The 64102-nt window shown below is 34.4% G+C and overlaps 1 protein-coding gene across 1 annotated transcript; it reads left to right on the top strand.

Moving 5' to 3' along the window:
* Nucleotides 1-47539: 47539 nt before the first annotated feature.
* LOC145609516 (uncharacterized) lies at nucleotides 47540-48193 on the top strand. The gene has a single exon (XM_081664977.1). It carries the CDS (start codon nucleotides 47540-47542, stop codon nucleotides 48191-48193), a length of 654 nt encoding a protein of 217 aa, XP_081521103.1.
* Nucleotides 48194-64102: the final 15909 nt, after the last annotated feature.

Here is a 64102-nt window from a genome sequence, read left to right as displayed (position 1 = left end):
AAATCTTTTATTTATGTATTTGTTTTTTAAAAGGAAATTTTTTTTTAAAAAAAAAATTTAAAATATAATCGACACACCAGGAAATGACACATGTCATTGCTGGTGTGTCTTTTAGTATATAGTATTGATGATGGTATGGGTTTTTTTGTTGGAGTATGTGTTTGAACCACCCCCGTACTACTTCTCTATAGAATGAAGAAAAGCCACGTACGCTTGGTGTACTTTTTATTAAAAAAAAAAAAAAAGTTTTGCAAAAGACCAGGGACACCAGCAAAGGGCCGTGGCAAAAGAAGAACACGGACAGCAACAAAAGGTCGTGGCAAAAGATCACGGACACAAGCAAAGAGCCGTGGTAGAAGATCATGGATACCAACATAGGGCCGTGCACTGGTTGCATTATTTATGACCCCCAAGATGTATCCCCTAGGCTCTCAAGGCTTTTCGCCACTGGGCCACTAAACCTCAAATTTCCTTAAAAAACGTGAATATAGCCTTCAATTTTGTAATTTTTTTACCTTTTTTGCTCGGAAATAAAAATTTACTAGATATTTATCATGGTCTCTAATACCCTCCGAGAGTCCAATTCGGTCGGCGGAACCATCAAATATGCCCTTAAACGGTCATTTTACCCGTTCACAACTTGCAGTAATTTCGTAAACTCAAGCCTACCACGTACGTTATGACAACTTATATTGATCATATAAAGTTTCAAACGACATTACATGACCCCGAGATGTATTCCCTAGGGTCTCAAGCATTTTTCCTCCGGGCCATGGCCCTAAACCTCAAAATTTCCTAAAAAAGCGTGGATTACAGGCTTCAATTTGTAATTTTCTGTCTTTTTTTCGCCTGGAAATATAAATTGCCGAGATGTTTACTATGGTCCCTAATATCCTCAATAAGTACAATTGGGTCGGTGCGTAGAACCATCCAATATGCCCTTTAACGGTCATTTTACATGCTCACAATTTATAGTGATTTTGTAAACTCAAGCCTACCACGTACGTTTATGACAAAATATAATATATTGTTTAAAACGACATTATATGACCCCGAGCTGTATCCCTCAGTGTTCTCAAGGCTTTTCGCTCCTGGGCCCTGAAACCTCAAATTTTCCTCATAAAGCGTGGATTATAGCCTTCAATTTTATAATTTTTTGACCTTTATTCGCCCAGAAATAAAAATTGCCGAGATGTTTACCATAATCCCTAATACCATTCAGGAGACCAATTGGGTTGATGGAACCATCCAATATGCCCTTAAACGATCGTTTTACCCGTTCACAACTTGTAGTGATTTCGTAGACGCAAGCCTACCACGGACGTTTATGACAACTTTGAATGATTATATATGGTTTCAAACAGTATTATATGATAGGGAGTGAAAGTTCGGTTTTCGGTAAAGGTTTTTGCCCAAACCGAAACCGAACCACCAAATTTCCGTTTCTTGATTTTGCAAATAATCCACACCGCACCACTTTAGCTTTGAAACCGAACTAAACCAAAACACCTAAATTTCTGTTTTCTTAAAAAAACCAAACCACACCGAATTTTCATATCAAGCATCATAGACATCAAATAAAAACCGAATCAAACCACACCAATCAAAATCGATCCAAACAAAACCAAACCAAACAAATCCATACAAACATAATTAAACAAGTTTTAACCTTATTTCACCACCCTTCATCCTTTCCACCCAAACCCTAACCCCAGATTGCCCCAAAAGGGCCAAAACAACCTACCAGTCTACCACCACCGCAATTCAATCATACATGACCATAAAAACAAAGTAGACTAAAACTCAAACCAAATTAAAATAAAGAAATAAAATACCTCACATTCCACAGAAAAATCTCGAATTTGGGTTTCAAACGTCAAATTCGACCATGAAAACTTTAAGTGTTTTCATCGTCGAATTTGACATGAAAACCCTTTAGTTGATGCCCTTGATGGAGTTTAAAAAACCTCGAAAGTTTGTCTTGGTGATGCGAGTGAAGGTGGAGAAGTGAGAACTAAGAAGAGAAAAGGAGAGAGAGTGAAGAGGGAGAAGTGAGAACTGAGAACATGAGATTTTGAGAAGAGGAAAGGAGAGAGAGTCAGTGAGAAGATAGAGAAGATCGGAAGAGGAGAGAGAGAGGGTGAAGGCGTGGAGCTGCGGAGGAGAGAGAAGAGGAAAAGAGAGGTAAAATATGAGAATTAGGATTTTTTTTCCCTTTATATACATAGGGTAAATCTGTTAGCCTAGGATACTTTTTGGGTTTGGGCTTAGATTTCGGTTTGTCGATTTTTTCAGGTTTTCACTTTCTCAAACGGAAATATTTTTTTTTCAATACCGAAACCGAACCACTTTAAAAAAAATCAAAACCTTATTTGTTATTCGGTTTTGTTTTTGGTTCGGTTCGATTTTAAACCGAGTTTGTTTCACCCCTATTATATGACCCTGAGATGTATCCTTTAGGGTCTCAAGGATTTTCGCCACTGGGTTTCGAAACCTAAAAATTTCCTTAAAATGTTTGGATTATAACCTTCAATTTTGTAATTTTTTTGACCCTTTTCACTTGGAAATAAAATTATCGAGATATTTACCATGGTCCATAATATCCTTGGGGAGTCCAAATGGGTCGGTGGAACCATCTAATATGCCCTTAAACGGTCATTTTACCCATTCACAACTTGTAGTGATATCGTAAAATCAAGCCTACCACGTACTTTTATGACAACAAATAGTGATCATATGTAGTTTCAAACGGCATTATATGCCCCCCGAGATGTATCCCTAAGGGTCTCAAGGCTTTTCGCCATCGGGCCGTGAAACCTCAAAATTTCCTCAAAAAACGTGGATTATAGCTAGTCTTCATTTTGTAATTTTTTGACCTTATTTTGCCCCGAAATAAAAATTGACGAGATGTTTACCATAGTCCCTAATACCCTCAGCGAGTCCAATTGGGTCGGTGGAATCATACTATATGCCCTTAAACGATCATTTTACCCGTTCACAACTTGCACCGATTTTGTAAACTCAAGCCTACCACGGACGTTTATGACAACATATAATGATCATATATGGTTTCAAACAGCATTATGAACCCGAGATGTATCCCCTAGGGTCTCAAGGCTTTTCGCCACTAGGCTCCTAAACCTCAATATTTCCTCAAAAAGCGGGGATTATAGCCTTCAATTTTGTAGTATTTTTACCTTTTTTCGCCCGCAAATAAAAATCGCCGAGATGTTTACCATGTTCCCTAATACCTTTTGGGAGTCCAGTTGGGTCGGTGAAATACCATCCAAATATGCCCTTAAACGGTCATTTTACCCTTTCACAAGTTGTAGTGATTTCGTAAACTCAAGCCTGCCAAGTACATTTATGACAACATATAATGATCATATATAGTTTCAAACATCATTATATGACCCCGAGATATGTAACCTATGGTCTCAACACTTTTTTCCATCGGACCCCGAAACCTTAAAATTTCCTCAAAAAGTGTGGATTATAGCTTGAGTTGTCAAAAACTGACCCAACCCGAGAACATGACCTTAACCAACAATGATCTAAACCCAGCCTATACTCGAACAATGGGATGAAACTTGTGACATGTAACCTGACCTGATCTTAACCGAAAACCGATTTGATCCAATACTTTATGACCTAAACCGAACCTGCACCCGACCTGATAGTAACCGTTAACCGATTTAATCCGACCCGAAAACAATTCGAACTCGAACTAGTACCCGACCCAATTAAAACCTTAACCCGAGTCATGGAAGGTTTAATAAAATTTTATATACCTTTTTTTCAGCTTATGTACTGGTATAATTCTACAAACCCTCAATCTGATTTAATAAAATCTTTTGTTCAGCTTATATACCTTTTCTTCTCTATTACTCGTACATAGGTTTAATAAAATCTTGTTGATGCTTGATCAAATTATGGAAGGCGTAATTATATGTAGTTCAACTTGGTCACATCGATATTTATTAGAATTAAACTTGAATCAAAACCGGACTCAATTAACACTAACCTGAACCCGAATGTACCATCTTGTTAACCCATCCAAACCTGACTCAGCACAACCCGAACTTGAAATTGAACCCGACTCAGCACATCTATTGAAATCGTACCATTTGGGTTGATTTTGCGGGTATTAAGAAACTTAATTTGCAAGTACAAATGTATGGGAAAACACAAGTTGCAATTAATACATAGAGAAAGAAAGTCCTAGATGTAAGTTCTTCACTGGTTTTCTAAGAGAAAAATTAATGGTGGCAAGAGAGAGAAAAAAAGTTTAGAAATTTAGAGAGGAGATGGCACAAAGATCTAAAAAAATACAAGGGTAAAATAGGGAGAAGGAGCTACATGACAAAATTTTTTGAGGATATATTGGTAATTTTGTGATTTTAATAGATGTTGGGAAAAACAAATGGATCATTATTTTTGGGACTAAAATTAGGTCAAATGGATCATTCTTTCGGGGACAAAGGAAGTACTTAATAATGACTTTCAAATGACGGTCTAATTTATACTTGTACATCCTTATCTAGTTTAGTCTTCGATCCGATTGGTAGCTTCTAATGACTTCATTACAGAGAATAAATAGGAAAATTGTAGATGAATACTTCTCTTATTTATTTGGTAAGGTAGGTTATTCTATATTTTATTTTCTAGCTACTGCTAGTAAAGATAATTTTGAAGTAAATAGGAAAAATCATGTGTTGCAGTGTTGGAGTACATTTTATTTTCTAGTAAAGACAGTATTATTATTGAAAATACAACATTTAATGCACTTTGTTGGCATGTGCAATAATTACATTACATGTGTGCACCAGCATTGAGGAGTATTTTAGGAATTTTAGTGTGAAAAGGTATAAAATAAGCGTATGAACTCTGCCGAAACTCCCATAGAAAATTGATGTAGATGATAATACCTCCGTGTTATATTATTTGTAACTATAGATTAGACATTTTTCACTCACACTTTATTTCAAATTGTTAGAAATAATATGCAACGGAGGTGAAGCTTGATATTGAGTACGTGACCAACATCTAGGATAGGTTGGCATCTACCAAACAAACTATTAAAACGAAAGATATGAGTATTGACTTATATGGAGTACAATAACCCTACTTCATTCGTTGCTTATTAACCATTGCTTACACTTTATGAGAATAAACATTAGTTTGACGTGATTAGTATTGTATCAAAAATCATATTGTTGTTAGATTTAATTTGTATTTGAATGTACTTTACTATATATTTCATCCGTTTTATTTTACTTCTTCCATATTTATTGACACGGTTTTTAATGAAATAAAAACCGCCAGTAACCATGGCCGGAATAGTGTCTAAAATAAATCAAGAGAATGAGACTTTAAGCTCTTTAGTGTAATGAGGAGAAAAACTACGTCAGTAACCATGGAATAGTGCTTGACATGATATTTTTAAATTAAACAAGACTGATAGGAATATGTTTTATACTCTATCAAAGACAATAAGAACACATTGAAACACACATTGATATATAGATCAGAGTTATTCTTCTGTACGGTGTGATTCAGAGACCTAAAACGTTTGTTATTCTATGAAATAACTCGATTTGAGACTATGCTATGAAAATTAGGAAATCAAACTTGTATGTAAATTAAGTTCAAATGGTTCATCCAGGTAAACTCGTCAATTGCAACACACATCTAATTCAAAATCACATATAAGTACATTAATCAATGTAATAACAAACTAGTAACCATTGCGATAAACATACAACAATAGTATTCTAGCTGCAGATTCCTGGAATGCCTTGCATCAGGTGGCGAGGCAAATGCATTAGACGGCCTCTATTGGCATGTACCAAGGCAACACGCATTCAATTAATTACCAATGTTCCACAAGAATTCGTCTGCATCTGAGCATGCAGTACCTGGAGGGGTACCAGCAGCCATCATTACGAAGAAGGCGAGGATAAGCAAGACACCCATAACATATATGTCTGTCTTCATCATCTCTATCTTGAATAGTACTCTTTCTTTCTTCCTTTTGTAATTTGTATTCTTTTTTAGAAGTAATCGTTGCCTTTTGGTGCTCTTGATCAAGTTTCCTATTTCCCTTTTTATAACCTTCAAAAGCTCAAAGTCAATGCATCTATATGTGTCCAACATGTACATGAACTGGCAAAGAAATTTTTTATTTTTTTTTTTTTTTTTTTTTTTTGTAAACAAATAAATAAATTCGAACAAGCATCCTAGGGCATAATTGATTCTCCATTAATTTTTTCCTGGGTCAAATTTAGTATGTCTTTCGCTTTCAGTTCCAATTTATTAAAATATGTTGTGAAATAGGCCCTGTTTGGTTTGATGTAAAAGGTTTTCATGGATTTTCCATTTTTTTTTTCCCTTTTTCCTTTGTTTGGTTTGTTAAAGGGTGAAAAACAATTTTTCCAGGGGTGGAAAATTCCATTTTTAATGATGGAAAACATTTTCCTTCACAAAACAAGGGAAGTCGCATTTTCCTCACTCCTCTTTACCTCCTTTTTTACTTCCCTCTCATTCATCCTTACATTTTCACTCCTATTTTTTATTTTTCTTGAACTTTTTTTGTATGCAACCAAACAAAGGAAAACTAATTTACAATAGTGCTTTTCCTCGAAAATATGTTTTCCATAAAAGCTAATTTGTCATTAAAAATGTATTACATTAAACCAAACGGGGCCTTAATATAGCACAATTACATGAATCACAAGCACACTTAAACTCAGGATAGTCCTAGACTCGTAGTCGTAGTAGTAGTACAAGTACAAAAGCATACATATAAAACAAGCCAAGCAATAGATCAATCAGCATGCTATATACTCGTAGATGATATGGTTTAATCTAATGGCATGTGCCCCAAAAAAAGCCATCACACGAGTATTTGGAGCAACACGTTGTGAAGAGACCGCAAGATTCTCCAGGTCCTGGGCATGAATTACAAGTACCAGAAAAATAGCCGTCGCAAGCTGTTTCAGGACAACACCTATCAAAGAGCTTACTGCAAGACATCCCTAGTCCTGGACACTTTAGGCAATAACTACCTTCATCGACTCCTCTGCAACTAGTTCCTGGACAACACTCACCCGCTAAGTCGCAAGACTTGCTTTCTGGAATGCACTGATCTTGCGCAGCAACATTAGTGACGGCTACCATCAAAATAAGGGCAATCATCGCAACATTGGCAAGGCCAAGAACGGCAATATGGTTGTTCATTTTCATCATATACGAAGTATATTTTTTCTTTGATGTTTTGGTGCTCTAATTAATCTTTGTATTCTAAGCTGTTTTATGAGGAAATACAAGTTGATAACTGATATCAACATGGTTTGTTGATATCAGGGGTAATATCGTCTTTTAGTCAGTTAAATGAGGGGCACGAAGGTCCATGCAAATAAAACAGGTAAGTTCCCGTTATATCATCCCCGTTTTAAAAGAGTTGAATGGTAACGTCGTAGTTGACGGAAATAACAAAGGTTAACTTTTGGTTCATTTGTTCTACCTTGACACTTGCATCAACCACCTTCAACCCATATTCGGAAAAAGTCGACGAAACAGAATTCGTTGCTAAAACCCATATTCGACTACACCCTTTCCCCGAATCGGACCGAGGTGCTTATTCGGATAAGGGAGGTCAACCTTTTCCGAGCGTCGGAGCAAGGTAAATATTGGACTCCACCCATTCCCGGAATTGGAGCAAGGTTAACATTTGGGGTCACCCCTTTCCCAGAATCGCAGCAAGGGTCATAAATCCACCCCCCCCCCCCAGGAAGGTACTTTTATTAATGTAATAATCCTATCAAATGTTCGTTAATTGTTGTTGCTTTTGAATTGTTGTGTGGGCGCATCTGTAGAATTGCAATTTAATAAGTAGTGGCTTCAATCTTATTGATAGGCATTCCTTATCTTGATTATGATGTGAGTTATGGAATGCATCGATCAATTAGTGAATTATTTGTGTTTCTAGGATGAATCTATGGAGGGAAGCAGAGGTATGAAGAGGAAGTTGAATGTAGGCCATGGTCTCAATTCGTTTATGGTTTCCCGATCTCTCTCTACAAGTCTTCGTTTAATGGTTTCTCTCTCCTCCTACCACAATTTCAGAAAATTAGAAGACGGCGTGAACTTCCAAGTTAGTTTGGTACCGTTGTAGCACTTATTATTAAAAATTAGAAAACGGAGTCCAGAACACAGTGCCAATATTTTATTATTACTTTTCACAAAAGTGGCATGATATTAACAACATTTGTTTATAACAGATATCAATGGGGTGTGCCTCCTGTTTTATAACCTTAATATTGAAGTCGTCCATGTTTAATTATATAATCAAGGCCAACGCATACCTATGCGAGTATGCGCTCAACATCTACATAAGCAAGTTACGTTATTAGAGCTCGATCTTCTACTTTTGAGTTAATTGACTTTGCTAATTCTTAAGGTCAACTTTGTAATATCTTTCGGTTTAATTTTCCAAAATTTACGGATTAATCTTACAATAATAATATAAAGATTAATTGGAGTAATAGAAATTTAAACATTAAATATGCGAAAATTGATAAACGGGTCTGGGCCACACCCGTCACAATTGTCCACTTTACACGACCAAGGAAGCTCCACCTCAAAACCATATGGCAATTAGAGGAGTAGTCTTGAGCTTTATAAAGTGGACACAACATTCTTATTTTTTCAATGTGGGATACACATCCCATTACAAACTCAAACTTATAAATTTAACCAATATGGGACAACATACCACTCACATGTGGGTTTACTCATGGGCTCAACAAAAATTCAATTCACACGCACATACACTACTACTAATACTACCTTTGATCCGTATATTATTAACTGCAACTTTGGGCTATTATTTGTGAAATATAAAATATATCAAAGTTACAACTAACAATATACGGAGATAGTTACAATAGGAGTATAGGACTAGATCTCCTATATTGACATGAGAGTAGTAATTTTATAAAGTTATTACACTTGACATGCATAAAAATAAAGCAGGCAAATTAATCGACCAACATGCTATAGATGGTTGAATCTAGTGGCATGTACCGGAAAAATAGCCGTCGCAGGTGAAGGCAGAGCAACACGGAGTGAATAATTTACTGCAAGATGCATTAAGTCCGGGGCACGTTTGGCAGCTATAAGCTTGGTAATCGAATTCTCGACATTCGCTTCCCGGGCAACACTCGTTAGGAGAATAGCAAAGGTTGTCTAACGGAGTGCATTGATCCTGCGCCACCACACTAGTAGATACTATAAGAATGATTACGGCAAGAACAAAAATATAAGTGTTTGGTGATTTCATCTTGTATATGTTTGCTTTCTTTGTTTTTTTGGTGTTCCAATCTAAGTATTCATTAACCATTATATAACCTTCAAAGTCGTCTATGTTTAATTATATAATCAAAGAAGAGCATGCATACCGATGCATTTAATTTCTACACATGGGATTGGCAGTGCTATCAGAGCTATTTAAATCATGATGAGTTCATAGTCGATCATATTCTCAGTCACATAAATTGAGACATTTTTTAATTAACATGTAAGACAAGCCATCATCAGTAAATTATTTTGTCAATTTTGACCTCATATATATCGCACAATTAAAAACCAAAACAACCCCACGGTTAGTATTTCACTAAGAACCATGTCACTAAGGTATTGCAATTCTGACCACTATTGGTGATTGATATGCGTAATAAATTATAGTCATGTGAGATTTTGTTAAAATAGCATTAATGTATATTTTATAATTTAATATCAAATTTGTATAAGTTTTATTAGAGCTATATATAATTAGACATATGAAGTGTATGTGCAAATTATACATTAACAATTGTGAAAGTTATCAAAACCTTACGACGAAAGTGATCGGATTGGAGGATGCTTATTATGTAAAATCATTAATTAGAATCAGATGTATGTAGAAGGAAAGTAAAATTTACTATTCTTTCCGGTTCATACAAATGCTCCATTTTAAATTTTGTATGATTCACCTATGTTACTTTGACCAATGTTTGTGTGCTATACATAAAATTAAATTAAATTAGTTATCTGAACTTATTTGTTAAAACGTCTCAATCTCTCAATGTAAACTTTTTAACCATCAACTTTTTATCATTTGTACTTTTTAACTATTACGTAGTTTATTTGTCAAAGTTTCACATTATTAAATATTTAAAAACATGCCAGTCGGGCATTTATTTTGAAACAAACAAATACTCGTATGAAGCAAACATACAGGGATAGATAGTATTAGTACATAATAGTACACTAATTACGTACGTACTCGATCACCTATGGAAACTAGTAAAGTACGCTAGTACTTAAACAGGCAATGCAATAGATAGATCAGCTAGCAATAGCATGCTATTGATGGTTTAAATGCTTGATTAATTATCTAGTGGCATGTACCCCAAATATATAGATGGTTAAATCTACCGGCATTCACCCGAAAAGTAGCCGTCGCAGGAGAAGGCATTGCAACACGGAGAGAAAATTTTACTGCAGGATGCCCCAAGTCCCGGGCACGTTTGGCAACTATGAGCTGGGAGATAGAGTGGTCGACATTCGCTTCCCGGGCAACACTCATCAGCAGAATAGCAAATGTAGCCTAGAGGAGTGCATTGATCCTGCGCAACCACATTAGTAGTGGCTACCATAAGAATGATCACGCCAAGAGCAAAAATATAAATATTGTTTGTTGATTTCATTATATTAATATATATATTTTCTTTGTTTTTATGGTCCTACCATATATGAATTTCTCAGCCATTTTATAGCCTTTTAAAGTCGTCCATGTATAATTATATAATCCAAGCTAACGTGTACACATAAATGCATTGTACTTCTACACATGGAACTGGCAACAATATCAGAGCTCTTTAATCACGTGAGATCTTTCAAATTCGTTATGATATACAAAGTATATACTATTAAAGATTATATACAATACTACATACTCCCTCCGTTTTTAAATACTTGTTCCACTTTCCTTTTCAGACCGTTTTTAAATAGTTGCTCAATTTCTATATTCCGAAAGCTTTTACAATATTTAATTAATTTCTCTCACCAAGTAGACCCAACAATATTAATTTCATATTCTCTTTCCTTTAATTCTCTCTACTACATTTGGTTTTCTTACAATTTTTTATTTTTCCACCAACCCCACTATCTCCATATTTTATTATTTTCTCCAATTTCTTCTAAAACTCCGCACATGGAAAAATGGAGCAAGTATTTAAAAACGGAGGGAGAATTATTAAGGAAATTACTAATATGTATTAAAGTATATAATATGAGAAGTGTATTGGCAAGTAAAGTACCCCCAAGTCGCGTCGCAAATTTACAATTAGAATAGGAAGAAATCTTTCGTTCATGATAAATAATGGGTAATTTCACTAAGTACTCATGAGGTCGGTGTCGCAAAATTAAATTTACAAATTAGGAAAAACTTGTGTAGACTTCATTCACAATAAAGTCAGTAATATTATTGAAATTTTTCCCCCCAGCGGATGCACAATGCTTTGTGCATCCAGTTTTGTTTTAAAAATAAAAGGCGGATTGAATATATAGTTGTTCAGTAAAGAACATTTAGTTGTTTTGTAAAGAACATATATTTATCTTATAAAGAACATCACATATAATTGTTTTGTAATGAACATATATAGTTATTTTGTAAAGAACATATAGCTTTATGCTCTTTATATATATCTAAAGAACATCTGTAATATTAATAAAGAACATGGTAATATAATGCAATGAATATTATTTGTATTCAACCACCATAATCTAAAAACAAAATAAAGATCATTTCAAAATAAACAATTAATTTATGTCACAAATTAAGGTACATTATACTAGAGCTGTCAAAAACTGACCCGACCCGAGAACTCGACCTGAACCGGCAATGATCAAAACCCAACCTGTATTCGGACAATGGGGTGAAACTAGTAACCTGTAACCCGACCTGAACCTGACCATATGTTAACCAACAACCGATTTGATCAAATACTTTTTGACCCGAACCTGCTCCCGACCTGAGAAAAACCGTCAACCGATTTAATCCGACTTAACAACAATCTAAACCCGAACTAGTACCCGGCCCAATTAGAATCTGTACCGAGTCAAGGAAGGTTTAACAAAATTTACGTGCCTTTTGTTCAACTTATATACTGGTACAAATCTGTAAACTCACAATTTGATTCAGCTTGTATACCTTTTGTTAACTATTACTCATACATATATTTTAATAAAATCTTGATAACAATGATCAAATTACGGAAAGGCGTAATTATATAAGTTCAACTTGAGCACATCGATATTTATTGGAATTGAACTTGAACAAAAACCCAACTCAACACTAACTCGAACCCAAATGTCCCATCTATTAACCCACTCAAACCTAACTCACACATAACCTGAACCTAAAATTGAATCCAATCTGAATTTGACTCGAATTGAACCCGACATATATCCGAAAAGGTGAACGACCCAGAATAAACTCAGCTGAAATTGATCCGACCCGAACTTGAACCTGATATGATACTATATTGACCAGTATATAACCAGACCCTAATTTAACACGAGACATGATTTGACCCAACCCAAATCCGACTTGAATACCCGAATCGACAACTCTACTAATACACAAAATCGGAGCGATTTAGGAGGTATTGGGAGCTGATGTTGGATTTCACGGAACACTACGGGATGAATCTTGAGATTATATAATTTTGTACAGACCCATATATGACCATTATCCGGCAATGTAAAGGCCCTGGACCCAAAACCTCAAAATTTCCTTAAAAAACGTAGATTATATGCCATCAATTTTGTAATTTTTTAACCTTTTTTCGCCCGGAAATAAAAATTGTCGAGATGTTTACCATGATCCATACCCTTCAAGAGTCCGATTGGGTCGGTGGAACCATCCAATATGCCCTTAAACAGTCATTTTAACCATTCACAACTTGAAGTGATTTTGTAAACTCAAGCCTACCACGGATGTTGATGACAACATATAATGATCATATATGGTTTCAAACGGAATTAAATGACACCGTGATTTATCCCCTACTGTCTCAACACTTTTCGCCACAGGGCTCCGAGACCTCAAATTTCCTCAAAAAAACGTGGATTATAGTCTTCGATTTTGTAATTTTTTGACCTTTTTTCGCCCGAAAATAAAAATTGTTGAGATGTATACCATGGTCCCTAATACCCTCTGAGAGTCTAATTGGGTCGGTGGAACTGTCCAATATGTCCTGAAATTGTTATTTTACCCATTCGCAACTTGCACCGATTTCGTAAACTCAAGCCTACCACGGAAGTTTATGACAACATATAATGATCATTTGTGATTTCAAACAGCATTATATGATCCCGAGATGTATCACTTAGTGTCTCAAAGCTTTTCGCCACCGGGCCCCAAAACCTCAAAATTTCGTCAAAAAGCGTGGATTATATAGCCTTTTATTTTGTATTTTTTGATCTTTTTTCGCCCGCAACTAAAAATTGCCAAAATATTTACCATGGTCCCTAATACCCTCCAGGAGTATAGTTTGGTCGGTGGAACCATCCAATATGCCCTTAAACGGTCATTTTACCTGTTCACAACTTGCAGTGATTTAGTAAACTCAAGCCTACCACGGACATTTTTACTACATGTAATGATCATATTTGGTTTCAAACAACATTATATGACCCCCAGATGTATCCCTTAGGGTTTCAAGGCTTTTCTCCACCATGCCCCGAAATCTCCAAATTTCCTCAAAAAGTGTGGATTATAGCCTTCAATTTTGTAATTTTTTGACCTTTTTTTGCCTGGAAATAAAAATTGCAGAGATGTTTACCATGGTCCCTAATACCCTCCAAGAGTCCAATTTGGTTTGTGGAACCATCCAATATGCCCTTAAACGGTCATTTTTACCTGTTCACAGCTTGAATTGACTTCATAAACTCAAGCCTGCCACAGACGTTTATGACAATATATAATGATCATATGTGGTTTCAAACGGATTATATGACTTCGAGATGTATTCTTTAGGTTCTCAAGGCTTTCACCGCCGGGCCCCGAAACCTCAAAATTTCTCAAAAACGTGGATCCTTTAATTTTGTAATTTTTTGACTTTTTTTCGCCCAGAACAAAAAATTGCCAAGATGTTACCATGGTCCTTAATACCCTCCAGGAGTCAAATTGGGTCAGTGAAACCATCCAATAAGCCTTTAAACAATCATTCTACCCGTTAGAACTTGAAGTGATATCGTTAATTCAAGCCTACCACGGATGTTTATCACAACATATAATGATCATATATGGTTTCAAATGGTATTATATGACCCCGAGATATATCCTCTATGGTCTCAACACTTTTTTCCACAGGGCCCCGAGATTTTGTAATTTTTTGACATTTTTTCCCTCGAAAATAAAAATTACCAAGATGTTTATCATTGTCCCTAATACCTTTCGGGAGTCCAATTGGGTCATTGGAACCATCCAATATGCCCTTAATCGGTCATTTTAACTAATCACAACTTGCATTGATTTCGTAAACTCAAGCCTAACATAGATGTTTTTGACAACATATAATGATCATATGTGGTTTCAAACGACATTATATGACCCCGAAATGTATCACTTAGGGTTTCAAGGCTTTTTTCTTGCGGTCTTCGAAACCTCAAAATTCCTCAAAAAGCGTGGATTTATAGCCTACAATTTTGTATTTTTTTGTTCTTTTTTCGCCTGTGAATAAAAATTGCCAAGATGTTTACCATGGTCTCTAATACTCTCCGGGTGTCCAATTGGGTCGGTTGAACCATCCAATATGATATTAAACGGACATTTTACCCGTTCACAACATGCATTGATTTCGTAAACTCTATGTTACCCTTAATGGTTTGATGATAACACAAGTCAAACAAGTGGACTAATGTATTCTGTGACTCTTGTGGTTTGTTTATAAGTTACAGGAATCACTCAAGGCAAAGGAACACAAGGAGCTAAAAATCAAAGAGATCAGCTGAAGAGTTCCTGTGAAGGAACTAGAGCTTCGGAGTAGAAACTAAGGAAAGAAGACTCAAAGCAGAGACTTCTTAGAGAAGAATAAAGTCTGAAGTATTTTTCTATTTTAGATTTTATGTAAGTGAAAAATAATTAAGATTAATGCTAAGTGGAATGCGTTTGAAAAAAAAAGATAAGTATTGACTTGCTAAAAAATAGGATAGTTTGTTTGGAAAAAATCTTTTGTGATTTTATCTTTTAAAGCTGAAAATTTATTTTCGGAAAAAATAATCTTTGCAAAACTAACTTCCTAAGCTTGCGCAACTGACTGTTGATTCAGTCTTCTCCACTCACGAACATACTGCTTCCTTAAGGCTCAACGTGCCCTGGTTTTAGTACACGATTGAAAGTTTTGGAAGTGGTGTAGAGTAGTGGCGTTGATATGCAGCAGTGGTGGTGTAAGTGGTGGAAAGTGTGGCGTTTTCTCCAAGCAATGTTTTCCTATAAATATCGAAGTTATTTTCTGGATAACTTCACCTTGCTCAAATACTTTTATCTTTCTTTCTTGTTTATAATCGAGTCAAGAGTCGCATTCCACTTAAGTGTTTTTCTTAATTACTTTCACTAGAGTTTATCATTGAGTTGTAATTTGGGAATTGGGAGTTTGAGTGAACTCTAAGAGAAGTTAGAAGAGAAAGAGAGAGAAGAGAAGAGTGGCAAGTAGTGGGACTTGCTGCTGGGAACTTCAAGTTCATAGAGGAACTTAAAGATTGATTCTTTACCTTGTAATAGGTTGTTTGCCCTGCTATAGTGGAGAATCTTTTTCAAAATCCCAAGTGATCGTGGTTTTTCCTCTTGTTACGTCCAAGAGGTTTTCCACGTAAAATCTCTCTGTGTTCATCACTTTGAGTTCCTGTAGCTTAAGTGTTTTTCAATTCCGCAAAAAGTTAGCTCAATTCTCATAAACTACAATTCACCCCCCCTCTTGTAGTATTGCTCTTAAGTAATACTCTAGCCTACCACGTACGTTTATGACAACATATAATGATCATATATGGTTTCAAACGGCATTATATGACCCCAAGATATATCCCCTAGGGTCTCAACACCTTTCGCCACCGGGCCCCGAAACCTCAAAATTTCCTTAAAAAGTGTGGATTATAGCTAGAGTAAAAAATGATCCGACCCAAAAACCCGACCTTCACGGACAAAGATTTGAACCCATCTTGTACTCGAACAATGGGGTGAAACAAGTGACCAGTAATTTGACCTGAACCTGATCTTAACCGAAAACCCATTTGATTCGATACTTTATGTCTTGAACCCGAACCTACCCTCGATCTGATAGTATCCGTCAACCGATTTAATCTGACCCGAAAACAATCCGAACCTGAACTAGTCTCCGACCCAATTAAAACATGAACCCGAGTCATGGAAGGTTTAATAAAATTTTATATACCTTTTATTCAGCTTATATACTGGTGTAATTCTGCAAATCCTGAATTCGATTTAATAAAAAAAAAAATTTAGTTAATATAACTTTTGTTCTCTATTACTCGTATATAAGTTTAAAAAAATCTTGATGATGCTTGATCAAATTATGAAAGGCGTAATTATATAGTTCAACTTGACCACATCGATATTTATTAGAATTAAACTTGAACCAGAACCCGACTCAACACTAACCCGAACCCTAATGATCCTACGCAACTACATTATTCGTCGCTACAATTACAATGGTCATGCCAAGAACCCAGATGTAACTGTTTAATTTCATCATATATATGAAGTATTATAATTTTTCGTTTTAATTTTTTGCAGGTGCATTCATCTATGTATGTATATTCTTAGCCATTTTATAACCTTCAAATTATATTAGTCGTCCATGTTTGATTTATATTTGTAACTAAAGCCAGCCCATATCCATGTATTCAACATCTACGTAGCTGGCAAAGTTATATCTTTCAATCTATCTAATTTTGAGTTAATTCTTTAGGAATCGGGTAAACTATTAGGGTCAACTTAATTAATTCTTTCACTTAAGTTCCAATTCTTAAGGACAATTTTTTTTTTTTTTGAAAAATAAAATAGTGTGGATATATTCGGAAAAAAAAATTAAAATTAAATTTAAAAAAATAATAAATAAATAATATAATAACAAATGTAGTGTGGACAAAATAAACTTACAATAAAACATAAGCAACTATGTACTACAATTGAATTATAGAGTTGTACATCTTGAACTTTCATGTTTGACAACGTAATGTTGTATCAATTCTTTCTTTTTTTTTTCCTTTCAATTTTTATAAAATAGTAATTGTAATTATAGCTCAACAACGTTTGTATGCGGCTGGTCACATCGTGTGCCAAGCTGACACACACCAAGTAACATCTGACTGATCGAAGAACCCTTGACCGACCAAGAAACCCCTGATCAACCAAGTAACCCCTGTCCGGGTGACTAACCTTGACCGACTTAATAACCCTTGACCGACCAAGTAATCCCTAACCGAGTAACCCCTGATTGACTTAGTAACCCTTGACCGAATGAGTAACTCATATAACACTATCAAAGTAACCCTCATAATGGTTGGTCACACGATGACCACATATGAATTTTTATGATTATAGTTTGCCTGCCTAAAAAATTTTTAACATAAAAACAAAAGCTTATTCGACCCGACAAGTCCAACATAACAACATTATGTTATGGATCGCAATTTTATGTTTAGGGTTGCCTAGACCTTATACGAAGTATTATTTTTCATCATCTCTATGAAAATTGCAAGCAAGAGAATTATAACGTACTTGGCCATTAGAAGAGTGTATAGTCGTGAGGAAGTCTGAGCGCTTTGCTGTTTGAAGTTTTGAAGTCACACATAGTGCCAAAACATGTGATTTTTGTATAGCTTAGGCATGTGTTAATACGTAGTTGTTCGGTACTATATGGGTACCAAACACTATTAATATTATAGTCACGAGAGATCTTGTTAATTTGTCTTAAAGTACATTTTTATAATATTAAATTGTATAATTTTACCTAAACTATATATAATCAGAGATATGATGTGTGAAAAATTATACACTAGCAATCGTGAAATTATTAAAACTTACAACGAAAGTGATTGGAAGATCGATGTTCTAATCAAATGTAGACGGAAAACAACATTTACTACTCCTTCCACTTCAAATAATTAAATGCTTCATGCATTTTTGAATTGCATTGTTCACTTACAAGCCATATGCGTGCGGTATACATAAGATAAATTTAGTAACATAGGCTTAAAATTTATCATTTGTTAATATTGAAAATTATATATAATTAATTGGTTTAAGTCCTACATTGACAAATAATATACCAGTCACAACGAGGATTTAATTATTTTATAACAAAAGAAGCATAAAACAAACATCACAAGATAAGTAACTATTACATACTTAATCAACGTACACTACTAGTATAAGACGTGCAAATAAAGAAGGTCAGGCAATGCAATAGATCAGCTAGCAAATACTGAGAAATGATTTTGGCACACCCTTAATTAATTTTGGCACGCCCATAGCTTTCTATGCTCTTCTCACATAGAGGTGTGCCAAAATCAATAAATGGTGTGCCAAAATCAATTTCCACAAATCATAGATGGTTTGATCTATTGACATGTACCCCAAAAATACCCATCGCATGAGTGGTTCTTGCAACAAGAAGTGAAAAAACCGCAAGATTCTCCGGGTCCAGGGCATTGCTTGCAATTACCCGTAAAATAGCCATCACAGATTAAGTCGGACTTTTGAGAGCAACACTTGGTGAAAAAACCGCAAGATTCTCCAATCGCCGGGCACGTTTGGCAACTACGAGCCGGGAGCTCGTATGGTAAGCATTCAAATTCCGAGCAACACTCAGTAGGTGAGCTGCAAAGGTTGCCTCGAGGAGTGCATTGATCCTGCCCAACTACAATCGTCGCTACCATTACAATGATCATGGCAAGAACCATGATATAACAGTTTGATTTCATCATCGTATATATATATTTTCTTTAATTTGTTTTATTTTTTGGTGTGGGCTTTCATCTGATCTATATATTATTCATAACCATTTTATAACCTTCAAATTAAAGTCGTCGTCCATGTTTAAATTAATTTTGTATCAAAGCCAACGCATATCTATTGAAAATTCTACAATGTCATTCTTCAAAAAGGACACCACAACTTGCTGACATGGCGATATTTGATTAGTCCGTATTTAGTATTTTTATTTTTATTTTTATTTTGAATTATTTAATGTCCATAATGTATTAAAATTGTATTTATATTATGTATTATTTTTATTAGAAATACATAATTATAAATTATGAAAATCTATTTATACATTAGTAATAAATTTTTGAAAATAACTTCAGTATAATTAAAAAATAACAATCATTTTTCTTTCAAAAAAAAAAAAAATAATAACAATCATTTAAAAACAAAGAAAATTCACAAAATTAATTAATTTCACCATTGTTCGTTCATCCCAAATTCATTGAATGTATTCTCAATACCCTTGCCAATACAATTTTAATACATTGTTCGTTCATCCCAATTTATGGATCCTTAAACCATGTCCATAATGAATTTTAACGAACAATGAAGTACCGCCTGAAACCTTCTTAAAATTGACAAAAATCAATCCTTAAACCATCGCCAAACTGTGAACTGTAGAAGAACTGCAACGCCGGAAAGCCTATGTTGTTGCCTGAACCACCTGTTGATTCGCCTGAAAACCGCAGCCCTAATTCTGCACCAATAATCGAGAAAACCACCAGGAAAACGCCACCCAAAATCCGCCAGAAACTTGAGCCGCCGCGGTGGACCCTTTGCCGGACCTGTATGGCTGTATGCGCCGGAAAAGCCGCCGGAACTTGCACCCTAATCGCTGCAGCCTAATTGCCCATGATTGTACGGAATAGAGATTATTAAAAAAAAATTCCATGAACAATGTAGAACGATGAAGATGAAGAACATATTTTATTTTAAAAATTTTAATTATAATTTATTTGAAAATGATTTTCTTAAAAAATAGATTTTAAATATTATAATTATGTATTCTTTACAAAAATATGCGTATTTACAATTATACATATATTATAATACATTTTACCTTTAAAAAGTAAAGGAAAAATTGACGAATCATAACATGCCACGTCATAATGTTATGGTGCCTGTTTTTGAAGAATGACATAGTAGGAACATCCCATATCTATACATTCAAGATTCAACATACATTTACATAAGCTGGCAAAGTTAAATCTATAACTTTCATGTTCATTTTTGAGTTTATTCTTTAGAAATTGGATAATTATTATAAATGACATTAATTTGCTAACTGTTAGGGTCAACTTCATTATTTCTTTCACTTCAAGTTCCACTTCTTAAGGAAAAATCTTAGAAAAATAAAATAGAGTGAGAACAAAACTTACAACATACAAAGTACGGAGTATAATAATAATAATAATAATAATAATAATAGACAAGCAACTGCGTTTCAATTGGAGTGCGTAGTTGCTCTACTTAAACTTTCATGCTTGACAACGTGATATTATGTCAAATATATTTTTTTTAATTTCTATAAATTTGCTTATATGCTTCCTACTTAATTACTTTGATTTTTTTTTTCTTAGTGCTTTGAATTGAACACATTATTTTGAGGGTAATATCACTAATATGTATACCGATAGAGGTGAGCATGGGACGGGTACCCGTACCGTTATTACTAACGGTTTGAATACCCGATAACCAATTTCACTAAGAATGATATCTATAAATCGAACCGATAAGTTCGGGTACCCGGACTTTGGATACCCGGATTTTCGGATCCGTTATCGGGTACCCAATAAGATATCCCATAATCTAATATATATATTTAAAGGGGAGTTTTTTCCCGAGTTTTTAGAGAGCCACGTAGGATCTTATTTTCTCATTGCACCATGTAGGATTATAAATCTTAGTAGCCAATTAAATAAGAGATTATTAATTTCTTTTAGAATTAAATAATTCAAATGCCACGTAAGCAAAATTGGTGAACGAGATTTTTAAGTTTAAATTAACTAAATATTAAATATTATCTTTTAATATTAGGAATTTCATCTAAACATATAACAAATTTAGCCCATAAATACAAAATAAAACAAATAAAATAAAATAAAATCAAACAAACCGTGAATCGCACGGGTTCCTCTAGTGATAATTAAAGTTAATTTATTAGCCATTATGATATCTTTTAACATTAATTAACAACAATACCACATGATCTTGGCCAAATTATTAATAATATTACTAATTATCGATATTATAAAGTGATTATGAAGTAAAGTAAGAGTTTAGATATTGGAAACATAGATTTAAGTAGGAAAAAAAACAAAAAATTGCTTAGCGGATCGGATCGGGTAACCGTTAATTTTAAAATGATACCCAATAACCATACCCAATAACAAATTATCGGAATGGGTTCCCGAACCGTTATGGTTATCGGATCCGGTACCTTAATTTTCGGAACGATTATGGAACAGGTTTTCGGGTAGTTTTGCTCATCCCTACATACCGATGCAAAAAAAAAAAAATAAATAAATAAATAAATAAATAAAAATATAAAAGAATAAATTTAAAAAATCCTATTAACAAAAGGCAAATGATGTGATTTCTCTTGTCATTAAATAATGTGTTCACCTTTAATTTGAACAATGGCGTAAAAAACAGTGAAAAGGTGTAAAATAAAAATTACACGTACAATTAATATTACAAAGAATGAAAGATAAACATGGTTTGGTGTTGAGGTGGAAATAAGGTTTACTGCAGTTCGAATCCCTAAGTCTTATGCTTTATTATTACTTGTTTTTTTTATTATTATTTTACTATTTCTTGTTTTTAAGGTTTTTTTTTATTTTTTATTTTTTTTTTTTTTTTGGAAAGATACAATTTTTTTCCAATCTTTTCTTACTTCTTATGGTAGTCATATTCAAGCTATCATAATAAAATCTTCATAGTTTTTTTTAAAATGGCATAGAACTAACCTTTTTTTTTCCATCCCAACAATACTATATAAAACTCGGTCAAAAGTTGCATAAATCAAAGCAAATGAGGGGCTTCGTTTATATGATGGCAGAGGTGGTGGGTTACTTTAAATATGGGAGGGGGGAAATGAAGGAGTTAAAATGAAGGAGTTATCAACTTATAACTAACGTTTAATTAATGGAAAGCTTACTGTGGTTAATTAGTTGAAAGTATAGGTGTACCGTTTATAATTAAAACTTGAGCAGATGTATCATTGATAAAAGCCCAAATCTAGGATGTACAAGATAATTTCCCTTTTAACAATGCGTGCTCTACTATGTACTAAAAAGTACATAGCATAATGACGTATGTAGCCAAGGGCGGAGCCACAAAGGGGCTGGTGAAGGCTTGTGGCCCAACTGGCAGTATGTACATTTTCTAGTTTTGGCCCCATAAGAAATAAATAGTAAATATTTAGCATATACACTATGTTGCCAATAACAGCTCAGTTGGTAGTTTGAGTTTTGCATGGTAAGAGAGGTCTCAAGTTAAACTCTTCACTGGCCACTTGAGTGCACTTATTTTTGTGTTTTTTCCTTTATTTTTTGAGTCTTGGCCCCTTTAGATTTTTATTCTTGGCTTTGCCCCTTTATATAGCTTTACTATTGCTATTGCAATCAAAGTCAATGCATCTAGCTTTATTATTGCAATATATATTCGCAGCCACTCCGATCCATATGTCTTTTCTAGGTTTGAAATGTGTCACCATGGATGATATATTATGGCGACATGAATTTTTTCCTTCAATCGTCCTCCCACTCCGGTCATTTTCCCCTTTCTCTCCAAGTCCCTCTGTCGAAACTCCAATAGAAAATTGAGGGTGATGATAATACCTCCGTTTCATATTATTTGCAAATTTATAGATTAGACGCTTTTATCTCAAATTTATGTCAAATCGTTGAAAATAATATGCAATGGAGGTAAAATTTGATTTTCAGTACTTGACCAAAATCGAGAATAGGTTGGCATCTACCAAACAAATTATTAATACGATGGATATGATCGATTATTGAGTTATATGGAGTACAATAATCCTACTTCATTCGTTGCTTATTAACGTTTTCTTACGCTTTATGAGAATAAACTTTAATTATTTCAGTGTGTGGTTCCTACAGGCGTGGGTACCTTGCATGCTACAGACGTTTTGCAGAAAGAACATAATATATACATGTAAAGAACATACAGTTAAAGTGAAAAGAACATACTATTGAAATTTAATGAACATATACCTAAAGTAAAAAGAACATATTTGTACCATAAAAAAAGTGAAAAGAACATGCGTACATGTTCTTTAATTGTCAGTGTAATGTACTTTTATTTATGATATAATGTTCATTGCTTATTGTAAAATGTTCTTTGAATTTTGTCTAAAAATTATGATGGGTATATATGAGTAATGTTCATTACATAGTATTATCATGTTTTTTTTTTTTTTTTTTTTTTTTTTTTTTTTTTTTTTTTTTTTTTTATTAATGTTATAGATGTTCTTTAGATATAAAAGAAAAACATAAAATTGAATGTTCTTTTAAAAACTGATATATGTTATGTACAAAATAATTGTATGTTCTTAACAAAACAGATACAAGTTCTTTCTGCATCTTTTTGTCTGTACCAAGCAAGGTACAGGCTGTTGTACCTTAAAATTTTCATAATTATTTGACATGATTATATTACTCTTGAAAGTATTGTGTCAAAAATCATATTGTTGTTAGATTTGTATTTGAATGTACTTTACTATATATTCATCCGTTTTATTTTACTTCCCCATATTTATTGAGAAGGTTTTTAATGAAATGAAAAACGCCAGTAAGGCAGTAACCATGGAATCGTGTCTAAAATAAATCAAGAGAACGAGACTTTAAGCTCTTTAGTGTAATGAGGAGAAAAATGCTAGTAACCATGGATAGTGCTTGAGATGATATTATTAAATTAAACAAGACTGATAGAGCATAAAATATATATATTCTTGAGGAATATGTTTTATACTCTATCAAAGACAATAAGAACAATTTGAAACACACATTGATATATAGATCAGAGTTATTACTCCGGTTATTTCAAAGCAGAAACTACCGCGACAATAGGTGGTTTGCAAATGCATTAGATGGGCATGGGTTCTATTGGCAAAAACCAGCGAGGGAGCTGGTGCACTCCATACCAGGGCAACACGGTTTCATTCCCAGTGTGACGAAAAACCCACAATTACCATTCTTAGGTATGCATTGACCATCAACAGCCGCCACCATTACGAAGATGGCGAGGATAAGCACGAGACTCATAACGTAAATGTTTGTGTTCATCATCGATCTCTTAATTGAATACCACTCTTTCTTTTATTTCCTTCTTCCTTTTGTGAGTAAGTTCTCTTTGCCTTTTAATTTGGTGCTCTTCTTTAGTTTCTTAGTTCCCTTTTTATAACTTTCAAAGTCAACGCATTCACGTCATAAGTGCTAACGAGCACCTCGGGCCTAATTGCTTCTCCTGCACAACACCCATTTTCTTGCTATATTGTGGGCCTCGCTATACCCGCACCTGCAACTAGTTCTTTTCCTAATGCTATATAATTTTTAAATAAATTAAATAATTATTATAAATGAAAATATATATATATATATATATATATATATATATATATATATATATATATATATATATATATATATATATATATATATATATATATATATATATATATATATATATATATATATAGTAAAAGAGATTGATTGTCAGGTTGCTGCCAATTAATTTATGTATAATAATGTATTATGCTTTGATGATCAATTAATATTTATTTTTATTGTGTGTTAGCGGTCTTAGCACTTGATTGTTATTTTTTAATGTAAATTTGTAATACAATGTAATCCGTCTGGGCTAATTATTAAAACTTAATTATAAGTGAATGAAGTATTATTTGTCAATCTTCAGGGAAAAATATCGTCTCATTATTAACCGCAAACCAAATCGAACCAAACCATATTATTACGGTTTAATGTACTCGGAAAAATATTGTGTAGAACGGACTCACGTGAGTCCGTTCAATTATCAGAATTTAAAATATTATAGTTAGGAATTAGACTATTTTCGTCAGGAATAAGACTATTTTTATCATGAATAAGACAATATTTTATCAAGAATTAGACTATTTTATCAGAAATTTTATTTTGTAATTCTGTCAAAAATAATATAATTTCTGATTGAAAAATTATAAATCCTGACATAAATATGCTTATTCCGAACAAAAATAATTTAACTTCTGACAGTAAAAATCTTATTCCTGACTAAAATTTTATAATTCCTGGCAAAAATAATGTATTTCCTGATTTAAATATTCTACTTCCTAACAAAAATAATTTAATTTCAGACTAAATTAATCTTTTTCCTGACTGAAATTTATCTATTCGTGAATGAGATATTCTAATTTCTGAGTGAAAGATATAATTCCTGAGTGATATATATTTCATTGTTTCCCTTCACTTTAATAATTATTAGTACTGCTGTTGTGAGTTGGTTTGTGTGGATTGAGTTCCACGGCCTTGTCCACCACGCCCACGACCTTGGCTTTTGCCATGATTTTGCTTTCCGCCACCACCACGACCACGGCTGCGGTCGCCGCCACAGCGCCACTACTAGTACCCCTGCCACCGGATGATTGTCGAGGCTGTGTTGTGGAATCAGCATGTTCTTGTTGAGCAACAAACAAAGAGCTGCTTTTGCTAGAGTCATTATTGAGGCGAATTTCTTTAAGAAGGAGTCCAGACCAAGCCATTTGAAACTAGCTAGCTCTGTTAAAGCGAGCATGGACGCTAAGGTGTCAAATTCTGGAAGTCCCGCAACAAGTTTGACAACCAATTTTTGATGGGTGATCGACAATAGAAAATTGATCAGCAACGTTCTTTAAATATTGACCAAAAGCTGTGTGGGGAGGGGGCTAGATAGTGGCAGTGGGTAAACCGGACTCACGTGAGTCTGTTCTACGCAAAACCTTCTGAATTTACTCTGATTTGGATACTAATACAATTTGATTTGATTTGAAAATTTGACCAAACCGTATCTTGCAGGTTGGTTTGGTTTAAAATTTGACCAAACTATATGTTGCGTTTGGTTTGGTTTGGTTTGGTTCAGTGGCGGACCTTCAGTAGGGGCCTACTGGGGCCTGGCCCCTGGTACAGCCCAAAAAAAAAGTCCAAATCTATAACTATTAAAAGTGAGAACTTGGCAAGTTGAAGACTCCTTAGTAATAGTGTGATGACAATTTTGCCCCTCAAAAAGTACAATTACTATTTTGCCCTTATTAAGCTAGCTGGTGATCTGTTTGCTCCTTTTCTTTTGCTTTTTTGCTTGTTGGTGATCTGTTCCCCACCATTTCTCTCTGCCAAAATGCTTAGCTGGTGTTTTGTTACCTGTTGATTACTTTTCCTCTCTCTCCTCAGTCTTTACCTCAGATTTCAATCTCTTTCCTCAAGGTGAGTTCTTTGATTTTCTCTTAATTAACGAATTGTAATTCTTGTAAAATTTTGATCTGTTTCAATAATTTTTGCTTTTGATTTTCTGCTCGATTTTGCTTTTGTTAAATTCGTTGTTTCTTCCAATTTTCATTTTCGATTTTCATGTTTGAATATTGATTTCGCTGAATTGTAGCTACGTGACTTTCTTATCTTCTTTCTCCATTGAAGCAGCTTTCGAGCCTTCTGTTCCTCCATTAAAGCAAATTCTGAGCTTTCCCCTTCACTTAAGCAGCTTACAAGGTCTATTAAAAAAAAAAAGCAGCTTACAAGGTAATGTGATTTTGATTTTCAATCATCAATTTTCCATTTTAAAATCGGATTTACTCTTTGTGAATTATTATCAGATTTACTTCGATCTAATTTTGAGAAAAAAAATGGAAACCAATTTTATTAATTTTTGTGGGTTGAATATTTTAGGGTTCAATCTGATCGAAAATTAGTGTCGAGATCTCTTGATCGATTTGCTCACTTGCATTCTGGGTATGTCAAATTCTGATTTTATATACTCCATTGAAGCATACTCTCAGTTTCCCAAGCGGCTAATGTTCTCCTCCATTGAAGCAAATTCAGAGGTGATTTTAATTGCGGTTTTTGGCCTTTCTCTCCTCCTGTGAAACAAATTCAGAGGTAATATTTTCTTTTTTTTGTAATTAATCATCGAATATCAATTTTAAAATTTAGGTTTGGATTGTTTCAATTTGATTCTAAATTTTGTTGATTTTATTTTTATTGGATTTGGAGCTGGTTATGTTGGTTGGATCGGGAATTTGATCTTGAAATTATTGGGTTTTATGTTTCCGGGTTTGATGATTTGAGTGTTTTTGGTGAAATGTGGCTTTTGATTTTCGCATTTTCTTTTGATTGATTGGTTTATACTCGGTTATTTGGGTTATACTGTTGAATTATGTATAGTCAATTTGGGGTTTTCGATTCTGTTTTCATTGTTTAAAATTGATTCTAATTGATTGAATTTGGAGCTGGTTAAATTGTTTGGATCGGAATTTGATCTTGAGATTATTAGTCTTTATGTTTTAGGATCTGATGTTTTGGGAGTTTCTGATGAAAATGTGGTTTTTTATCTTTTCGTTTGCATATGAATGATTTACTCTCGATTTTTGGGTTATAATGTTGAATTCTGCATTTTTATTGTTTGTTTTTAGTTGAAATTGGAGAGCTTTGAATTTGGTAATTGGCTTGAGTTTTGTTTTTATGGACAGATTTCTGGGCAATATAAGGCAGCTGCAAATATGTCCTCTACATCCATGCACCCATGCTAATTCACCCCTCAAGTTCAGGAAACCTGAACCTTTTAGCAGTACGGAAGACCCTTATCACTCTCGGTCTTTCGAGGAAGGCCATCTCCATCTCTCTTGAGTTGAGGAAGCCTACAAATAACTCTTCGACATTACTTGCATTAGAGCGGCTTCTGGGTTTTCACTGCTCTATTGAAGTAGCTTCTCAGGTAAGCTTTTTTTATTCTTATTAATCATCAAAAATCATTTGCAATTGAGTTGTTTGAATTGCGGAAGACGAAAATAGTGAATCATTTACATTAGTTGTATTTGGGATTTTGGGGGGATTTAAGTGCATGGTTTGGGAATGTTTGATATTATTAATAATTTATGAATTTGAGCCTTAAAATTTCTTCAAAATGGATTATTAGGTGGGATGCTTTACAATCGTGAATAATTGAGCAACCAGTAGTGAAACCCAAGGACGATGGCTGAACAACCAGAAGAATTTGAAGAAATACAGCTTGGTCCTTTTCTGAACGAAAACTTACAGGTATAATTGTCAAAATTTTCCTCATTTTCTCTCATCAACTTGATAATTACTTCTATTTATCTGGAATTTCTTCATTTTCTATCAATTTTATCTCACTCCCATCTCTTAATCAGTTAATCCCACCCCTCTCTCTCCACCACCCCCGCAAGTGTAACACCACCTGCAGCAACACCAACACCTGCAGCAACACCAACACCAGCACCAACCACCGCCACAGCAAGGCCCACCACCGCACCACATGCAACACTTACCACCATCACACATGCATCCTCCACTGTAGTGCAAGCAGCACCCGCCGCTTCCTCTGCAGCATCCTGTAATGGACTTTCACCGGGGCCCACCTCCACTTCTTCCTCCTACTATGATGCGACATTCTTCTGCTGCTTCTACTAATCTCCCTCCCGATTTTCATCACCCTCAACAACCTCCTCAATGTAATCTCTCTTCTCATATTGTTATATATTCGAGATTTGGGTTTGTGTTTATACAAGTGTTTTCGATTTCACTCTCAAATTGTTATCTTTTTTATACAAGTTTTTTTGTGTTTTGCTAAGGATGATGATGCTTCCGTCAGAGTTTCGATCTCTTCTGTTACGGTTAGGGCTTTTGAGTTTTGATTGTCTTTCGATTATTTTTGGATTATTTGAATTCGATTTTGTGATTTTTGCGCGTTGCTTGGATATGGTTTTTGATTTTGTTATTTTATGAAATGTAGGATGTTGGAGGAAAATCTAATCATGATATTTGGAGGTCTCAAGATTCTATAGTTTTCTATGGTTGTAGCAATGGCAGCAGTAAATTCATGAGTGTGTGTTCTTTTTCCTAGCTTGTTATTTCATTTCTTTTTATTTCATGCCGATAAATTCAGTTTCTATTATTTGCGGTGTGAAGTAGTTTCCTTCTGTTTCTCTCTTAAATAGGCAGAAGGAGGAAGATGGAGTAAGGTTTGCTCGATTCGAGTTTGAGGTAAATAAAACTCAGGTAGTTCGACCTGGTTTTTATATTTAATTTCTAGAATTTTTTTTCCTGTTGTTGATATTTGTGTTTTGTGGATTTGATGGAATTTCACTTTGATTAATTGAGAAACAAGATCAGTTGAAGTTATGCAATTTTTTTGTGAAATTCGAACAGATTTGTAGGTGGCTTGGCGATTTTTTTTGGGTTTGCAGCAAGATAACGAGACTTTCTTTAATGGAAGCAAGAGGTTTTTCCTGGGCTATATCTGCTAGCTACACATCTATGTGTATTTAGTTGTGATGCTTTATTGTTTTTATTATAAATTTTTTGATGACATGTACTCCACTTGACTGTATGTCTCATTGCTCAATTAAATTACCATGCTTTAGTCTCACTGCATTGCACTATTCTGGCGTTACCTAATTGCCGGGACAAAATGGGGTATGGTATGCAAATCACTAATTTTTCATTAGTTTTGTTGTTTGGATTACTTTTGGATTGATTTGATTTGGTTTCCAATTTATTAGGGTTTCATTTTTTCGGATTTATTTGATATTTCTATTGCCAAGTTTTGTTAATTTTAGGATGTTTATTGAATTTGTGGATACCTGATTGAATTGAATGATGTGAAGTAAGTTATAGTGAATTTGTGATTTGTTGACAGCATGGAATGTTGATGTTCGATTCTGTGAGCTTGAAATTCGAATTGATGTTGCCGCTTTCGAGTGATATGCAGTCTTTTGATTCAATTTTTCTGATTTATATTAGCTTTGACTGATAGCTTTCATGAATAAATTTGATGGTAATTAATATTAGAAAGGGTTTGTCATTTGAATGCATACAAAGTTGGTAATTGAGTGCATTCGAATAATGGATGCATATTTGATGTTGCACCTTTGATTCTTTTTACATGATTGTAAATTTATAATTATCTTGTGGCCTTGTGATAATGATTGTTGCTTGGGGGGGAGGGGGGTTCCTCTGGATTTAATAGGGTCAGCCCCTAATTTCGTTTCCATTTTCGTAATTTTTTATCTGACTTTTGATTTTAATCTTTCGTTCTTTTCATCGTTTTATTTTTCTAGACAATGAGCTTCGGAAACAGTTCGAGGCTACACAAAATGACTGGTAGATATTCATCTTTTTTGAATTGTACTACAAGTTTTTTCTGTGCTATTGGTGTGCTTATGTTGCTCATTCTTCAAGAACTGAAAATTGATGTCACATGCTTAGAGTTCAGACTCCCCACATAAAACATTCTAACTTTTATGTGCGTTGATTACTCTATTTTTATTTGAGTATATTTTGTGCGATTGCACCTATAGCTTAAGTGCTTATTTTATTTAAAAATTTCTATAAATCAGAATTTTCATATAACTAACAAGGGACATTTTGTTATTTCTACCAAGCATATAATCCAAGGTTGTGAAATTTTGGTGCCATGATTGTTTTACCTTCCCCCAAACCCCCAAGAAACTGAAATGAGACCACACTTCAGCTACTCTTGATTACTTTTTTCAGAATTTCAAATCTTGCTTCAAGAACCCAACAATGGCGGCCATGTTTGATTGCTGACGTTGCTGATTTCCCACCTTCTGATGATTTTGAACAAAACCCATATGAAGAAACTGCTTCTACTGCTGCTGCTGTTGCTGCTGAAGAGAAGAAAGATCGAAGAAAGGCAGTCAGAACTGCGGGGAGAAGCTTGTTCGTTGGTCTCGTCTTTGCATTCTAAGTCTAAACCCGATGTTCTTCAACGCACTAAAAAGGTCTCTTTCTTTTCTTTTTATAATTTTTTTAGGGTTAATTTGTTGTATTTTTTTAATTGATATATTATTTGCATTGGTAATGTTCAGCTTTTGAATTGGGGTTGAAGGTTTATAGTAGGGATAGCAATTTGTAGGTTTGATTGGATAATGCTATTAATGCAAAGAGTGTCCTGTTTCTAAATCTTGTTTGAGTTTATGGTGATTTTGATTATGGGTGTATAAGGGGTCGCAAAGGGCAATTGTCTCTCTTTAGTTTCAATTGTCGAAAAGCAACTGCATACGCAATATATGACAGGGCAATAATGATAGGTCTTACGTTGCATATATACAGAAGGAAAGCAGGGAGTTTATTGTAAATACAAAGTAGTATTAGAGATTTTGAGGTGCTTGAAATGGGAGAGGTTAGTGGCAGTAAGTCAATGCAGGGAGTTTATTGTAAATAAGAAATTATTTTGTGTATAACTCTTTTCTGAATATCAAGTTCTTAACACGAGATCCATTGTGTTTTTTTAGAAGGTTTTTTCTCTCTGTGACTCAAATCTCATAGAGGTATTGTGTTCATTACTACTGGTGTTTTCTTTAACGAACTTAACTAAGCATCAATTCGTGAAAGTTGCTTAGGTATTTCCATATAATGTGATGCTTTGATAGGTTTGATTTTGTGGGATCTTTTTCTGGGATAGCCGGCCACAATTTTCTGGTTACTATGGATAATACACAGCATTATTGTGAAAGATTAGAATTCAGATTTGGTTCTATTTCTCTCTCCCCATTTTTTTCCTTCTAATTTTTCATATGGATGAAGATTTATTCCTTACGGGTGTGAATTGTGGTTGAATCATGTCTTCAAATATATGGCCTAATGCTAAATTTATTAGCTAACATAATCTAAAACATGGGATTGGTTTTCTGTTTTACTAGAGTATGTTTTAGTATGATGTTGTGGTCAAATATATGTTCATTGATGAAAGAATTAGTTAAAAAGGCTGTTTTTGTAGATGGAAAAAAATTATTTTAGTTGATTAAACTCATTCACTAAAACAAGAGGTCAGAACTCAGAAGTGAATTATGCTTAAACTTTCTGCATTGAGGTCCCTTTTCTTCAAAAATCCCTCTATCAGATTGTCGATTACTTATTTTCTGTCTTGACATTGTTTCTTGATTCTACAACACGAGAAAAGGTTGCAGGACCAATTCGTTGTTCGGTGTGCTTTAGAAAATGCATTAGGTTCTGGAGTGTCCTCCTACGAGAAAAATGAACCTTCTACAATAGTCCCAAAGGTATGTACTACGAAGCATATGTATCACTAATCAAAAGAAAACTCTCTTTAAGTTTGGTGCTTATGTATGATTAGAACATCTCTTGGATTGTACTATTAGTTTGTTGTTTTTTCTAATTTTTCTTCAATCTATGCCTATTGCTTGGTTTCAGCTTGCAACAAATTTTATAAAGGAAATTGCAGTGCTAGCGTTGGAAGTTGGTTATCTGGAGCAGTATCTTCTGTCACTATACACCAAATGTCATCAATTTCTCCAACTATAAAGAATCAGAAATTATCCTCTACATCTACAACTGTCAGGGATCAAAGACTCGTGTCTCCTCCAGTTATTCCACGTCGACTTTTTTTAGATGGAGATGCAGCTGAAACTGCAACAAAGGTTGAATAATCAACATTTTAACCACGTCGACTATAATTAGTTTACTTAGGTAATTAGTTTGTTAAACAAGGGTGATGTAGCCCTTTGTTCGGTTTTGTAGAATTATAGTTATAACCATTTGTGGTAATATGTTCTATTTTTACCTACTCATCTTAAGACCAATGTTCTAAAGGAAAATGTACATAAAAAAATTCAATAGTCTAAAAACTTTTCCTAATTTTTTGGTAAGGAAATAATATATTAACTTAATTTCAAAGAGTTATATTTTCATTAATGTAATCAATTAGTAAGAAGTATAATGCTTTGCATAAGTTTAATTTTTTTAGCATAAGTAATAAGGTATTTGCAATTACTTAAGTTTTTATATTTTTTTTAAAACAAAATTTTAAAGAATTAGTATTGGATGCTTTAAAGTGTAATCTCATTTAAACTCCTTGTCACATACTCCATGTCTATATTCATATTGTAATCTTCATCTAAATGTCACAGCTTGTCACATACTCCACACCTGTCAAACGATCATAGAGAGAGACAATATCACTCACAGCCACATTAACACAACCTCCTAATCGTGATTTCACTAATGTCAGATGCAATAATGATTTAACCATGGTACGCTATCTTATCCTCTTTCCTTACTTGAGGAGTTAATCGGTCATGGGTTGATTTACTTGGTCGGGGGTTACTCGAGTTACTAGGTAATGGGTTATTTAAGGAGTTCGGGTAGGGGTTACTTGAGTAATTCGATTAAGGTTACTTTAAGAGTTCGGTCAGGGGTTACTCGGTCAGCGGTTAATTGAGGGTTCATTCAGGGGTTACTTGAAGAATTACTCAGTCCGGGGTTAGTCGGTCAGGGATTAAAAAATAGAGGAGGAGAGGAAGGGGAGAAGGAGAGAAAGGGAAAGGGAGGTAGAGAAACAAGGGCCAAAATAGAGAGAATCATCGAGACAGAGAGAAAGGGAACTAGGAAAGCGAAGGGTTTAAAGAGAGAGACAAAGAGGGGCTAAGAGATAGGGCAGACCGAAAGATAGAGATACCAGTTCAAAAGAGATAAGGGATAAACTAGAAAAAGGCCGGGAGAAAAAATGTTAGAAAAAATGGGAGAGATAGAAATATGGGTTTTGAAGGAAAGAGGATGAGATAGAAAGAGGCTAAAAAATATATATAAGGACAGAAGAAATGCAAGGAGGTTGGAAGAGAAATAAAGAGAGTGATTAATAGGGAATATGACTGAGTAAAAAGGATAGAGAAAGAGTATAAGATATAATAATAAAGAACAAAAGAGGAGGCTTGAGGGAGAGGAAGAGAGGGAGTAAGTGCGACCTATAATTTTCGATTATTGTTTTATCTTTTCTCTCTTGTTTGAACTCGATTTTGTCACAACATATATAATCAAAAAACAACTTTTTGATATAGCAAGCCACACCGTGTGGCAAGGGTAACCCGAGTTATTTTGATAGGGGTTATCCGAGTTATACAGTCAAAGGTTACTTAAGTTACTCGATCAAGGATTACTTTTGGGGTTCAGATAGGGGTTGTTTGCGAGGTTCACTCGGTTAAGGTTAATTGAGGGATTACTCGATCAGTGGTTACTCGAATTACTCGGTCAAGGGTTACTCAAGGAGTCAATCGGTCATGGGTTACTTGAGTTACTTGGGTTTGGGGTTACTCAAGTTACTAGGTTAGGGTTTATTTAAGGAGTTTGGTCAGGGTTTACTTGAGTAATTTGGTCAGGGTTACCTAAAGATTTCGGTTAGGGGTTACTCGGTCAGTGGTTACTTGAGGGTTCATTCAGGGTTTACTTGAGAATTACTCAGTCCGGGATTAGTCGGTCTAGGGTTACTTAAGATAGAGGAGGGAAGAAGGGGAGAAGAAGAGAAAGGGAAAAGTAGGTAGAAAAACAAGGGCCAAAATAGAGATAATCATCGAGAGAGAGAAAGGGAACTAGGAAAGCGAAGGGTTTGAAGAGAGTGACAAAGAGGGGCTAAGAGATAGGGCAAGCTGAAAGATAGAGATACCAGTTCAAAGGAGATAGGGGGGTAGAAGAAGGGATAAAGGTCGGGAGAAAAAAAAAGTAAGATTAAATAGGAGAGATAGAAATATGGGTTATGAAGGAAAGAGGATAAGATAGAGAAAGGAAGAGAAAGAGAAAAACTGGAGCAACGACCATACAAAAAACACTATTTAACCCAAATTTAAATGCACATTGATCACATCCGACTAAAACAATTCATAATTGCAAACATTCATCATCTTTTATTAATTTGGTATAACCGAAAAAAAAAAAACCAATCCATTTACATAAAATAGAACGACCTATAATTAAATTTCACGTTATAATTTCTTACTACATAAACAACAACGACATTACTAATCCATATATAATAATAACATTATATTTGTAGATACAACAAATACTATGTCAAAATACAACAAATTAATTAGCTGATTTGCTTCATCTTCTGATAATTGAACATCGTTTGCTCCGAATACTCTCTCTTTTGGTAGCTTTTTTCGCGGTGCCGGTAGTTTTCCGCCATTGATGCTTTGCTTCTCCATCGTCTGTTAAAGGGAGTGAGAGCTGATTTTGTAGGACCTTGACGGAAAGACGCGGAGGACTATCTGAAGGAGTTTCAGCCTAGGCCGAAGGTGTTTTGGGCAAGCCTAAGGTTTTTCAGCCAGACCGAAGGTAATTCAGCTCAGGCTTATGGTGTTATGGGTGAGCCGAAGGTGTTTCAGCAAGAACCAAAGATGGTTCATCCGAACCAAAGCTCACCCAAGCACATACCATGTTTGAGAGCCAAAGCTCATCACTTTGCAAGCTTTGCCAAAGTCAAGCTCCTTACCATTGCCGAGGTTAAAACTCTTGACCATTGTCGACTGTAACTCCGGCCGAAGGTGGTTTATCCGAGCCGAAGGTCATTCATCCGAGTCGAAGGTGATTCATCCGAGCCGAAAATGGTTCATCCGAACCGAGGCTCTTCCAAGCCGAAGAATGTTCCCCGAACCAAAGCTCACCTGAGCCGAAGATGGTTTTGATGCAGTGTTTTTCAAAACGCCGAGATTTTAGTTGATTTGACCGATACAAACTAAATTTTGCCCGCATTGAACCGATTTTATCTCACGGCTGGCTAATTTTCAGCGAAGTACTTTCTTAAGAACATGCAAGTACATGAACATAATTAAATTTAAAATAAAGCAAGACTAAGCCCAAATCAACTTACAATTCAAGAGTATAGAATCATCTTTCCTTAATTTGATACAACAATGCAACAACATCACTATCTACATAATTAACATACACATTATAAATTATTGCTACATTATGAATTGACAAAAATACACAATAATTATACTACACGTTATAAATTATTGCCACATAAACAAATACAACTTTATTATCTATATATAATGATAACATTGTATTTATAAATTGCAACAAACTCTATGTCAAGATACAACAAATTAATTACACAATTAACGTTAAGCATCAAAATAAACTTTTCCGATTAACCATACGAAGCGCGCGCATCGCGCGCGCGGGGCTCGATAACTAGTAAGTTAAAAAAAAGCCAACTCAAAAATAAATACTTCGTATAAAACAACTATATTGCTCACTGCTAACTTGCTACGTACGTGCTAACTTATTAAAAAATAAATAAAAAAAATGATGACCCCACTGTGAGGTTTGTGACCCACATGGCCACATGCCCACATTCCCAAATGCGGTACATATCCCCTTTTCACTCCCTCATTCATTTGTCAGTCAATTAAACACATTTTAATTAATTTGGATTTTTTTTCCCCAAAAAGGAGAAAATACAAGTTTCTCAACAAGAGAAACTTGTATGTTTCTCAAAAGGGCACGAGCGTCATTTTACGTGGAAAAGAATGGGGTATTTTTGTCCATCAAGAATTCTAGATGGAAACGTTGAATTGCAATGTTTTGATGGCGTTAACTCAATGGTATTAACTCTGTTGAAGTCTGAAGCTACCTAAATCCCTCCAAGTTCGAGCTTACCTAATCAATGGAGAAGGGAAACTAACAAGCAAAAACACCTACCCTTTGGGGTTCACCATACCATTAATTTGTATAATTTTTTTAGGGTTTTTCGTTACAATCGGCGGCGAAGCCGCCGAAAATGGTGTTGTTGGGATTGGGGTTTTGTTGGTTTTGGTGAAGATGGTGCTTGTTGTGGTGTTTAGCGGCATCCACCATTGTTGTTTATTGAGGAAGGAAGAAGAAGGAAGAGAGGAAGGAGACAACAAGCTAACGGAGTTAGTAAACTGTGCATTAATTACATCTACTTTCTAACATACAATCAGCAAAGGGGTCCACTGTAATGTCTAAATAATTGCAATATTGCCATTTGAGAAACGACCACCGTTTCTCAATTGAGAAACTGGGGCTTCCTCCCCAAAAAGTATAGAAGGAAACTAAGAGTTTAATATTTTGTATCCTTCGGTTATATATTGAACTTCCCATTTTAATGAATATTGTCGCACAAAAAGATTTTTAAGTAAAAGTACAATATGAAACATAGAAATTATAATACTACGTATATTTCGCATGAATAACTTGAATTGCATTTCCATATATAATACTCATTCAACGAGACCTCTTATACGACCGTATTAAGGGCCTGTTCACATTTACTTAATTTTAGTTTAGTTCAGCTCCAATCAGTTCAGTTCAGTTCAGCTCTTAATTTCCTTCTCACATAAAATATTCATTTCAGCTCAATTCAGTTCAGTTCAGTTCCAATCACTTCAGTTCAGTTCAGCTCCAATCAGTTCAGTTCAGTTCAGTTCGGCTCAATTCAGTAAATATGAACATGCCCTAAGTACGTATCATTAATTGTTACTCATCATTATATATGTTAACTTTAATGTTGCTTAGTTGTAACAAATCATTTTTGATCTTTTAATCATGAATTTTTTGTAAGAAAACTGGAAAATAACATTATTTTTCTTAAAAAAAAATGATAATAGATATTTGTTTTTCCCTTCTTATTATATGGAGTAAAAATTAATGCCTTTAATTTAACTCATACTCTATAATAAATTTTAGATTAGATTTTATGTCATAAGTTTAAAATAATATACTTGTCCTTAAAAGAAAAGTTTTCAAGATCCTTGGTTTGTTTGGTACTCAAACCCACCAAACAAGTATTGACAACAAAAAAGTTCAAATCCGTTTTAGTGATTTCCTTTTATTAATTTTTAGTTTTACAAAATATAAAAAAGAGACAAACAAGCCCTTACTTGTTTCTTTGAGTTCATCATTTTTTCTGCCATGCTGATATATGAATTACGAAATAATTATGATAGTGCTTTTCGTTTTGTTTTGTTTTTTTTTTTTTTTTGTTTTTTTTTTTTTTATTTTTTGTTTTTTTGTTTTTTTGTTTTTTTTTTTTTTGGGGAATTTCTCATTGATAGCTATAAAGAATTGCATATTCTTAATATTTTTTTTGTATACAAATTCTCCAAAATAGCATTATTTTTGTTAAGTTTCTCTAACATATTACTCCAAAATAACAATATTTTTGTATTTAACAACTAATTAACTTTATTAAACAATAATTAATCTTAATTTTTTTTTGAAAAAAAAATTAGCCACCCACTCAATCCCCCAGCCACCCTGCTCCCTACCTCAGCCACCCCCCGTCGGTGCATATTACTCCTAATATGTCGTGCTGACACCGGCGACACCTCACCTCAACACAACTACAACCATCAATTTGTCAACAACAAATACTAGCAGCTTCTACTCGCTTCCCCTGCAGTCTGAATTCAACAACAAAACACAGCAGCCCGCAGCCTCTAGTCGCTAAAAAATATTGGGGTTTTAATTTGCCACGAATCGATTATTTTGTTGCTTCAAATTGTAGCTTGTTCATCGCCAATTAGGTTTCTTGCTCCTCTATTTGGCAGAAATATGCACCTAACACCATTGTTGCCGCCTTCGAAAGGTGTAATTTTTTTTGCTGTGGGTTGAGATTTTCTTTCTCTTCTGATCTCTTTTGGGCGTTTTGGGTCATTGTTAGTTGTTCCTCCCTGTGTTAATTAGGGAGGAGCGAAGGTGATTCAGGGGTTGGGGTTCGAGAAGGGGTATCGCCGGCTAGTGTATATATATTCCCTTTCACAAATTATCATCCGTGTCTAGCCAGCCATTATAGGGATTACTTCGATAGTGTTCTAGGGGTTGCCTGATTTGTATATATATAGACTTTAAAATCAATGTTCAGGGGTTACTTTATTAGTGTTACAGGAATTATTCTGTCCATAATATAAGGGTTACTTGGTTAGTGTTATAGGGGTTACTCGGTCACTAATCTAGAAGTTAATTTGTTATTTTATAAGCGCTCACACGGTGTGACCAGTCGCACACAAGACGTGATGATAACCTTTTATTGTAGCTTTTGAATTGCTATATTTTTTTTAACAAAGATTGATTCACATTATTCTCATTTGACAACATTTATGGAAATTAAGTTGGATAATATATATTATATTATCATATCGAAGAAATTGGGATTTATTAAGATTTGTGTCAATTTACATTATAAAAATTAAATTTTTAGACAATTATAATTAGAGATATGAAGGGTTAAAAATCTAAAATGATGCATCAACAAATATGAAAATAAAAAATTTGTGATTATTTGAGTATCCATGAAATACATATTAAAACTTTTTGTTGATTATAAGAGAATGGAGGAAGTACATTTATTATACTTTGTATGTAACAAGAATAACAACCCTCATACTACCATATAGAGAAAGAAATTCACACGCACACTTACTAAGAATTAACACCTCAGGATAATAGTAGTTATAGACTTATACTAGTCATGACAAGAATAGTAAATTTATAATATATAAACTAGACACAATTTTACTCCCCATGTCTCATGTTTTTTGCACCATAAACCCACTTTTTGTGAGAGCTTTTTGAGTCATACAGTGCAAATAAAAGGGCATAGAGGGATCGGGGTATTGTGCTAGTAGGTCAGCATGCTATCGATGGTTTGATCTATTGGCATGTACCCGAAAAATATCCGCTGCATGTGTTTTTCTTGCAACAAGAAGTGAAGAAACCGCAAGGTTCACCAGGTCCTGGGCATGCCTTGCAATTACCCGTAAAAAAACCATCGCAAGTGAATTCAGACTTTTGTGAGCAACACTTGGTGAAAAAACCGCAAGATTCTCCAATCCCCGGGCACGTTTGGCAAGTAAAAGCCTCGTACTCGTATTGTCTACATTCAAATTCCGAGCAACACTCAGTAGGTCGTGAGTTGCAAATGTTGCCTTGAGGAATGCATTGATCCTGCGCAACTGCATTGTTATTCGTCGCTACCATTACAATGGTCATGGCAAGAACAACTAAGATATAACTGATTGATGATTTTATCATATGTATGATGTATGTATTTTGTTTGTTTTAATTTTTGGTGCTTTCATGTATGTATTCTTAGCCATTTTATAACCTTCAAATTAAGTCGTCGTCCATGATTTGTTTTGTAACCAAAGCCAACGCATACCCATGCGATTAATATCTACATAAGCTGGCAAAATCATATCTTTTACTCTAATTCTGAGTTTATTCTTTAGGAATTGGATAATTATCATAAATAATGACTTTGATTTGCTAACTATTAGGGTCAACTTAATTATTTCTTTCACTTTAAGTTCCAATTCTTAAGGAAAAATCTTACAAAAATTAAATAGAGTGAGGACAAAAACTTACAATAATACACAAGCAACTATGTTCCAATTGGAGTATATGTAGTTGCACTACTTTAACTTTCATGCCTGACAAAGTAATGTTATATCAATATTTTTTATCCAATTTTTATAAAATTGTAATTTCAGTTTGCTTCTTATATTGCTTTGAGGATTTTTTTTTTTTCAGGGTATATGCATCCTAATGTGAAATCCTAATGCACTACACAAAATTAAAATTCTAATCACAAAAGGCAAATGATGTATTTTCTCTGTCTTTAATAAGTTGGAAAGATTATCTCGAAAAAAAAAAATAAGTTGGAAAGATTGATTTTATATACTTCTAAATAATCTCAACTATGCACGTAAAGCAAATGGATCATGGATGATTAAGATAAAAATATAACGGGACCATGAATTGAAAGAGATAACATATGCTATGACAAAGTATTTTTTTTTTTTAATCATTTAAGTAGAGAACGAACATAAAAAAAGAGAAATGATAAAATATATAGCGTAGGAAACATTATGGTATAAAGTTACCGAATATAGAAAAAAATGCATTTTCTTACCTTGTAAAAAATTTAAGAAACCTCTTAAGAATAGTGTATGGACATTTATATCCCTAAAAATGTTCTTTTAATTTACATATATACCCCATTGAATTCAAAGGCCTTAAAATATTCAAAGCCGCATCTTTTAGTCTCTCCATTTATTTTGTTTTTCTATTTGGAATATAAACACTATTTAATACAAAGTATTCTAAATTAATTTTAATATAAATGGAGTACAATATATAATTGTATGATGTGTTTAATTTATTCAATTCGTCTGAATAAGTACTTGAAAATTACCATGGAAAATAAATTAAATACCATGCAAATATGTACAATGCATAAAGACCATATCAATAGTAATTATCCTCTAAGGGCTAGCTATACCGCCTCAAATTTTATTCACGATTCTATTCATACGCTCTATTTAAATTAGAAGTATACGTCAAAATAATAAACGGAATAGACACCAAACATTTATATAGAGCGTCAAATTTTATTCACGATTTATAATTGATCAACTTTCAACAAATTATAATCAGAAATTAAAGTTACAATAATTTGACATTATATATGAACCAACTCAGGAAGCTAGGCAGATGCAACAGTGCAGGCCAGCGGTTCTAATCATTGCCCGCATATACCAGAAAAACTATCGTCGCAGGAGCCGGAGCAACACCAAGACAGCTTGAAGATTCCACAAGGTTCCCCGAAAGCCGAGCACGACGGTTCATAGCAACATGCTGGCGCACCACTAACCTCCATCATAATGGTGCCAAGAATTAGCAAGATAACCGCAAGGCAGCAGATGTTATTGATCTTCATAACCTTAAAATAATATACGTACTCTTGTTTACCTTTATTTTTAGAAATTTACTTTCGATTTGTTCCTAGATCTGTTCGTCTTATAACACTTCCAAAGTCAACGCATCCACATATTTATAGTTTTATACATTCTAAATGACGTAATACGGAGTAATAAGGATTAATGTACATGTTAATCCATTAATTAAGCGGCTTTAATGACTATTAATGGCATATACTTCTTAAATACTTCTTTTTTTCTTTTTTTTTTTTTTTTTTTTTTTTTTTTTTTTTTTGGTGAGAAAGTGGGCCAAACCCACCTCTTAAATACTTCTTTGAATTGCATTGATGACTTTCTACATAAAGTTGATGCCTATTGTCATCTAACATATCCTAGTGGATTTTAAAAAAAAATCATACTAGTAATAAAAAAACACTCTGTACCCTTGAGCTAAGGTTCGTTTGATATACATTAATTAATTCAATATTGTACCTTAGCTTATAATCTAACTAATTAATATTTTCATTAACCAAAGAAGATAAGAGATCATACCACGCTAAATTATTTGTCGATGCGTAAAAATTTGAAATCAGGGTTTTGATCTATAAACATGGTGCAACAAGTCGCCCAAGAAAACACATTTGTTGGTCTTCATCATTTTGATCTACCACGAATTTTTGATTTATTTTTTTATCTGTTGAGTATTGTTGTAATATCTTTTGTACAAGATATTTATAGTGTTGACTAGGCTAGTTTGTTAGGTCTTTCCCGTAATTCTAGGAAGTTTGTTAGAGCTTTGCTTAGGTATTTAAAGGCTGTACTAATCAATAATCATTGAGTTATTATTACAAAAAATATTTCTTCCCAAAATTCTCTCTCTCTAGAAATCTCAGAATTATATTCTTCTCATGGTATCAGAGTAAATCCTGGATGAATTGTTCGATTGATTGATGTGATTCTTTGTTTAAATCATTTGTTGATTGGAGAATTAGTGATCTGTTTTCTTGCGAATTTTCGCGTGATTTTGGACTTCGATTATTTTGATTTCCTTCGATTTTCTTCGGATTTCTTCTTGATTCTTCGGATTTCTTTGATTTCTTCTTGATTTCTTTGAATTTCTCCTGATTCTTGATCTTGCGATGGCTCCAGAAGTGATAGGCGTGTCGCGTACCTAACAAAAATAACCTAACAAGACCACTACTATGTAGACGGGCAAGTAAGGGTCGGATCCCAAGAGACTATATGGTTCAACTAATTGACTAGACTCAAATAAATACTAAGCGAGTAACCAATCAATATCGATAGATCAAAACTAGAACAATATTAACTAATAAGCAATAAATAATAATAATATGAAATTAATCAAGAACTAAAAACATCTAAGATTAAGTATCCCCACTAATATGAATCAATGCAATAGAACAATCCCTTTCCCTCAATTAAATCAATAAATATTCCACAGGACAGATGCTCCCTAAAACAATACTAAGAGTTTCTTTCGATCAACTAATAGCTTCCCTAAAATGCAATCATACCTATTTTCATGGAATCATACATATTAAAGACATTGAGAACGGCATCCTATAAGTCCTAGCAAGAACAATTAGCTATATTCATGCATAAAAGCTCCAACTTTTAATTAGGGTTCTAATATCAATTAAGAATCAATTTTCGTTGTAAACCTAATCACATTCAATAATACTATTTCTAGCTAATCATTGATAATAAAAACCAACCCTAACAAAGAGGAATTATAAATTAATTAAATTGGGAATTGGGAAACTAAATAACACATTAATCCATATTAGGGTTCAACCTAACCCTAGATTATGAAACTACTCACACATGATAATAGAAATAACAAGACAAATAATTAAAGAAAACATAATAACAATAATAAAATAAGATAATTGAGAAAAGAAATCAATACTTGGAATTAATTATGAAATCTTGAATCTTGAAAGTAGAACCCTAGAAAATAATCCTCAAGAACGTAATACTAAAAAACTCTAATTAAAATAATGTATGTAAAAGTGTTAGATAAAAGACTATCTAAAACCTATTTATATGCTAGGAAAATAGTAGCAGTCTTTACATAAGATTAGGACTCCTAATATCCCAAAAATTGGGCTAAACTCGTTGGTAAATAAGTGGCCGCAACTGAGCTGCGGTACAAGGTTGCGAGCCGCAGTAAGGCTGCGGAGTAGGCTGCCAGCCTTGTGTTTCTTGCTCCCTTGAAGTGCGCCGCAGGCAAGCTGCGGTAAATCGTGATGAGCCGCAATCAAGCTGCGGATTAGGCTGCCGTGAAGCTTCGTGGATGCTAGAAACGCTCCATATGAAGATTATCTCGCGTCCAAGTTGAATTCCACACAAATCGAGCCATATTCCTATAAAAACAAAAACAAACAAACCGAGAAGAGCAATATAGAAATAGGAAGAATAATAACTCTAAAAGATTAGGAAAATGAAGAAAACACAATAAAATATGACCAAATATCACATATAAATCATGTATAATATCGTGTTATCAAGAAGCTACTTCTACACAGAGTAACAATGGCGTCAACTTCAATGATCCTTATTTTCTTGCTAATGGTGATCATCCTAGCATGCTGCTTGGGAATCACATTCATACTGGACCTAATTTTGTGAATTGGTCTAGGAGTGTGCGAATGGCGTTGATGCGAGGAACAAACACTAGTAGAAAACTGCTCATTTGCGTCGCCTTATTTGCGTCACTCATAGAAACAAATGACGCAAATGAGATATTTTGACAACATTATAAGTGATTTGCGTCGGACATTTGTTATAAAGCGAAGCAAATGTCTGACATATTTCAAATAACATTGTCATTTGCGTCACTCGTTTATTAACAAGTGACGCAAATAACCTTTGTGAATCATTTGCGTCACTCGGTTTTTGACAAGTGACGCAAATGACCATTACGGCTTATATAAATTCTCGCGGCCTTTTGCTGTTCGAACTTCAACACTTCAAACCCTAGAAAATTCAACCCCAAAATTCCCAGAAATTCAACATTAAAACCCCAAAACATTACAAAAATTTGACCACTAATCAATAATCCCAGCAAATGTGAGGCAAAACCCCTTACATTCGAGCAAATCCGAGCCAAAATCCCATACTTTCGAGCAAAAAATCTACCCAAAACCCCCACGAAATTCAATTGCAGAAAATTGAGCAAATTACCAATTTGAGCAAAATAACAATTGAAAACTCAAATCAAAAGCTAGTTAATATTGTCCTAATAAACACCCTTGAATTCTTGACAAAAAAAAACCAAGCATAATTGTGAGAAAACTTAAGTTTGAATTTCGAATTCAGGGTTTATTTTTTGGTTCTACGATTGCAACAGAGTTTACACACAGATCTAAGCAAGGAGGTTGGATTTTCGTTCAAATTAGGAGCAATTTGTTACGATTCTCTAAAATTTAGGGTTTGTACTCAATAATATGGAATTTTGGCTCTATTGTTGCTGAAGTTGCATATGCAAAATCGATTTCAAGCAAGGTAAGACCTCTTCATCTCTTTTCTTATTTATCATGCACTTCAATCTACATAGATATTTGGAGTTCAATTGTAAATTAACTTAGTTTAATCTACTATTTTGTTGTTGTTATTTGCACGAATTCTAGCTTTAGGGGTTCATATTCGAATTTAGGGTTCATCAAATGCAATATATATTGCCCACAAATCAAAGAAATTTAGGATTTATATTCGATTCTAAGGAATTTTGGTTCTGTTTTGGTGAATTTATGTAATTGATTTCAACCAAGGTAAGATATGTTATGTGTTCTTACTGCTTTCTTATCGAATTTATTCTAGTTATAAAGCCATCTAGTTATTTATTCTTATTAGATTGAGTCACCACAATTTGTTTTCTGATTCGAAATGCCTATGCAACAACGGTAACAATGCAGCTTAGTCTCTAATGTTTTACCAACTCTAGTGTATAACTTAATTTGGACAATTGTTTGTGGTGGTCAGATCAGTTCCTTTTTATAATTCATATTATTTATACAAAAATTCCAAGTTATGTAAAAAAATATAGCAAAATCAGCCTATCAGGACAAACCACCTAAGATAAACAGAAATATGAGCAGATCAAGATCAAGTATTTGCCAAGATAGAAATACCTTAAGAAACTTGCAGACCGGAATAGAGTCATTATAGATAGATAAAGACTCTAGGCACAGTGCAAGCCAAAGAAGAGCCTGAACAAGTTCGACTTGAGTATACTTTAGTAATGATGAATGAAGCTGCACCACCAAGTTTTCATACTACAATTTTGGATGAACTTAGTTTAATTTTACTATTTTGTTGTATTTTTTGCACCAAATTTAGAATTGCGGATGAATTTTTGGATTTTTGGGTTTCATTAAATTTCGATTTTACTATTTTATTGATTTTTCTCCAATCTGACTGTATTTTTTTTTTTTTTTTTTTTTTATGTTTTGCTGCTCATTTTACTGTTTTTTAATTTGACTGTAATTTTTTTTTTTTTTATGTTTTGCTGCTCATTCTGGTTGATTTTTCCCCTGCTACTACAAAGATAAGCTCTTTCTCATATTTTTGTTTAGCTCGAAAATGTTCCATGATATACTTAATTAGCCGTGAATAGATAAATTATGATATAGCGTTCGTATTGAAATAATTTTACCAGGCCGTTTTGTTAAAAATAAATTTATATGTTTTTGTAGGTTTTTGTATTAAGAGGTTTTGCAAATAATTGGCATCAATCCTCTGTAGTATACTTAATTAGAGGAACAACTATTAGTATTTTTCTTGGAAAGGTAATGTAGTTGTTTAAATAATTGTAGAATATTATTTTGTTGCTTTGATGCTTCATTCTCAACTCTGATTGTTTATTCATTCATTATATTTGATTTCAGGAGCTGAAACTATTTGCAAGAGAAAAATGAAGTGGACTTCCATTATGGACTTGTTCTTGTAGGGAAAATGAAGATTGAGTCCCTAAATTGAATTATAATGGCTTCAAATTCCATATTATTTACTGGATTCTTTTGTTATAGTTCTTAGGCTTGAAATGAACGCATTTGGTTTACCAACATTTGGGTTGGTCTGGTGCTTGTGTTATTAATGATGAAGATGTCAATATTGTTCTGTTGTAAACTTATTTGACAGGTTGCTAATACAAGGCGCCGTCATTCCCAAATTAATGGGTAGGCCAAAATACAGAGGAAATTCTGTCGAAATTTGTATTTGATCTTATTATGTTTATTATGATTTTATTTTTTGTCTTGCACTACTGTATTATATCATATATGAAGGGATACAGTTGGCAAATTATAATGTTGTTTTAATATGGATTAAAAAATTTGTCATTTGAATCACTCTTTAAAAAAGAAGCGACACAAATAGCTCATTTTCTCTTCCTCAAACCAATCATTTGAGTCACTCGTTTATTAAAAAAGTGACGCAAATAATAGTATATATGTTATTAAAAAGAGTCATTTGTGTAACTCGTTTATTAAACAAGTGACGCAAATAACAAATATAAGTTTAGAAAAAAAGTCATTTGCGTCACTCATTTGTTAAACGAGTGACGCAAATAACTCTTATTTGCGTCGCTCATAGAAGTGACGCAAATACAGCCTAAATGAGCGACGCAAATGAATGTTTTTGTACTAGTGAAACTGCAGTTTGTTGATCGATCGCCTCCTTCTCCGGGTTCTGATAGTTCTGATCATCAGAATTGGGTGCGAAATGATTATATGGTGATGTCTTGGGTTTTAAACCCAATGAGCAAGAATTTGGCTAAGAGTTTTATGTTTGTCAATTCTTCTGCTGAATTGTGGTCTGAGCTTAATGAGAGGTTTGGTCATACTAATGCACCTCCATTGTTTGAGTTGCATCGAAGTTTGAGTTCAATTTCTCAGAATGATGACAGTATTGCAGAGTATTATGGTAGATTGAAGAGAGCCTGGGATGAGTTACATGTTCTTGAAGGACTTCCTGATTGTACTTGTGGTGCACTGCAGAAGTGTAGCTGTGGTATTCTTAAGAAGATTTTTGAGATGGATCAGCGCAGGAAGCTGATGCGGCCGTTGTCAGGGCTTGGCAAACAGTATGATCAGGTTAAAACAAACCTGTTGAGTGCAGATCCTTTGCCTACTATTAACAAGGCATATCATACTTTGCAGCAGATTGAGCAGCAGAATAAGCTCAATCAATCTTCTGTTTCTATTGAGGTCAATGAAATGAATGCTTATGATAATTCAATGCAGCCTAAGTTGTTTCCTAAGCCTGTTTATCAGCAGAAATGAGATGTTTCTAAGAGGCTTAAGAGTGAGCTAGTTTGTGACCATTGTAAGAAGAGAGGTCATAGTGTGGATGGTTGTTTTAAGCTCTATTGGGTTCCTGAGTGGTATACTTCATTGAAAGGCAAAGGTGTTGCAAAAATGGCTGCTAATGTGAGTTCTGATTCTGGAATTCTTGGCAAGGCTCCTATGGATTGTGGTTCTTGTGCTATGAACTCAAGTGCTGGCATGGATTTCAATACTGCTGCTATGTATGTATGATGAATTTTTGAAGATGATGCAAAAGAATAGTCCTCAATTAGATAATCCTCTTTCTTCTGAGATCAATTATGCAGGTATAACTATTGCTTCTAATGCTGATTCTTAGCAAGTAATTTTGGGCATAGTTGCTGGATTATAGATACTGGAGCCACAGATCACATGGCAAGTAATTTGGCTTTATCTGAAACTTATGACCTGCTTAAAAATCCAGTTAAATTAAAGTTGGTTTACCAGATGGAACTATTAATAATGTGTTGTATGTTGGCAGTATATGTTTAACTCCTCAAATAGCCTTGAGACATGTTCTTATATCCTTGATTTTAAGCATAATCTATTATCAGTAGGCAGATTACTTGATCATGATCATTTATGTGCACATTGTGAAAAAGACTCTTGCATGTTTTAGGACCTGGTAACTGTAGACACCCATTTGTGTCTCCCCAAAACCAAACCCAGTGATGAATACCTTTTGCGTCAAAACATAATCGAATGAGGTGAAAGTGTGGAAAAGTCAAGTGTTGCGGTTAGTTTTTATTAAAATCCTTCTTTCTGTTTTCGAAAACCATTTCAATTTTATGAAAACGTCCATGATAAGGGTCCAATAATGGTGTAGTTGGATGGGGCTTTAAAAGACCTTTCCAACGATATATTATAAGCCTAATTCCGATGAATAATGAGGAAGTTATGGCCAAAATACTAAACTGGGCCCAAACCGGATTTTACCTACGACCCAATGATCATGAGGAGGGTCCAAAGGTTTAATCCTATTCCTAAACTAATTAGGATTGATTAGAATCTTCTATAATTTTCTAAAATATCTTAATTATCCTTTTTTGAAAAGATAAGATCATGGAATTTGATTTAAATATAAACTTTCCTTTTTTAAAACTTTCCTAATTCTATTCGGATTTAAAGATGTTCAAAGATAGTTAGATATTATTTTCGTGCCTCATATTTTTTATTCAAATTTTATATGGTTGGATAGATCTTGAAATTATCTTTCCAATGATATATTATAATAATAAATCCGAGCTATAACGAAAAAGATATTAAAGATATACGAAACTCTATCCAAAACTGACACCGTCCTACTATTTCGTCCATATCTTTTTATCTACAAAAGATTTTAATCTTATTCTAATTGAATTAGAAAGTAAACTTCAAGAGCTTTCCAACGACATATTATATGACTTATTTGAACTTCTGGATCAAAAGATATGATAAAAACAAAATTCGTAAAAACTGCTGTCTACGAGTTTTATTTCGATTTGAATTCGGATTTCTTTTCTTATTCTTCGACCTTCTCTTTTTTCTTATAAATAGTGGTCTTATCTCCCCTTTTTCAATCATCAATTCTCATCAACTTTCATCATCAACTTTCATCAATTCTCATCAAATCTTCCTTAATTCTCTCTATTCTCTCTCTAAGCAATATATGCTTTCTTTCTCTCTCTTTCTAAACTACCTTTTTACAAACACAATATTCCGCATTCATAAGATCTAGAATCTCTTAGCCAAGTTCGAAGTTGCCTTCGCCCTAGACGTGCAAGGTTGATATTTCTGAGGGTTTGGTCCAAAACTAGTCAAAACTTTATTTAATTTGATTTCAATTTAATTCTTTAATTATTGTTTATTATTTTTCATTGAAGTTTACTAACTTGTGTATTTTGTTATTAGAAAGAGGTACGAGGCTTCAAAGTATGTAATCTTATTACTCTCTTTCAATGTAGAAAGCGTGTTTATTATTGATTGATTCCTAGTATCATGTTAGGATGTATTTAATTCCTAGTATCATGTTAGGATGTTATTTTATGCTTTCTAGTATCATGTTTAGGGTGCCTTTGCTTATTTCTAATGTCATGTTATCATGTTAGTACCATGTTAGGTTAAAGCTTTGATCTTTATTGTTTAGTGACATGCTAGGATTTGTTATTGATCTTGTTAGTATCATGCCTAGGATCTTGCTATTATTATTAAGCTTTATTATGCCTTATCATGCTATTATCATCATTATTTATTATTGTTTATTATTATGTTTCTTGATTATATATTGTTATTGCTTGATCACGCCTTTTATGCAGGTTTAAAGGGAATTTGTACTTGAAATCACGCTTAATAAGATAATTATTAATTTGGTTTAGGCTAATGTGATTTTAACTCAAGTGATCGCCAATAATAGTCTTATTTGTGCATTAATTTCAACCAACATAGATTAAACAGGGTAGGATCAATATAATGTTTGTATGTTATTCGAAAAGCGCGCATGAATACGAGCAGAACAAAGTAGAGGCCTATTTTATAGGGCGGGTCCTTTCTTTTGTAGATTGGATTCGTACCCTCATCCCCGGACCCTATTTGGTTCAAGACCTTATGGAGTAGTTGATGGTCCTTTTGGATTGTCTTTTGGGTTTACAAGTTCCTAAAACTTGTTGGCGACTCTTTTTGCTCTTTGTCTTTCCCTTTGGAACGCCACCGTACTTTAGTGTATGATCACAGTGGGGTTCAAGTTTGGGGTTATCATAATGCTTTAAATATTCCCTACAGTAACTAAACAAGTCAATGCTATTAGCACTAGAGATTCTGGCCTTTACAGATTCAGTGTTATTTTTTCTGCAATTCCTTCTTCTAAACACGTTCCTGCTATTTCTTTTGTGAATAATACAATTACTGCAAATGTAAAACCTAGCATAGAGATTGTTCATGCTAGATTAGGTCATATTTCTGCCAGCAAACTTAAGCATGTAATAGTTCCTATTACTGGTAATAAAAACTGTGATTTAGTTGTGAAGCCTGTGTTTTGGGAAAACACCATAAGTTGCCTTTTCCTGTTTTTGATTCTATTGCTTCCTCTCCCTTTGATATGATTCATGTTGATCTTTGGGGTAAGTACAGAAGATCATCATTGTCTGGTGCTACTTACTTCTTGACTGTTTTAGATGATTACACAAGGCTTACATGGACTTATTTGTTACATGATAAACACAAGTTTTTGGTGTTCTTTCAGCTTTCTTCGCTTATGTTGACACTCAGTTTGGGGTTAAGATTAAGACCCTTAGATGAGATAATGGGACATAGTTTATTCAAGAGTCTTGTTCTCAGTTGTTTTCTGAGAAAGGTGTGATTCATCAGAGAAGTGTTCCTGGTAATCCCCAGCGGAATGGTAGGGTGGAACGCAAGCATAAGCATTTGTTGGAAACTGCAATGACTATTAGGGTTCATGCTTCTTTGCCTATGAGGTTTTGGGGGGAATGTCTTCTGGCTGCAACCTATCTCATCAATTTGTTACCTAGTTCTGTCCTTGCTTGGAAAACACCATATGAGAAACTTTATGGGAAAAGTTTCCTGATTATAGTCATTTAAGGGTGGTAGGTTGTTTGTGCTATGCTGCTCAAAAGGATGGGGATAAATTTCAAACAAGAGCTAAGAAATGTGTATTTCTTGGCTATCTATATGGATAAAAGGGTTATAAACTCTTAGATTTGGAATTAAATAAGGTGATTGTTAGTAGGGATGTGGTGTTTTGTGAATCTGTATTTCCTTTCAAGTTTCCAAAGGCAGTTGATGCTGATCCTTCCTTACCTCTGGTTAATCCAGCCATTGATGATCTGCAGCCTGATCTTGATTCTTCTTCTGCCTCCACTGCTCCTACTCTTTATAATGAGAGCACATCTTCTGATAAATCTGATACTCCGGATACTAATATTTCTGATATTGATCAGGAAACTGATTCTTCTAGTTCTTCTGCTCCTGAATTATCTCCTATTCCTCAGAGAGTGTCTTCTAAGAATAGACATATACATAAAAAGTTTGATGACTTTCAGCTGAAGTTGCCACCTTCATTACAAGCTGGCTCTTCCTTCAATGTCTTTTCTCAGCCTTGTCTTTCTTTAATTTTCTGACTCATGATTCATTGCAACGCCTTGAAAACATGTTGTTTGCTTATAAACCTTGTACTTATAATCAAGCAAAGGTGCATCCAGAATGGGTAGAGGCAATGCAGAAAGAGCTTGAGGCCATGGAAAGTACAGAAACTTGGGAGATAACTGAGCTACCACCTGGCTAAAAGGCAATTGGTTCAAAATGGGTGTACAAGACAAAATTTAATCCTGATGGCACTATTAAGAGGTGTAAAGCCAGGATTGTAGCTAGGGGTGATAGGAAGATTGAAGGAAAGGACTAAAAACATACTTTTAGTCCAGTGGCTAAGTTCACAACTGTTAGGGTAGTAATTGCCTTGGCTGCTGCTTTTGGTTGGAATATTCAACAAATTGATGTTAATAATGCCTTTCTCCATGGGTTTCTTGATGAAGAGGTGTATATGACTCCACCTCAAGGGTATGACCAGGCTGCTCCAGGCCAAGTATGTAGGTTGAAAAGGTCTATATATGGCTTAAAACAGGCCTCTAGATGTTGGAATAAGGAGTTGAGTATATTCCTTATTGATTTTGGATTTACACAGTCCCATTTGGATTATTCTTTGTTTGTCATGCAAACTGAGGCATCTTACACTGTGGTTGTTACATATGTTAATGATCTATTGATAACTGGAACTGATCAGGGTATGTATTATTAACAAGTTAAAGTCTGATATGCACTCTGCTTTTACCATCAAAGACTTGGGCAGTCTGAAATATTTCTTGGGTATTGAGGTGACTAGATCTACTTCTGGTATACTTCTCAATCAAAGAAAGTATATCCTGGATATGTTGAAAGATGCTCATATGGAGAATTGTTCCCCGACTTCTTTTCCTTTACCTAAGGGATTGAAACTAAGCAAGGAAGAGGGTGCCTTATTATCTGATCCTAAAATTTACAGGAAGATTATTGGCAAGTTACTCTATTTGAACCTCACTAGGCCTGATATTAGCTATGCTGTTCAACAGCTTAGCCAATTTTTGCATGCACCTAGGGATCCTCATATGTCTGCTGTTGTCCATGTGTTGAAGTATCTCAAGGGTACTCTACATTTTGGTTTATTATTTTATCTTGTTGATCCTGATATTCAGATTACAGCCTATAGTGATGCTGACTGGGGTACTTGTATGGATTCAGGCAGGTCTTTGTCTGGTTATTGTGTGTTCATGGGTAAGGCCCTTATTTCATGGAAGACTAAGAAACAGAAAACTGTTTCTAAAAGCTCTACTGCTGCTGAGTACAAGAGTATGAGCTATACTGCTAATGAGGTGTTCTGGTTGGAAAGACTGTTACATGATTTGGGGTTTAATATCCCTACTCCTATACCTTTGTACTGTGATAATATTTCTGCACAACATATTGTAGAAAACCCATGTTTTCATGAAAAGACAAAACACTTGAGGTCCAAGTATGAGAAATTGGATGTACATTTCATTAGAGAGAATGTACAGTCTGGTTTCATTAAGACTATTCATGTCAAATCTGCTCTTCAGTTAGCATATTTAATGACAAAGGCATTAGGAGCTGATCAACACAGGTTTCTCAGCTCCAAAATTGGTCTTGTATGTCAGCCACCAGTTCAAGATTGGATCTGTTCTTCAGGCAGATCTTCGGGCAGCTCCATCTTGATGAGGGGGGGATGTTGAGTATTGTTGTAATATCTTTTGTACAAGATATTTATAGTGCTGACTAGGCTAGTTTGTTAGGTCTTTCCCGTAATTCTAGGAAGTTTGTTAGAGCTTTGCTTAGGTACTTAAAGGCTGTACTAATCAATAATCATTGAGTTATCGTTACAAAAAATATTTCTTCCCAAAATTCTATTTCTCTCTTATTTCTCTCTCTAGAAATCTCAGAATTCTTCTGAGATTCTTCTCATTATCTATGTGTATATTACAATAAAATACGGAGAATTTTGATATAATTAGTACTCTTTCATTTTTTGCACATTATAGTTTATAACCACTTCTGATCAATTACTAAAGTCAATGGGCAGTACACATATGGGCATGGTTATGATTGAGATGACAAGGAACGAAATATTATTATTATTATTATAAATTATAAAAAAAAAACCTACAAAGTCAATCAATTTACAAGAAATTAGTGGGAAGCCGAGATACAATCTGGGCCCCCACCCCTCTAGCTATAGCAAACCCGATCCTGCTGAAGATGTGAGCAGCTACACGAGCACCAATATCCTGAGTCTTAGCGAACGCCCGAACCCGCTTCAGCAACGCAATAGCATCCTTCTCTAATTCCCCCAACGAAGAAAAGGAGAAAGGAAGAAAACCGTAGCCAATAGCCCTGCAACGCGCCCCATACTTCTCCCGCTTCCGCTGAGCCGCCGTAGACACAACACGACCAGGAACAAAGTCAGACAACCCCGATAGTGCGAAAGGTGAAGATCCCGTCAAGTCAACACATACATCAAGGCCTCTATCCCAAGAATAAAGCAACACATCTGCTGGTCGAAGAGCCCTGTCATTCCCTCCAGTTAACCCAACATTAACCTCCTTTCGAGCAGAAATCCCAGACCGAAAACAAATATCAACAAGAGTGACACGAACAACGTTGTGCCGATGCTTAATACCCACCATCCTAGCACAAGACACTGCATGATCCCCATAAATATCCCCATCAAAAACCTTTGAGCAAGCAGAACACGGTGTTGAAATGGAGAACAAAGGAACACCCAACCTGTAGCAAAGAACACTGCGGTAAGTCTTACCATTCATAGTTTGACCCAAACCCGATATCGGAACCGCCCGCAACCAGGCCGAAGAGTGATCCCCCTGTTGGGACTTCCATAAGGCAACCTGATGCGCAGATAAGGAGAAAGTGGAATCCGCTGATGCAGTGACCTTCGTGAAATATATATCTGCCAATTTTTTCATGAGTCTGGGGCAGCGATCTCACTAGGATTACTCATAAGGTCAGACTCCACAGTCCTGTTAAAAAGACTAAGAGCACCATCGAAGGCCAGTCCCGGACCAACAATACCGAAATTGCTAAGAAGCATAGCTTGAAGACAGTGGCGGATCCAGGATTTCCGTATATGTGAGTCACCATTTGAAACCACCTTTACCTACCACCACTGCCCACCCTAGAATCTCACCCATTTACCGCAAAAACCACATTAAGACAACACAAAAGCCACCCCTAACAAAATTTACAAGAATACAAACATGAAATTCCAACAAAATTAAAACCAAAAAATCAACAGATCATAACCAAAAATAACAAATATCAAACAATTTCACCTCGAAAATCAAACCTAAAAATTAATGAAAATCAAACCACAAATTTACCCAAATATAACATGAAAATCAATTAATCAAACCCAAAATTTGCCATAAAATCAAACCCAAAACTCAACGGAAAACAAATCAAACCCAAAAATTAACGAAAATCAAACCCACTAAAACAAGAAAAATCAACAGAAAAACCAAAAGGAAATCAACTTAAAAAAAAACACGAAACCAAAAATCAACCAAAACACGAAACCATACCTCAAACCTCTAATTACCTCAAATTTGGTTTAATAAGGCCGAATTCGACCATAAAAATTCCAGATCTAGATTTTTCATGGTCGAATTCAACCTTAAAAACCATTAAATTTATCAACACCACCATGGCACCACCTAAACATTCGGAAATTTCCGAGACTAATAACTGAATAAGAAGAGGAAAGTGAAGGAGAAGAGAAGGAGAAGGAGAAGCGTGAGGAAAGAGAAATGAAAGAGGAGAGAGAAAGAAAAAAGGAGGAGCTGCTTGAATGCTTGATGTGAGAGAGGGATTTAGGGTTGTGACTTGTGAGGTTTCCAATATTTTATTTCACGCGTTTTGGGTGTTTTGGCCGTTTTCTCTTGTTTTTTTTTTTAATTTTTTTTTTTTTGGCACTGCTAAGTCACGTGACTCAGTGTGCACACGTGTAGATCCGCCACTGCTTGAAGACCAGAAGACTGTAGACGTGACGCAAGAAAAGCATAGTGCCGAACATCACCATTATTGACTTTGTTATATCAAGGACAAGCAATGGACCATATAAAACTAGGAAGTCAACTATAATTAAGAGGGTCGAGTATAGTTATGACCCTATTTTTCAGGAAATAGCTTAATAAACAATTTGAAAAATCAAAAGAATTGATTTTTTAAAAAGATCCTCTCAAAAAAAAAACAATTTGAAAAATCAAAAGGTATGATTATTAGATTGATCTAAAAAAAAGGGTATGATTATTAGATTAACATCAAGTCATCAATGCAATTTAATTCATTTTTGCTGCCATGATAATTAGACAATCTATTGAAAACCACATGTTTATTCATGATTAACCCCTTATTTATTGGAGTATAACATGATATGCTATCTTTAATTAAAAAATTCTTGGTCAATTTTGTCATACACGTCATTCATAAACATGATGCGATTAATTAGGTTGTAAACTCTCACGGTTTCACCACTATTTGCTCAAATAACATTCAATAGACAAAATATTTTTATTTTTTTTTGGTGTAATAATAGACAACGCATATACTCTATTAGAAACAAACAGCATATATGGTTCATATAGAAACTCCAAATTATAGACCACCAGAATATGTTAATATATGCTTGTACTACATGTAATACGTATTAACTTATGTACTACCTAGGCAGAAGCGAAGGCGCGATTAATGCTAAGGTGTTCTAACGAGCAATGACCAATGGCATGTACCACTAACCCAATTGTTGCATTGATGGCCTTGCAACACGAACTTAACTCCCATAGTCCACACGGTTCACCCTCTCCTGAGCACCATCCTCCATAGGTATCAAGCTCGCCAGTGGCCACCAACACAACGATGGCAAGCATAAGTAATAGCACCGTAACACATTTGTTCGTATTCAAAAGATAATTGATGAAAAAAAATAAAAAATAAACAACCTTTTTCAAAAAAAATTAATATATAGCCTAAATAATAGAACAATAACAACAAATTTAAATAAATAAAATATTAAATTTATACACAATCTATAAACGAATACAAACTTATAATAATATATAAATATAATTTTATTCCAGTGAATATCCGAGCGTTGCTCGGGCAAAGAACTAGTATATATATACATATGTATATATATGTATATATATGTATATGTATATATATATATGTATATGTAAATATATATATGTATATATATATATGTATATATGTATATATATATATATGTATATATATATATATCTATATATATATATGACATATATATATATATATGTATATATATATTTACATATACATGTATATATATATACATATATATATTTACATATACATATATATATATATGCATATGTATATATATAATGTGTCACGTTCCTAGTTTTAGTTAAGAGTAGTTTAGTTTGTTACCTATTTGTATACATATATAGCCTTTTGTTGTAGCTTTTTAGTTGCAATTAAGTAAGAGCATTTCCGTTCAAAAAAAAAAAAAAAATTAAAAATAAAGTAAGATGAATTAGGAACTTCCATTCAAAAAAAAAAAAAAATCAAAAAAAATCAAAAAAAAATATTTAAAAAAAATTTATTAGGGTAAAATGATCGTTTAAGGGCATATTAGATGGTTTCACCGACCCAATTGAACTACATGAGGGTATTAGGAACCTGTAACGCCCCGACTTTTAATTGGCGTTACCGGACCGTACTTAATGCGTCATTCGCAGCGGAAATTAATTAGCCATAGATAATTCTTTACTGATCATACGCAGCGGAATCAATCATATAGATAATCTCATAATCAACTGTGGGTTATGGGCCCATAAATAAACATACTCCTTAATTAGAAAACTCAACAATTAATACAACTCCAATCTTACTTACTGTAATAAAAATAACCAATCTATCTCAGCTTTCGATGATGCATAATACATAAGCAGTGATTCTTAATCCCTCAACTATGTAGACTCCTTTAATTCTTTTTGCCCTTGATTAACTTGAGCTCCGTCATCATTATCCCTGTCATTATCCATAAAAATAGAAAACAGAGAAAACACAGGAAAAATCCAAAAATGAGTGGAAAACTCAGTAACATTACTCTAGCCCGTAAAAACAGTTTTTCTTTCAAAATCGTTTGAGCATATCATACTTACATAGTTGTTCAGAAATAGTCTATTACCATTATTTTTAAAAGTTGTGTCGACAAGGATCATTCCCTTTACATAAGAATATAGGTAAGTACAGGTTTTGGACATAACATAACTTTCATTCGTGTGGGATTAATTCCCCATTTCATTAACATACTTTCCTCCACCTATAACTCACTTATTTTCTATGTTCAGTTCATTTTCCAATGTTGACAAATGTAACCTCGTATCATATTAAATCATTTCTGAACAACTTTTATACCTCATATAAATTCATAGCACATTGGCACAATTCATAATCATTCATTCGTAACACTTAATTGAATAAAATAATCATTAGCGTTAAACATTTAACAGGGGCATAACTTAACAGATCACGTCCACATATCTTATAGATTAATAAAATAACTAGAAATACCTGTTACTCATAGCATTCTTATCACCTTGTATGATGGTAAGACATCTTTATTAACGATCGTACATATCAGTATATCGTAAAACTCATTAATAGAGTATCCTTGTGAGTTCTCATAAGTCCTTTAACAAAATTCTGATATTCGTAATCTTTTTGGTGGACATGCTAGTCGCTGGACAGTATGACATGGCGGAACGTCTTCCGCGATGGGCCGGTGCCCATAACATAGAGCTGGTGCTCGACATAGTTGGGCAGGTGCCCCATGGGTACATGCATTGCATGACCGAAACATAACATATACTGCCAGACGGACTAGGTCTTTCACTTTCATTTATTAAGTTATGTATCTTTTAATAAGTTATTCGTAGATTATTAATATACTTTCGAGAGTTCCACAAATCAAGAAAACATTGTATACATGTAAAATCATTCATATAAATCATAAGACTGAAATACATCAATGAACATGTTGATCATCTCGCAAGTCATTTATACCAGAATATAAAAGATCATGTCATGTCATTTGCACATACCACGCTTTTAAATCATAACATGTCAAACATACCATACATGCATACGTATGATACAATAACATGTCATTGAAATTACACACGTGCACTCATAATAACTAGATATAATTGTCACACATACAGGTCTAAATACATGCAGTAGCTAAACATAATAATTACAGATACGGAACTGAACACAATTGCAAAACATAATGGTTACACACACAGAGCTAGACATAATTGCTAGACATAATGATTACCTCATTTGATCATCTTTTATCATCTCACTTAACTTATTCTCCCATAGTCATCATCCAAACTCTCAACCTTCATCATTAGTTTCTCATTGCTATGACTCATTCGATCATACCCAGTAATAATAAATATTCATTAGTAACCTCTCAATTCAAAACCTTTGATAGAACAAGTATAAGCTTATTTTTAGAAACAAAACAAGTATTACCTCATTTTGAGTAAAATGAACATTACTTTAAAAATAGATACTACCACTTTTCATATTAGTAGAAAATATTACTATAAAAACTTTAATTTAGAGATCTCTCAAATTGCTCTAGTATCAAAACTCATTTTTAGGAGGTTGAATGTACGAAGTACATAATTATCAATTCCTTGTGCAAAATAATATTAGAATATAAACAAACACTACACTTTTAAGAGTAAAATAAGAACAAACATAGAAATTAGATAGCAAGCTACTACTATATTTTTAACATCATTTTCTTATCATCAAAATATCTACATAATCGTTTCCAAAGAAAGTTAAGAGTTTGTATCTCAAAGAAAGGATAAACTTATAATCAAAATAAGAGCAAATAAAATAAGCTCACTTTGGTTTCATGTGTACAGAGTAGTCTCAAATAGTGTTCTCGGTTTCACCAAACATGACACGAATGGAAGAAGAAGAAGAAGAAGAAGAGTGCGTGGCTGCGGTGTATGAGCTTGGTCGACGGTAAGAATAAGGTGGCAACAACGGCCTGGAGCAGGGAAATGGCACGGTGATTGCGGCAATAGTGTTGTCAAGTGTCTCTTCCGCAGTCAAACTTATGAGTGTTAATAACTTGGTATAAGAAACTTATAAGAGAAGGAAGAGTAAAGATAAAGATTACTATATTTATTTGATAAGTATGAAAGTTAAGATGATCACCTGACTTTCATTGTGATGATAAGTGAAACAATTGAACATCCAATGGGAAAGAAGCAAATTTTGACTTCCAATGCTTAACCGTGAAGAAAGAACAAGGAAGAGGTGGATTTTGTCCTTTTTCGATGCATAAGGGCATTTTGGTAATTTCACCTTCTCGGAAAGAAATACAGATTTTATGTAAATCCTTCAATATTTGACAAAACATAAAAATATGACTTATTAACCCGAAATACATTTTAAAATAATTACTTTGCTTCGTATAGTTAGGTTCTGAAATAATATAATCATAAAATAAGATTAAAAATAAAATAGTCATGCTGGGTAAAATATAAATTAAACTTTAATTAAGCTAATAAAATAAAATTAGAGTATAATAAATCAAGTTTTAAAATCTCGGGTATTACAGAACCATGGTAAACATCTCGGCAATTTTTATTTCCGGACGAAAAAAGATCAAAAAAATTAAAAAATTGAAGCCTATAATCACACTTTTTGGGGAAATTTTGAGATTTCGGGCCTAGTGGCGAAAAGTCTTGAGACCTTAAGGGACACATACATCTCGAGGTCATATAATGCCGTTTAAAAGCATATATAATCATTATATGTTGTCATAAACATCCGTGGTAGGCTTGATTTTACGAAATCACTACAAGTTGTGAACAGGTAAAATGAATGTTTAAAGGCATATTGGATGGTTCCACCGACCCAATTGGACTACAAGAGGGTATTAGGGACCATGGTTAACATCTCGGCAATTTTTGTTTTCGAACGAAAAAAGGTCAAAAAATTACAAAATTGAAAGCTATAATCCACGCTTTTTGAGGAAATATTGAGTTTCGGGGCATGGTGGCGAAAAGCCTTGAGACCCTAATGGATACATCTCGGGGTCATATAATGTCGTTTGAAACCATATATGATCATTGTATGTTGTCTTAAACGTCCGTTATAGGCTTGAATTTACGAAATCATTACAAGTTGTGAACGGGTAAAATGACCATTTATGGGCATATTGGATGATTCCACCGACCCAATTTGACTACAGCAGGGTATTAGGGACCATGGTAAATATCTCGACAATTTTATTTTCGAGTGAAAAAAAGTCAAAAAAAATTAAAAATTTGAAGGCTATAATCCACGTTTTTTAAGGAAATTTTGAGGTTTCGGGGTCCAGTGGCGAAAATCCTTAAGGCCCTATGAGATACATCTCGGGGGTCATATAATGCCGTTTGAAACCACATATGATCACTATATGTTGTCAAAAACGTACGTGGTAGGCTTGAGTTTAAAAAATCATTGAACAGTAAAAAATACAGTTTAAGGGCATACGGGATGGTTCAACCGACCTACTTGGACTCCTGAATGATATTAGGGACCATGGTAAACATTTCAACGTTCATGGTAGGCTTGAGTTGACGAAATCGGTGCAAGTTGCGAACGAGTGACAGTTTAAGGGCATATTGGATGGTTCCACCGATCCAATTGGACTCCCGAAGGGTATTAGGGACCATGTTAAACATCTCGGCAATTTTTATTTTCGGCGGAAGGTTAAAAAAATTACAAAATTAAAGGCGATAATCAATGTTTTTTGAGGAAATTTTGAGGATTCGGGACCTACTGGTGAAAAGTGTAATGAGGAGAAAAACTACCACTACTAGAAAACTGCCAAATAAAGACGGAAATTTTCCGTCGGAAACAGCCCGTTTTCCGTCGGAAAACCCGTTTCCGACGGAAATTCCGTCGGAACTGGTTGTCGGAAAACCCTTTGTTGGAAAATGGACCTTTTCCGTCGGAACCATTATTCCGACGGAATTTCCGACGGAATTCAGTCCGCCGGGAGATATTTTAAGGTCCGAAATAATCCGTCGGAAATGTACGACGGACTGTATTCCGTCGGAAATTTCCGACGAAAAATCCGTCGGAAAATGCTTTTAAAAAAACAAAAAAAAATTGCTACCCCCAACCAGCAACCACCACCCCACGGCACCAGCCACCACCCCAGCCCACCTAACCCTTACCTTCACCCACTACCCAACACACCAAAAACTCCACCAGAACCCACCTAGCCAAACTAGACCCCCCTTACCCTACTCCCACAGCACCAGCCACCAGCCAGTCAGCCACCACCCAACCCACCTAACTCGTACCACCACCCATACTAAACAACCAGACCCACCACCTAACCTTAGCCCAGATCTACAACCCTAACCCTCACATATTCGGCCGAACCCCCCAACCTAAGCAAACCACCACCACCGTGGCCGCCGAATACCACAATTACCACCAAAAATTAACATAAAAAAATTAAAGAAATAAAATAAGATACATACCTTAATTCGACCACCCATGACCTCGAAATTACGTTTAAGAGGTCAAATTCGACCATGAAAACTCTAGATCTAGAGTTTTCATCGTCGAATTTGACCCGAAAACCTTTATTTTCAACTTGAGAAGAGAGAAAAAGGGCGAAAACAGAAGAATTTGTGGTCGGTACGGTGATGGTGATGTTGTTCATGTCGGTGGTGATAAGCGTTGTCGGTGGAGAAGAGAACGAGAGGAAAGAAGGAGAAGGAGGGAGAAGAGAACGAGAGGAGAGAAGAGAGGAGAACAGGAGGAGAGAGGAGAGGAGAACGAGAGGAGAGAAGGAGAGGGAGGGAGAAGAGAACGAGAGGAGAACAGGAGGAGAGAGGAGAGGAGAACGAGAGGAGAGAGAACGACAGAGAGATAGAGAAAGAGGGAGAATGAAGAGGAAAAAGGATAAGGAGAGGAGAGAGAAGAGGAAAAGAGGCGTAAAGCATGGTAGGGTTATTAGAAATTGGGAATTTTTTTTTTAAATATATATTCAGACGGAAAATTCCGTCGGAAATTTCCGACGGATTTTAAATCCGTCGGAAAATATCTTTTCCGACGGATTTTTCCGTCGGAACGCACATATAATCCGACGGATTTTTATTCCGTCGGAAATTTCCGACGGATTTGTGACCGAATTGTGTCCGTCGGAACCAATCCGTCGCTATTTGCCTGTTTTCTAGTAGTGTACGTCGGTAACCATGGAATAGTGCTTGAAATGATATTTTTAAATTAAACAAGACAGATAGGAATATGTTTTATACTCTATCAAAGACAATAAGAATAAATTGAAACACACATTGATATATAGATCAGAGTTATTACTCCGGTTATTTCAAAGCAGTAAGTACCGCGATAAGCATACAACAATAGGCGGTAGGTTTGCAAATGCATTAGTTGTGCATGATGGGCTCGCAAATACCAGTGAAGTATTCGGTGCACTCCATACCATAGCAACACTTTTCCTTTCCGAGTGTGTAGAAAAACCCACATTTACCAAACTGAGGTAAGCATGCACCAACAGTCGCCGCCATTGCGAAGATGGCGAGGATAAGCAGGAGACCCATAACGTATATGTTTGTCTTCATCATCTCTTAATTGAATACCACTCTTTCTTTTCTTTCCTTCTTCCTTTTGTGATTGAGTTGTTCTCTGTGCCTTTTGGTGCTCTTCTTCAGT

Source organism: Chenopodium album, chromosome 23 (assembly GCF_948465745.1).
Source record: "Chenopodium album chromosome 23, dcCheAlbu1.1, whole genome shotgun sequence".
In the NCBI taxonomy this organism is placed as follows: Eukaryota; Viridiplantae; Streptophyta; class Magnoliopsida; order Caryophyllales; family Amaranthaceae; genus Chenopodium; species Chenopodium album.
Note: the sequence above shows the minus strand (reverse complement) of the source record. Positions and strands in the feature narration are given on the sequence as shown.

Excerpts from the sequence above, each read along its gene's own strand:
- LOC145609516 (XM_081664977.1), top strand. The coding sequence starts at position 47,540 with ATGAATGTTTTTGTACTAGTGAAACTGCAGTTTGTTGATCGATCGCCT.